The sequence below is a fragment of the Equus quagga genome, chromosome 5 (assembly GCF_021613505.1).
Source record: "Equus quagga isolate Etosha38 chromosome 5, UCLA_HA_Equagga_1.0, whole genome shotgun sequence".
Lineage (NCBI taxonomy): Eukaryota > Metazoa > Chordata > Mammalia > Perissodactyla > Equidae > Equus > Equus quagga.
The window spans coordinates 128673735-128745823 of NC_060271.1; the positions used below are offsets into that span (position 1 = coordinate 128673735).

Genomic DNA, 72089 nt, shown 5'->3' on the forward strand with positions numbered 1-72089 from the left:
GAGGTGAATAGATCTCTGGACCTACTTATCAGAATCTTAAAAGTTTACACAGAAGCCTTAATGGGGTTTAGTCACATACGGTCCAGATGTCTCACGAACACTTTATTCTCTCAAGGTACATCCTTGAAGAAGCTGCTAGTATGTGAAGAATAGTTGGAACATACATTCCAAGGACAGGGGAGGGGTAAGGAGGCTCCAATTGCCTGGGTCCATCTCGCAGGTCAACCCGCTGTCATGCCCTCTTAATGACCTTCCCCAGCATTATCAAAATCCCATTGCCCAGAAATAGAGCCAAAATAGAAACGTTTTTACTCCTTGGTGAAGGACATTCCGGATATTTCTCTGTTTAGACACACTTATAAATAGATAAATAAAAGAATGATAAACTGATACAAACGATTTTGCTGGGGATTCTATGCCATACTACATTATTTTTATTTTTAGGATATTTAATTTAATACTAATTTAATTTAATGGAATAAAATGAACAAGAGGTAAAATTGTAGGATAAGTAAACTTTACTTAAATATTCCATCACAAGAGATTATAGTCCTAAAACAGATTTCTAAATTAGAAACAGCAACAATAACAACAAAACATACGAAGATGAAGAGTTTGGGATTGCTTTTTCTATGATTCAACTTTAAATAGTCATTTCAAATCCTTATTTAAGAGAAGACATGATATTTAATAGAAGACCTCTATTCTCCATATGGATATTTTTGGTTATGTTATAAAGCTTACATTGCCGATGCTTTAAAAAGTCATTCTCCCTTGAACTATAATTTACACAAATTCTGTTCTATTTTTAATTTTATTTCCATATTTATAGAGTTATCAGCATCATTTTACTAAATCTTCATATTCTTTGGTCCCTTATTTTAATTTCTGTGTGACTTGACTATCTCTCCTTGTTCAGTAAGATTTCAAAGTAAAGCTCATGAGTATCCTGTTCTATTACATTTGAAAGAACACATGACTGGTTTCAGAATTCTAGGGTCACATTTCTTTCTGTCAGAATTTTGTAGTCATTGCCTCATTGCCTTTTGGCATTGAATGCTGCTGTGAGAGTTCTCCACCCCAGAGGCATCAATTTCGGCTGTTGCTGCTAAGATTATACTAAACTTCCAACTCTTCTTGGTGAATATTTTACTCTTGCAATTGTATTTCTTAATTTTCAAAAACTCTTATTTTTTATAGGTTTTCAACTATATAGATGCCATAGATTTTTCTCTCTCTCAAGATAACTGCATATCACTTTTTGAGATTTTCTTCTATTCCTCACATTGTCTTTTATTATGAATTTATAATTATTAAGATTATTGGTAAATGTTGTCCACCTATTCATATTTAAGGAGGGGATCGACAATGCTTATTGGATGTGGTGTGTGTGGGAGGTTACACGTCTGCTGGTGAATTTCTCTGTGGCTGAAGAAGTTACCAGGTGGTTTAAAATTTGATAAGCATAAATGTTAATATTTGGCATTTCAACAGTAGCATGGAGCTATAATATTGACCACTAATTTATGGAAGTTATGAGGGTGGATTACAATTAATGTCAATACACAGAGTAACCCTTCTGTTTTGCAGTCTAGCACCTTACTCCTGTGCTCTGAGACTTGTGTCCTCAAGTCTGGTACTTCCCTTATTAAATTCCTCCAGAGAGTAAATATATAATCCTATGCATGTTTCTGAAAAGTACAGGCACTTGACTTCTTGAGATGTGAGTGGGAAATGGAAGATATTTTTGCTCCTTAGCTGGGCTTTCACACCAACCACCACTACCCATAGCAGTGCTGGTGCCTCATTCCTAAGCATTGTTGATGCTGTAAGGCTTACTTACTTGTTTCTTGCTAGTATCTGAGGACATTTGAGATTGATTATCCTCTAATTGGCTAAATTAATTATGATTTTTCTCATCAGAGTTCTTCACTTATAAATTAGAGATTGAGTCTTCAGCTATCTGTGGTTTTTGAAGGGCGAAAGAGGCCCAAAGTTCTTTGCCACCTTAGAGTCAGAAATCCTATTTTATTTGTTCTGCTATTTTCCTCAGACATATCAAATTTATAGCACACATTTTCTTTCTTGATTTGTTTTCTCTCTTCATTTTGTAATTTTTGGTAGACAGAATTCTAAAGTGACCTCCAAAATCCCCATCCCCTGGTAGGCATGCCCTAAGCAATCCCCTCTCCTGACGGTGGGCAGGACCTGTGAATAGGGGATAGTTATATCTGTGATTACATTGAGTTAAATAAGACTCCTAATAGGAGATCTAGTGAGATTCTCCTGCTGGCTTTGAATAAGCAAACAGCCAGGTTGTGAGAGGACAGCCTTTCAGAGCTGAGAATACCTCTGGCCAATAGCCGACAAGAAAACAGGAAGCTGTCTCACAGCCGTAAGGAACTGAATTCTGCCAACGACTGAATCGAACCACAGCTCTGCCTGAACTTCCGCTGCAGCCTGGAGAGATCCTGAGCAGAGGACCCAGTTGACCCATGCCTGGACTCTTGACTCAAAGAAATACTGATTTTTTTGGTGTTTTTTTGTAGGCACTACATTTGTGGTAATTTGTTGTCCAACAATAGAAAATGAATACTTTATTTTTTACATTTGGGGTTTTTATTTGCTTTTTAATTTGGTACTATGCCTCATGTCAGGACTGTTTCCAATTGCATATATTATGCCCTTTGTGGCTTTCCCCTGTGACTTTCATTTTGATGGTTATAATAATCTATTTTTGTCATCTCATCAAATTTACTATTCCTCAATTGTCTTATAATTTCTACTTTTAAACCTTACATCTTTTTTCTTCCAGTTTAAATTGGTATGATAATATCTTTATTTCTTTACAATCATGAGGGAGTATTTGTATGAATTTTTCTTTTGTTTCTGAGGTTATTTCCTTTTAGAATGTGTCCTCTTCATTAGCCTATTGATTAAGCCCCTTTCCTCATCACCACTATCACCAATCACTCCTCTCTTGGGCCCCTGTCCTCCCCATTTGCAGTATTTCAGAATGCGTCTTCTGATTTCTTTCTGATTTTTGCCTATCTTTAAATGGAATCAACCATCTAATTAAAAACAGTGTCTGAAGTGGTAGGAAATTGAGTTGAGGAAGTCCAGAACTTTAATTCAGCTTTTGCTCATTTTCATGGCTTTGCCTTTTTTTTATTTTTCATCAGTACAAAAACAATCTTGCCAAATCTTTTTTATTCTCTCCCATGAATGCACTTCTAATCTAAACTTTGGCATTCAGTTGTTTAATACATCCTACTTACAATCAAAAAGATTTTTTGCTATTGAACAAAAGTACCATGAATTTTCCTTTTTCTATTCCTTAGATACTAATATTCCATCCATCTGGGGGCCTCCAGTACAATGGCTGCATTAACAGTACTTAAAAATAATGTGCTATCATGAATTTTGTTTCTAAGTCTGTCTTTAATGATCTCACATAAAGAGGTAAACCTTTGAAGCATTTGAGGATTTCATACAAAAAATTCTGAAGGACAAACTTTCTCTCATTTCCTTGGGCACACTGATTCATCATTTTAGCTGACATCCAAAGGAATCCATGAAAAAGTACTTGTTATTATTTTTACCCACAGCAGCATAATTTAAATTCTAGTTATATAGGCTTGTAAAACAAATTTGTATAACCACAATGGGAAATAATCTTCCCAATGGTACAGCTAAACTAATAAAGCAATTATAGCAGGGATGAACAATTATAGTCTAAGCAATGTAAACTCAATTCCTATGTTTAAAAATACAGAGGCAAGAGGAATGTAGAATGTAGATAAGATCAGAGGAATAGGAGGTTACTGGGAGTCGTGTTTCCATACTCTCCTACAGACAGACATTATCTATCCACTTTCTCAGGAGCCCACTGTGGAAATGCTTTCTTTCAAACTCATTGTCATGAAAGATTTAACAATATTTTATGCAAAAAGTACCGTGTCCTTTTAAAATGTAGTAAAAAAAATTCTGGGACAGAGAGTGAATGTGTGCTTCAGCGATATTTACTAATGATTTATAGATTTATTTACATGAAATCTAATCAGTGATCATTTTATGTCGCATTAGCTGAACTACGGTTGCTTCCATCCTAAGTCAAGCATCAAGGTTTAATTCATTTAACAACTTTCAACAAATATTTATGGAAGGACTCTTATGTTTCAGGGATAGCATTAGTTGCTAGGGATACAAAGTGAATAAATTCCAGTCCTTGCTTAAAAAGTATGGAATCTTTAAGGCTCACGATAATAAAGTCACATAGTCTTAGAGAATCAATTTATTTATTCATTCTTTTATTCAATAATTATTTGATATCTACTACTGTCTATATTTTGGTACATGCACAAATTCTATGACTCTGTGTATATGTGTTTTATATATCTATTTTTTAAATAAACTTTCATTTGTGTCTTAATATTATATAAGGATTATTTACACTATTAATCTTTGAAGTCACCACTCTTATCCATACTTTGCCAGTACTTTCTAATAAAGCTATTGGGGAAAGTCTTAGCATCTTTCTGAAAGCAACTTTGATCATACCCATATATACTACTTATCCTTCAAGACACAGCTCAGTAGTCACCTCCTCCTCCCACCATCATACTTATATATGTATACATCATCCAATTTGGAATAACCTCTCCCTCTTCCAAATGTTCTTAGCATCATCTCTGTGTCTCTAAAAGTTTGCCTTGTATAGAGTGCCTTATATATGTGCTGCTGCTGTCACCACCAACAGCAATGACAATAACACAGTGTTAACATTCACCAAAGAAACATTGCATTTCTGTAGGGTAGGGCTCATATTTGAGTATTTTTATGTTCCTGGAATTGGGAAAAGTTTTAGTATACGATAGAACCCTTTAGAAGCTTTTTGTACATAAATTTTGTGTATCTTTTACAGTTGAATTTATAGTGCCTTTCAAAATCCTTGGCCCACAAACTATATTCCTTATATACTTTAACAAAATTGAAATGAATTGAAAATGCATCTCTCTGATTATCCCCAGAATTGTCCCTTAGTTTCTCTCAGAGAAAATATTTGATGAGTAGACAAGTAGACTTACCGATTATAGCATTTCTGGACCACAAAAATCATAATGAGTGTGCTTAATCACTACAATTTTATAATGTAGAATCACGATCATTTCTTTGCTTTAGTTTTCTGATGAACCCCTTTAGTGTATTTTGCAGCTCGATTATCGTACTCTTCAGCTCTGTCACTTCTATTTGGTACTTTTTTATATTTTCCTTCTCTGTTGAAATTCTCACTGTGTTCATCCATTCTTCTCCCAAGTTCAATGAGCTTCTTTATGACTATCACTTTGAATTCTTTATCAGGTAAATTACCGATCTCCATCTCATTAAAGTTTTTTTCTGAAGTTTTATTTTGTTCTTTTATTTGGAACATATTCTTCTGTTTCTTTATTTTGCTTGACTCTCTGTGTTGGTTTCTATGCATCCGATGAAACAGCCAGCTTTCCCGGTCTTGAAGGATAACCTTGTGTAGGAGATGAACCTTATTGTTGAACCCTGCCCTAGCTCTTGGTTGTCTCTCAAATCTTTGTGCTTGTTCAAGCAGTCTACTGTGTGAGTTTTTTTGTTTTTTTTTTTTTTTTGCTGAGGAAGATTCACCCTGACCTAACGTCAGTGACAGTCTTCTTCTATTTTGTATGTGAGTTGCCACCACAGAATGGTTGCCAATGAGTGGTGTAGGTCCATGCCCAGGAACCAAACCCAGGTCACTAAAGCAGGACACACTGAACTTAACCACTAGGCCACAGGGCCAGCCCCAGCCTATTGTATTTTTAATAGCTCCCAGTGGTTCGGTGTGTGCCAAGACCTGTCAGTGTCTGAGAGGGGAGGTTCTCAGCACCTAGATTCAGGCTGATTGGAAACCAGACCCTCAAGCAGCAGCTTTTAAAAGTATGCGAGTGTATACAGTCCTGTGGGACCACAATGGGAAGCCCTGCGGGTCACCAGAGCCAGGTGATCTGGAGGTGTCCCCTGGGTGGCAGTCACAAAAATCAGGGCTCCAGATGACTGTATAAGCTCTTTTCTGGGAGATGCCAGCAAGCTGGAGTAAGCCAGAAGGAGAGCAATAAGCTGGTGTCCACAGGCTGTGTTCCTTGAGAGCAGCTCTGTAGGCCACTAGGTGTGTCCCAGACCTGAGGCCTGTCCCTCAGGCCGAAGCTTCAGGACAAGAGGAGAGCCCTTCTGCACAGAGAGACTTGGGGTGTCCCCCAGTCTGCTGTCCAAGGAACGCCCTGGAGGTGGTAGCCCGCTGAGAACTGTTTCTCCAATTGCCACGGTCCTATGGGACTCAGGAATGCAAGCCCCCGTGGCCACCAGAGCCAGGCACTCAAGGGGTGTCCCTGGGCAGCAGCTGCAAACACCAGGGAACCAGATGGAAAAACCAGGCACCAGACTCAGGTAAAGCTCCCCTTTAGGGGACACTGGCACTCAGGAGTGTGGCAGAGGGAAAGCAGAAGATAGCGCCCTCTGAGGTCTCTGGAAAGGATGGCAGTCAGCCCCTGGTGGCGCGTTTAATTAGAAGCCTGCCCCTCAGGCCGCAGCCGCCACAGTGAGCTAACAGGTTGCCTTCACAGAAAGACTGAGCTCCTGGGTCTGTTGCCTCTTGCTGTGCTCTGGGGGTGGCAGCTGTTTAAGAACTCTTTCTCCATGAGTTACAGTCTTATGGGACCCGTGAGCTTAAGCCCTACTGGCCACCAGACCCGGGCACTGTAGAGGTGTCCCCTGGTAGCAGCTGTAAAAATCAGCGCACCAAACAAGGGTTTAAGCTCCTTTCTGGCTGACTCAGATAGTCACAGTCCCATGGCCAGGAAGGCAAGCTCCCCTCCAGAGCCAGGCGATCAAGAGGTGCCCCCTGTGTGGCAGCTGCAAAAGTCAGGGCACCAGACGCGTGTAAAAGCTCGCTTCCGGGAGACACTGGTGCTCTGGAGCCCGAGAAAGGGAGAGCGTGGAGATGGAGCCCTCCAGTCTCCATCCCAGGGGGTGTTCCAGCAACTCCTAGGTGTGCGTGTTAAATTAGCTGCCTGCTCCTCAGCACGGCGCTTTAATAGAAGCGGGTGAGCCTCCTTCACTCTAAGTCTGGGCGCCATGGCTGCCTCTAAGCTGGGTCCCGGGTGGGCGAACCCCAATGTGAGAGCCCTTTAGAGAGGTTTTCATCTGGCTACAATCTTGCAGGTCTCAGGACACCAGACTCGTTCCTTTCCCAAACTGGATGTTTGCGGGAGCTTGTCTTTCAGGTGCAGGTATTGAAAATTGAGGTGCCCAATGTGGGGTTTGAACCTTTGCTCTTCATGGAGAAGCTCCAGATTTTGAGTCCCTCCCAATTGTGGGTCACCCCCCTGGGGGAGGGGTTTATGGCGAGATTGTGTCCCAGACTGTCCTACCTGCCGCGGTGTGGTTTTCTTCTCCTTTGCCCCGTGTGTAGCCATCACTCAGCCAGCCTTGAGGTTTCTTAAGAGAAAATTGTTCCATATGGAGCTGTAGACTCTGTCCTTGGGAGGAGGTGAGTTCAGGGTCTTCCTGCTCACATCTTGAACCATTCTCCAAAAAAACAGTCGTTATATGATATTATAAACATCCAAAAACTGTTAGCTCAGAAAATTTTTGAGCAGTTTCATAATTTTAAAGTTAGTGTATAATTACTTCCGTATTTTGTGTTATTTGTAAATTTCTCACGAACAACGTTAGCATAAATATGGTACATTCAGACAAACCTAAATCTATACTAATATTCTTTCTCTGCATAACTTAATGTAAATTATTGGATGGGAGAAGGTTAATTTCAAAGCGGAGTCATAGATTATTAGATCTGCAACAGATTCTGGAGCTCAATCTGCGTAGTGCATTCTTCTGCTGGTACCGAGGAAAAACAGCAGCTCAGGGTGTTATGCACGGAAATAAAGTGACTCATGAATATCTCCGAGTAACCCGCCGAGCTCTTGGTTCATAATTCACTGTTAGTTTCAAAATATCCTGATGACACATAAACCCATGGGCATTCAGTTCCTACCTAACCATATTAGACATTCCTTCTTTTTTTTTTTTTTTTTTTGGTGGAGAAGATTGGTCCTGAGCTAATATCTGTTGCCAATTTTCCTCTTTTTGCTTGAGGAAGATTGCCATACTAGAATTGCTTAATCTTACTGAGATGTCTCTTTTTAAAAGCAAAGATACAATTTGTGTTTAAAATTTCAAAATAAAACATAAAAGTAAACATTGAGAAGAAGAAGTCAATGTAGTGGAAATATTATCTGTAATCATTTTATATATATATGATTGATCACATGATATCAATGGCAGAGTTAACTTACATATGTTAGCTTATTTTCCTATCCCAGGAAACATGAAAGATAAAGCTCTGTTGTGTTCCTTTATTTTCATATTTAAATAGTTATTTTATAAAGCATTGAGTGGCAATTCTTTTTTATGAAATGATGCTATATGTTCTACAAACAGAATTTTTCCTCCCTGAAAATATGATTAGGATTCCAGAATTATGGAAAAAGCTCTAGTCCAATTATTCTTTTCCTCTAATTCAGACCATTTACTTGAAAAAAAAATTAGGAAACAATTTTAAAGTTGGCATCAACTTTGGCAGTAGACACTAAATTTTCATAAAATAGTATTTCTTCTACCATATCTTCAACCCAAATATTTCAAATTTGTTTCAGATCTAGATTTTTCACAAAAATTTTTTTTTAAATTTTCCAAACATATAATTCAATATATTCCTTTAAACTATAAGTTCCATAATTTACTTTGGAATTGGAAAAATTACTGTTATTGAAAGTCTTCTCATTTTTCTTTAGAGATAATTTTGATATCACACAGAATGCAAATGATACCAGTTTCTTAACTGATGTAAGGTTATTACTTGGGATTCTTTATCATCTTAACTCTCTCACGCTTTTTAATAATTTGATAATATATTCTCATTTTATATAATCTTCTGTGATATAGATATTTCACTATGCAGAAAATCTCCACTTTCATTTTTAATAATATTTCTTGATATTTAACACAAATGCCTTTCAATCTGAGAAGGCTACATGAAATCTTTACTTGACACATACTAGACATTGATCACACTAAAGAATTTGCACATCACTCTTTACATTATATGAAGAAATACCTAATTTTTCTTGATTTTTTGCCACTGTCTTCAACTGCTTGAAACAAACCAACAAAAAAAGAACAAATGAGAGATTATGACAGTGCATTCTGTTGAATTTCTGCAGCAAGGAACCATGAGATGGTATTTGTTTCTTTGTTGATAATTTTAAGATCCTTTTATTTGCAAGTCACTGTAATAGGGATGTAATAGTCAAGGAAACAGCGTCTCCATCCTCAAGAATTGCATAGTTCTTCAACAACAAAATGTATATATTTAAATAATCTCCATGTGGATAAGATTGACTAATTCTTTGCGGTTTGGGGCCAAATATAAATGACCTGATCTTAAAAGCTTTTGGCTTCTAGTTTGCATGGTCTTTATTGAACTTATCCTCAATAATAGAAAAAAAGAGGCTACGTAAGAACAAGAATAACAAAGCGAAATTCAGAGCTCGTCTCATTTTCGAATGATAGTAGCAATAAAATTGTATTCATGTTTAACAAATGATGTGGGTTTTATAAGTAATATCTAATTTGTCACATTCAATTATAATAAAATCTACCAGCCATATTTTAGCAATTTGCTGCTTATAGATAACAAAGTAAATACAACATGAATCTAGTAAGCGTCCTCTTTATACATTTTCCTGTTTTAGTTGTTTCCTAACTCTATTTATGTTTAGTCCCTCATTCTACTAAAATACTTTTTAGCTTTGTTTTCTGCAATTTATATTTTTAAGGGAGATTTTACTTACAGATGAAAGAAAAGATCTTTTGAGGCATTCTGCACAAATATTTTTCAATACTTTTTTTTTAGCTTGCAAGAAATAAAGGGAATTGCCAGGGACAAGTATAATTATGAGTTGAAATTAGAATGGGAAGTAAGCATAAATGAAATCAGGGGGTGGGACTGAAAACAAGTGTCTCTTATCACCATTAAATCTGGAAATGATCCCTTTAGCCAGCTGCAAATCAGGGGAGCTGTAGCTGAAAACCCCAGATTAATCCAGGGACACTGGAAAACAGTAAAATATTTTAAGACAAAAATGTGAAAGTGCAAGAAGACTATTGAAAGAATAATGGATTTTTAAAAACAGCCATACACAAATTTAGAAATGTAAAGATATTTTTATAATATCTTAATGGTATAATAGGGAAGTACTAGAAAAGAAAACAATGACAGCAAAATATGGTTCTTTGAAAAGATCCATGAAAGTGATAAATGTCTAGTTAGGCTAACCAAGAAAAAAGAGAAATGAAAGATTGAGCATTGCTAGTGATTCCGTGGGTGATAAAGGCTAATAAATAAATCATAAAGGATAATAAAAATAATAAAAAATACTATGAATGAAATTATGCTCATTAAATTCTGTAATAGAGATGAAATGGATCTACTATTTGAGAGACGCAAACTACCAAAACTCACACCAAGAGGACTAGATTATTTGGAGACATATATTTGAATCAATAATTAAGACTCTTCCAAAAAAGAAAGCCTGAGAATCAGATGGTTTCTCTGATGAACTGCTTTGGTCTGAATGTTTGTGTCCCCGAAAAATTCATATGTTGACGCCTAAGCTGCAAGGTGATAAAATAATTTTAATATGGAATGTGATTTTCAAAGTGACTCTATAGTTACCACAAAGAAAATGGTTTAAAACAAAAAGGCATCCCCTGTATTTAATTGAAAAAATTTAAGAATAGTTGGCCTCCAATATAAAAAGAAATAGTAGCGAACACTTGTATGGACCAGATATGATTCTGAGTAGTTTATCTATACTATAGCTCATTCATTCCAACAATTACCACATGAGGTAGGTGACTATAATTGTCCTTGTTTTACAAATGAGGAAACTGAGGCACGGGGAAATTTCCCAATTCACACAATCAGGAAATGGCAGAGCTTAGATGCAAACTTGGGCAGGTGGCTCCCCAGTCCAAATTCTTAACAGCCCCAGAGAGGACAGGGTCTACACAGGAAGACAAAGCCAGTTAGAGAAAACCAAGAAAGTTATACCTTTACATACATGAACTGACGTGTATAATTTCTGGCCCCAGTATACTATTTTCTAGTAAGCTCACTGAAGAGAGTACGTTTCTTTTGGTCCCCTTTTTACCATTATGGCTTCATTCCATAACTTGAGATTATAAGTTTTGCTTAGTTTTAAATATTTTTCAATTTTCTTTTTATTTCCTTTTTAGTACATTAAGTGTTTAAAAATTTGTATTTACTGTCCAAAAGTGTAAACATTTTGTCTATCTTTTCTGTTTTTTGTTTTTTTAATGGCCAGTGAACTCCGGCTTCTCAAGCAGATTTGTATGGATCATTCACGTTGACATTTTGTTAGATGTCTAAGGTTTATGGTATCCACAGTGTCTTACTTTGATAGTTTTTCTGGGTGTACATCATGCCTCTTGACCACAAAGAATTCTCTTTTATGTATTTGATAGTTACTAAGTATTCATTAACTTGAATTTAATATAACTTTTATATCATTTTTCTGGGTTTTGGTGAGACATGGGCAAATCCAGCATGTGTTCAGTCTATCTTCCAAAATCCAGACATTAGGAAAATTCTTTTAAGCCCATAGAAAGCAGAAAATGTCTTTCTGTTGCATTCATACAAGTGAATGACAACTTGGCAGGGCATAAAATTCTTGGAACATAAAGTTTTTCTCTAAAATCTCTATATGTGTTCCTAAAATCTGGCATCTAATTTCCTGACCAATTTTTCATCCTTTATAAATAGTCTTTTTTTTTTTGATGCTTGCAGTTTCTTTTTTCTTGATGTCAAGACATTCTTTGTGCTTTTTGTAGGTATAAAGTTTTCTGTATATTTTTAAAAAATCTATGCATTATTGTTTTCTGCTTGAAAATCAACAAATAAAAGGGACATGCTAATATTTCCAAAATCAGCTGGATTGGTAGATGTATCTCCTTACCTTATAGTAGATTATTGGAAAATAAAAACTCATGAATATTGTTTAAATATTAATTGTATATTTAGATTCATTGTCAAGCTAATATAAATCAACCCAGTTTGTGCTAGCTCATATTTTTACCTTTCCTTATATTTTTATGATATTCAATATTGTCACTCAAGCTTATTGTTTGATTTTTCCTGGTGTATCATTGTTCCATCGCGTTTATTTGTGTGAATGTTTTCTTTTAGCTGTACCTACTAAATCGGCATAGAGTTTCAGTGTAAGATTTCCTTTTTGACTAGCTTTATCAAATGTTTCGAGGCTCTCTAGTGAGCAAAATAGGAGCAGAATAGCAGAAAACCAATATTACAAGAGTCAATAACCAGTTAGATTTGGGTGTGTCAGATAAGTGACTGCTTTTTACTTAGGGTAAGAATATGATTTTGCTAATTCTGAGTTTGGCTCTTTGTAGATATTTCCTTAAATAGAACAAGTACATGCACAGTTAGCTTGCCTAAATCCTTCCTGAATGATGATATAAGCTAAAGCATAACAAGACTGTGACACGGCAACAATTAAGCATGTTGAAATCAGCAAGATCATCTTTGCACAAACTGTTAGTACCAGCTGCACATTTCCATTAGGGTCTCTGTGGAACCTTGGGAAACGCACCTGGGAGAAGCCAAATGTTTCTATTCTGTGTGGCCATACAGATTAGCTGCATTTCTAGATTCTTGGTTAAATAAATTGGGATGTAAATCTAACTTACAAATGGGCAGTCTGTATCTGGCTTCATCCCTGTTTTGGCAGAATTGTTCTCTTTGTACCGGGAATTCAGCCAAGAAAATTAGCCTATTTATCTGGGCACGGATAAAAAAGTAAAAGAATGAACACCATTTCCTCACCTCTCCACCTACCTGCTGCTCACAATCCTACATCACTTAGATCCTCCTTGTAATCCAGAAATTCTTTGTCTCAAGAATGATGTAACAAATCATGTGTATGTGTACGATGACTTCTTTGAGACGATAGCTTTGCAGTGCTTGATCCCATAGTGAGTGTCTATTTGGAAGGCATACTTGAGGAGTTGAGTTGTCAGCTGGTTTAAAGCAAAGAAGTGTGGTAAGGGACACGTGCTTGTGGAATACAATAATGGTCACAGTGTTAAAGAAAAAAGTTATTCTGACACTTCTCAAAAGAGTAAGAAAGACTTTATTCAGAACTATCACAATGTGGGTCAAGACAATTGCAATAGGGGAGAGAGATGGAGCTCAACTATGGATACAAGAAGAACAAGTGGAGATTTATAGCCAACTAGTGGAGTAAGGGGGTCAGTGGACAGAAATTTACAACATCAGACATCAAGAGTAGGGGGATTCTTGCTGTAGGCAGGCCAGGGTGATCAGATATCACTTGGGTGATGGTGGGGATGAAGAATTTGATCAAATATGGAAGGTGATCAGACAGCGAGGCTGCCCTTTGAATTAACATTGTGAATTGTATCACCCAGAGTTATGAAATAAGACAACCCTGTAGTTGAGAATATGTTCATATTTACTGACCGTATGTTTTTCTCTTATGAAGTGCTGATCAAATTTAATTTTTCCAATTTTCTGTTGTTCCTTAAAGTCTTTTGTTATTTAATTGTTGGAATTATTTATATATTCTGGATGCTTAAACTTCGTTGGTTATATATGTTGCAGATAACTTTGATTTTCACTCCATGTGGTACCTTTTGATGAATTGAATTTTTAATCTAGATATAGTTGATGATTTGTCTTTTCCTTTACTATTAATAATTTTTGTAGTTCATTTAGGGTTATGAAAAGATTCAGTTATGTTAATTTTTAAAAGCTTTATAGTTTTATCTATGTCTTTGATCTACTTATAATCATTTTTTATACTATGAAGTAATGATGCTATTATATTCTTTTCTCAATTGTCCTAGCATTTTGCATTTCTCACTGACTGCAATGCCGCTTCCATATATCATGTATATATGGAATTTTTTAAGCCTCTATATCATGTTCAATTTGTCGGTTTCTGCATTCCTTCACCAATACTACAGTCTTAAGTATTTTGATCCTTATGATGTCTTCATCTATTCTAAAGTAAATCCTTCCACTTTAGTCTTGTTCAAGAATATTGCTATTTTTTTTTTCATTTTTGCTCTGTTAATTATAAAATCATGCTTTAAAAAAAGTGGAATTGCATTGAACCTATAAATCAATATGAGGAGAATTGCATCTAAAATATATTGATTCCTTCAAACAAAGAACATATCTTACCTCTATATCCATTTAGGTTACTCATAATAAATTTTCTCCATCGATCTTCTGCATCTTATGTTTGATTGCTTCCTAAGTACTTCATAAATTTTGGTATTCTTTAAGAGTGTATGTTTAATCTTTATTTTCTAACTTTATTTCTAATATATCAAAAGCCAATGAATTTTAGACATTGATATTTCATCCCAAAATCTTACTAAATTCTTATTAACTCTAAAAATATATCTGTAAGATCTTATAGATTTTTCTATGCATATAATCATATTGGTTTGCAAATAATCAGTTTTGTTTCTTCCTTTCTAATATTTTTTATTGCATCCTTTTACGCCAACTAGGAACCCTAGCCCAATATGGAATAGAACTAGTGATACTAGATATCTTTATCTTTTCTCTCTCAAAAGAAAAGTTAACATTTGTCATTAAGTATACTTGCTATAGGTTTTTATAAATATCTTTTATCAGGTGAAGGAAGTTACCTTCTCTTTCTAGGTTGGATAAACTTTTATCATAAATGGATCTTTAATATTATCAGCTGCATGAGTTCTTTATCTGTTGAGATAAGCTTATCATGTTTTTCTCCTGTAATGTGTTAATATGGAGAATGATACTGTTTTTCAGTGTTAAACACAATCCTTGCATGGAGGAAGGAGCACAGAAGGATTATATCCTTCTGAACCCAGTTTGTTAATAATCTGTTTAGATTATTTGTATCTATGTTCATGAATGAGATTGTTTTGCCGTTTTCCATTCTGCTACTGGCATTTATAGTTTCTAGTTTCAAATTATGTGAAGCTAATAAAAAAGTTTGGTTATTTTTCTTTTGTTTTATTGCTTCCCAAGCTTTTTTTTCTCAAGCAACAAATAAATACTTAGAGGTGATAATATTCATCCAAAAATAGCCCTTGATTAAGTTAACTAAAACCTTTTTGGTTTCTAAACCTACAAATTTTAACTGACATGGAGAGTCTAGTTATCTTTGTTCCTTTAAGACAAACTGTAATTTTTGATTCCTGCATATTAAAGCATTTTCCCCTTTGACCTAAAATTAAAAATATAAATAGGATATTTTTGCCTGTGGTTTTCTGTTTATCATTTTTGCTGTTAACATAGTCAACCTTTTGTTGTTGTTTTGTTTTTTTTTTTGAGGAAGATTAGCCCTGAGCTAGCATCTGCTGCCAAGCCTCCTCTTTTTGCTGAGGAAGGCTGACCTGAGCTAACGTCTGCGCCCATCTTCCTCCACTTTATATGTGGGACGCCAACCATAGCATGGCTTGCCAAACGGTGCCATGTCCACACCCAGGGTCCGAACTGGAGAACCCAGGGCCCCTGAAGCAGCACCTGCGAACTTAACCACTGCGCCACCGGACTGGCGCCAATAGTCAACCATTTTGATCTCTATGCCCAGATATTGTTCCATATTCATAATTTTTCTAAATAGTGTTAATTTTGATTCTTGAATACAGATTTTTTTTTTCTTGTTGATGAACTACTCTAGTCACTAGATTAGATTTCTTTTTTGTGTCCTTCTGATCTGTCATCCAATCATTTTCAACTCTGTTTCTCTGGTTCTTAATGAGTTTATTAAATATGTGCTTCATATAATTTATTTGATGTTTTTTGAGATATTCTATTCATAAAACTTCATTAAAAATTTTAGTTCTGCTCTTGTATTTTAGGTTTATCTTTCCCATCTCTATGCTCATTTCATAATAATTTCAGTTTATTTCATCACTATAGATATCTACTTCTATTTGGTATTTATAATTTCTTCCATCCTATTGCAGATAATGTGTCTCTTAAAATGTTATTCCAATTAAAATACTAAATCATTTTTTTCTAGAAGGCAGTTCTCTGAAATTTCTGGTTGATATCCTCTTTCTCTTTGCTATGATTCCTTTTTAATTTATTCTGTAAAGAGCTGCCTCTGAAATTCATGTTTTCTGAAACAAGTAGGGCTGTGGCTCCATTCATAACCATTTTGTGTTTGGTTTTACTACTGTTCAGATCTACACTAGAGATCGGATTTGATATTTACATGCAAGTTCCACTCATAACACCTCACAAATTTTCACTGTTTACCACCTTATTATTACGAGTGGAATTTTTACTACATGCCACGATTAGGTTCTTAGGCCTCTGATTTCAGAAATTTTCCATTTTCTCATGATCCTTCTACATACATTTAAATCTTGATTTTTAACAGCTTTATTGGAATGTAGTTAGTTACACGAAATAAACTGCACATATGTAAAGTGTACAATGTGATAAGTTTTGCCATAGATGTGTACCCCCAAAAAATCACTGTGATCAAAATAATGAATATATATACCACCTCAAAATCTTTCTTTGTGCCCCTTGGTAATCCCTCCCTAGCTTTACCCCCATTCCCTGGCAAATTCTGATCTTAAGTCACTATTAGTTTGCCTCTTTTTTTATTTTTTGCACTTCATATAAATTCATGCATATGTCTGTCAGTCTTCTTTCACTGAGAATAATTATTTAGAGATGCATCAGATTGTATTGTGTGTCAATACTTGTTTCCTTTTTATTGGTAAGTAGTATTCCATAGTATGGACATATCATCATTTGTTCATTTATTCATATTTTGATAGATATTTGGACTGTCCTCAATTTGGAGGTATTTCGAATGAAGATGTTCAGTATCTTTAGTAGATACGTTGTATTCAGGTTGTCTAGTTCTTCTTGAGTGAGCCTCGGCAGTTTGTGCAGTTCATGGAATTTGTCAATTTTATCTAGTTGTGAAATTTTGTTGGTACAAAGTTCATAATATTTTATTGTTTTTTTTAAATGATTTTATTGAGGTCACATTGGTTTATTAACATCCTGTAAATTTCAGATGTATATTATCATATTTCAGCTTCTGTAAGTTATAGATACAGAGAAAGAAAGAGGTCTTTTGATGGTTTTGTTTTTATTTTATAATCTGGTAAAAATCTCTGCCTTTTGATTAAGATGTTTAGACAATTAACATTTAATGTGATTATTGATATGGTTTTGTTTAAATCTATCATGTTTCTATTTATTTTCTATTTGGCCCATCTGTTCTTGGTTCACTTTTTCCTCTCTTTCTGCCTTCTTTTGCATTAACTCTGTTTTTTATGGTTTCATTTCATCTTGCTTTTTTGACTTATTTCCTTTGTTTTGTGTTTATTATTGATTTTTTATGAAGTTTACACTTTCGCTTATATTTAACTTATGGCAGTCTATATTCTAGTGCTATATATGTTCACTTATAGTGTAAGAAACTTACAATGCTATATTTCTTTTTCCTTTATTCCAGACTTTGTAGTATTGCTGACATACATTTGTTTTACATATGTTATATAGCCCTCACTACCATGTTCTTATTTTTAACATGATGATCTTTTAAAGAGTTTCAAATACCTCACAAAATTTTTATGTAAAAATTTTTAAGTAATAATCAATATTATTATATCACTTAAACATAGAACAGTTTGGTTATGATGAGGGTTTGTGGAGTTTTCTTGAAGTTTCTTACATTTGGAGATCATTGATTGTCTTGAAGCTGTATAGTTTTTGTTGAATTTAATAAATATTTAGCTATCATTTAAGTGTTTTTTCTGTCCTCAACCTTTCTTTTCTAGTATGCTTGAAGATTTTCCACAGCTCACTGATACTCTGGTCTTTTTGTTACATTTTTTCTCTCTCTCTGGGTTTTTTTTTTTTTAATAATGTCTAGTCTACTTTTAATTCCACCTATGGTATTTTTTTATTTAATGCATTATAATTTCATCTCTGGAGGTTTAATTTTTGTCTTTTCTATGTTCTGTAACATACATATGTCTATTTAACTTTCTTAAACATATGGAATACAATTGTAATAACTTTTAATTTCCTTGTCTAATAATCCTAACATCTGTTAGATATGGGACAGTTTTAATCAATTGATTTTCCTCTTTATTATGATTTGCATTTTCCTACTTTTTTTTGCATGCCTGATAATTTTTAATTGGATGCCATACATTGTAAATTATGCACTGTAGAGTGCTGGGTATTTTTGTTTGCCTATAAAAATTCTTGATTTTTGTTCTTGGATGTAGTTATGTTATTTTAAAACAGTTTGATCTTTTCAGGACTTGATTTTAAGATTTTTAAATGGGAAGCGAACCATATTTAGCCTAGGACTAATTATTTTTCAATACTAAAGCAAGGATCTTCTGAGTACTCTAACCAATGCTAGACAAATCATGAAGTTTATCATTCTGACTAGTGGGAACAGGCACTATTTCTAACCCTGTGTCAACACAGGTATGATTCCTTCTCATTTGATCTGATGATTCTTTCCCCAGCCTTGAGTAATTTACTCACATGCAATTGCTGATCTATACTCTACTAGATACCCCAGAACTGCTCTGTGCTGATGTCTGGAATTCTCAGTCTAGGCAGTTTTGTCATCTTTGGTGCTTTGTGCTGCAAAGTCTAGCCACTGTGGTCTCCTGGACTCAGCTTCATTTCTTTAACTCATAGTCAGCTGGACTCTGCTTGGGTTCCTCTTCCCTGTACCACAGTTTGATAACTCTCATAAGGCAATAAGCTAGGTTATTTATATGACTAGCTTCATTTGTTTCTCGTATTTCAGGGATCAATGTCCTATATTGCTCACTTGCCAGCATCTTCAAAACTGCTGTGCCCGGGCCACCCCATGGCTGAGTGGTTAAGTTCGCTCGCTCTGCTTCGGCAGCCCAGGGATTCGCCAGTTCAGATCCTGGGCGCGGACATGGCGCCGCCACTCATCAGGCCATGCTGAGACAGCGTCCCACATAGCACAACCAGAGGTGCTCACAACTAGAATATACAGCTATGTACTGGGGGGCTTTGGGGATAATAAGAAAACAAAAAAGATTGGCAACAGTTGTTAACTCAGGTGCCAATCCTTAAAAAAAAAAAACAAAAAACTGTTGTGCCCTATATTTTGTCTTCGTTTGTGTGTTTTTCCTAGAGGTTAGATCAGATATCTATTACTTCATCTTGTCCAGAAGAGGAAGTCTAAACTCCTTTTAACATACTGAAATTTTAAAGTTTTTTCTTTTACCTTAAGTTTTAACCATACTAAAATTTATTTTTCTTAATGATGTGAGGCAGAAATCTAATATGACTTTTTCCATATGAATAAGCAATCATCAAAGCACATTTATGAAATATTCCATTCTCATTATTACACTGGCACCTGATATTTTATAGCCAATTTAAAGCCACAATACTCATTCATATATATTATTTCATTATATCCTTTAAGTAATTTTAAATGAGGTGTTGTGAAGGTAAGTTTATCTTCTCCATAAAATAGCTGAGGGAATTAAGAATCATCATAGTTAATTTACTTGTCCAATATTATACTCAACTAAGTGACTGAATTTGGAATATAATTCATATGAAAGAACTCTGACTGAAACATTTGTCACTCCATTAATCTCTAGGCCCAATTTCCCTAATCTGGTTGATGAAGTGGTTACTCCCTTAATGTAAAACTATGTAAAAGTGTAATCAGCTCTTAAAAGCAGGAAACACTCCTTCTTTGATCAAGGAAATTTTCTCCTAAGCCTTATAATATATTTATTACATTGAGCCATATTTTTTCTCACTTCCTGATTTACCAAATTCAATATATTGTATCCCATCAGTGAATGACATCGAATTACCTTGTAAATGATTAGTTCTGTCACTTGGATAACTCAATTCCCTAATATTGTTATGGCCACTCCTTTCAAGTTAGTTATAAATTGTAATGAGTAGTGAATTAATATATTCCAAATTCATTTCTAAAGCAAAGGCTTATTAACCACTTTTTGGAAGTTGTATACAACAATCTTGATTTTTAGACTTTTATTGCATCTATACATTCTGTATGCTGGTATCATGTATAACTGTTGTCTGTATATGCTCGTATACATGAAAGGTCAAAGACATATCAAACAGATATAAGCAAATTCATCATTGCAATAACTGCATCAGATACAATAGCACTCTACTATGCGGCATCTTCTGTGTGTAACATATTTAAATATGGACCCTATTTGTATATTTCAATCTTACTGGAAGGTGCTATCTTTCTATTTTACATATATGAAACTTAGAAAGGTTAACTAACTTGACTGATGTCACGCAGCTGAAAGATGCTGTTGAAGAGACTCAAACGCACTCTTACTTGATTTTGTAACTCATGCTGTTCTTGCTTCACTGCATCCCAAGGTCATAGACTCTATTATTACATCTCAACCAAACATGTATAGAGTACTAGTGGGTATAAAGCATAATAGTAGGTGCAGTTTGTAACCCGTTCACTTAAGTCCATGGTAGTTTCCTCTCATATTGTATGCTAGAGCGAAAGCAAATTATCTCTACTTTGAGACAGCGTCACCTTTTCAACAACTTTAAGAATTTTATTTTTCTACCTCCTTGTGCTCCAGTATAACAAATGAGTTAGATTAGAAAGATGAGCCCACTTAGAGAAAAGCGTAAAGATCTACTTCTGACATTATCTCCTAAGAACAAATGTTTCCACATTTCCTTACACTATCAAAACAAACACACAAGGAACACGCATGGTCTTGAATAGCTGTCTTGGTGATTAAATCTTAGACATGACTGAGTGGTGAGACACTACAAATGCAGGGACACTGAAAAACTACCAGGGGTGCCTAAGATGGTGAAGTATTGAGAAGTCTACATATAGGCAGAATCATAGAAAGAACTGGAATATCTGGATGTATTGTTGATTCAGGAGAGGCATTAGATATGCTTCCAAATCTCTGAATGGCTGTCATGTGGATGAGAAAATACCGAGTGCTGTCTTGTTCCATAAATCTCACGTGGACAGAGATTATAGGAAGCAGGTGTTGATATAACATTGTAAAGAGTGAGGAGCTACCCCTGCTCCTCAAGATAGTCAAATGGAAGCTGGATAACCAAAGTAAGTCAGAATCACATCTTCAAGATTCTTCCCTTTTTTTTCTTTCTCCCCAAAGCCCCCCAGTACATAGTTGTATATTCTAGTTGTAGGTCCTTCTAGTTGTACTGATTCTTTACTTTTTAAAAGGCTGAATTTATAAGTGTTTTAGTTCCTTTCCACCTCTGGTATTCTGTGATTTTAAAGATAGGAGACTTTGCCATTTTTATTTTTATTCCATATTCATCCACAAATTGCAAGATAGGTAATCCAGTCTGACTCCCTTACTAGACATTCCTTTGTCAATAAATCCTGAGACTCTCCTAAACTTCCAACATATGAGAAACACAATGACTTTACATCATCTAGAAATTACTTCTAGCATTCTGGGCATGAATAGACAGGCATGTGTATTAGTTGTCTTGGCAAATGCAAGACAGAGATGTGTGGGGAAAATAGAAACACAATTTTGACCCATAGTTTGAACTTTACATTGGTTAGAAACTAATGTCCAGTTAAAGCAACTTGGAGGCACTCTGGCTTTTGTGGCGATGGTTCTCTTGGAGCCCTTCTTCAGATTTTACCTTTCACATGCATTTCCCAGTCTATTCCAGTGTTTCCTTTCTTCGGAATGTTTTCATTGCCTCTTATTGTTCAGGTACTTATAACTCGGATTTTAAAAAATGTTCTTATTTTCCACTGCTTGTCTCTCATCTGTCTCTAGGGACTCAGCTTGCATGCTCTTTTTTATGTTCTTTTTTTTCTGGCTACTTTACACAAAGACCTCACACTATAGTGTTCCATTTACTGGAACACCAATCTGCGGTCAACTTCCTTCCTCAGGGCATTTGTCAGGTCCATCCTGGATCCACGTGTGATAAGGACAAGACAATATACATCAATGTAAGGACAGATAAAATAAAGTTCACAAACATCTGAAGGACACCTGGTGTTAATGGACAGTCATGCTTTCACTCTTTACTGTCTACTTCAGTATATCTTAAGTTCCCTGAAGACAGGGCGACCCTTTTTTCTCTTTATTCTTAATACTCTGGTTTGAATTTCTGCAGGAGAATTATAAAGTTCTGACAATCATTCCATCCCCAGAGAGAAGAATCTTTGCTGTGCATCAAAGGCAAAATGAAATGATAAAGAACATCCAGTGGGCTTACGGTATGAAAGAGGGCCTCTTTGGAATAGAGTTACAAAGGGCAAAGAGAACTTTTATTTATTTGTTTTCTAAACTAGCTTTCTCATGGAACACAAAGAAAACGATTTTGTCTGTCGACTTCTGTCTATCTATCATCATCAACTATCTATCCTTTCACTAATGGAGCGTTAAGAATCAGGGAGCTGGGATGGATCTGGGAAAGTACAGGAAAAAAGGGCAGAGCGGATTCTTCTGCTCCACTACTAGATTTGACCTGCTATTAAAACGACCCAAGAGGAATTTTCAAACTTTTTATGCAGCTTAGTTCAAATTACCAAAATTGGAGACTAGGAAGGATGTTGGCATGAATAGAAAGAGAATTTGAATGTGGGGCCTAGCATGCATTTGGGATTAGTACCAAAGGGAGAATCAGAAGCCTAAAATCTTTCTCCAAAAGGTTGGAGTAACCATGATCTAACCTGACATTAAAAAATAAATGCTCTATTCCATGTGAAATGTGAGGATGGGTATGGTTGCAGAAATATTGACAACAGCAGATATTCAAGTTCACAGGGATTAATTGCATGGTGACTCTGGGTAAAGAGCTTTTTGGCAGCAAAAGTACAGATGATAACTGGGGTTATAAAAGATAGGCATCTGCCTTTCTAGGTTATAGGAACAAACCTAAGCCAGGGACTGGGTGTCAGCCCTAATACAAGAACATGCATCTCAAGAAGGCAATGGTTACGCATGTAACCAAGAGAGAAGTCCAATCAATCTTGCCAAAAGGGCAATGCACAGTAGAGGATAAAGGCAAGGTGAGCACACTTCAACTCCTATGAAGACAGCATTAATTTGGGACCCAGCCTTTGTGGGACACACGGCTCCTAACATAATGCTTGCATTAGTCATGAATGATTCAAGAGCTGAGCTGAACCCAAAAGATGCAGATTTCAGGGGAGACAGCTGGAAAAAAGCAGGATCTGGAAGTACAGTTACTGGACTAAAGTGAAAGCCTGAAATTTAATTTGTAGATATGGACTGATAGTCACAGAGACTATAAAACCTACTTAATTTAAGAAATTAGTGTTGTTAGCAGGAAGTAAAAGAACAGCTTTGGACCAAGTCCTATATAAAATCACAGAATGTGTAGCATTAGCCCCAGAAATAGAACAACAAAAGACTATGCATTTTCTAACGGAAATCAAGAGGCAGAAACATGACTGATGACTCCTAGGTAAGACTTTCACCAATTCCCTAGTACTTAGTGAAGAATAATTAACAGTTAACATCATACCAAATATATATATAATTTTTGTTAGTCATTATTGAATTTTTCCTTCTGTGTTATGTCTTACTACACTACATATCCAGAGCTAAAGAGTAGATGAAACATAAATTCTAAGGGGATTGAAGGAATCTAAATAAAGTTAGTTTTTAGAGTTTTCAAGGACTTTTTCAAATAAGTAGATATGTATTGGTATAGATAGATATATATAAATGAAATACATGAAAATTTAGATTGGCCCATTCTCTTTGTCATTATATTCAGAGAAATAGGTCTTATTTTAGAGTAAAGATTTATCCAGAATATGACCCAGAGAGAGAGAGATTACTTATTCTTTTAACCCTTATTTTTGTGACTCAGAAAAATATTAACCTCTTTTAGCCTTATATTCTTCTTTAAAAAACAGAAGAAAACGCTATTACCATCCAGCTCCCTGAGTTGTTGTGAGATTGATAATAGGTAGGTATAAATTGCGTCTGTAAAATGTTAACACGTGACTCTCTCAGGATCTTAGTTTGGCAGAAGCCTCTAACAGTTATGTAGGTGCCAGGTATCCTCATTACCTACAGCAAACTGCCAAAACACCTGTGCCTGACTTACAGTGAGCCAACTTCTAGATAATGCTCAAAAAGTTTCTTCTCTCTTACTTTCCTATTTCTGCCTTCCTTTATAAAAAGCAGGTATATTTGACCTTATTTCTGTTTCCTCCTCAGTCAATCGCTTTCTCTTGAAGCCAAACAGAAAAGATAACACCAAGAAAGTGCTATTTTCTTACGACTACGTTTAAATTCTTATTTGCTATTTTACCAGCAAACCATGTAAAGTGTCTGTGTTGAAAATAGAGACCTATGAATATCCAAGTTTCATCATTTTTGGTATTTTGCCAGTGGATGGTTTAGTGTCTTATTATGAGTCACAAAATTGCCAGCAACTTTGAGATTAAGAACATGGACATTATTAATTTGACTGCATAAAAACTCACAAAGCCAAGCGAGCTATAACTTCCCTTTGTGGAAAATTTCTGAGATTAAGCCATGAGAATGTAAGGCACGAGAAATTCACCAATTAAAGCATCTTTAAATGTTGACATTGAAACCGCTTTTAGAGAATAATGCAGTTAATTGTCATTATTCTTACCATTTTCTTAGAAAGCTATTATAGTATAAGGAAGGAACTGCAAACTTTGAATTCAGAAAAACATAAATTTGGCACTTGATTACATTATGTGCCAAGTGTTTGACTTTGAACACATCATTTACTCCTCTGATTTTCAGATCTTTCATACATAGAAAGGGGAAAATGAAGTCTAATTTGAAGGCTGCTGTGAAGATTACTACTATATAATTATATTAGCCCTTGGCACAGGGACAGAGACTAGCTCTCATTATTAATCAAGGAGCTATGGCTTGGGAGATAGTAGTTTAACAAACCCTTAATTATACAGAATTCTTTGTAGTTTCCAAAGCTCCTTTCACATACAACTTATTTTCCAACAGGTAAATAGAAGCCATAATAACAGCAGCTCACCTTTCTTGACTGCTTGCGGTGTGATAGGGTCCCTGCTAATCACTTTACATCCATTATCTCATTTCATTCTAAAAACAACTCTTTGGTACATGCATTATTATGATCAATCCTGATTTAGAGATAAGGAAACTGAGGCTTACAGAGATTCAGTTGCTGGAGGTTACTGGTAAGTGACAAGCCAAAATTCAATATCTCATTTGACATCAGAGTCTGAGTTCATACGCACTGAACAATACTACCTGCTAAAAACTCTAACTGAATTAAACCAGAATATGTCTCAAATAAATAACACTGAATTTGGGTGACCTGAGTGATTTTTATTATTTTTTTCTGTGTAATGGGAAAGTTTTGAACAACTCAAAATATTTTCCCAGCATGCAATGACCTTTGGACTTTGGAAGCTGAAAAGGAATTGAACTCTTGTTCAATCAATTTTCAACATCCACATCATATTCATCATCAGACTGAGGGAGGCATATATGTTGATGCAGAATAGCTTTGCTGTGACTATGTGTAGTCTGATATATCTGAGAGAAATTTTTTAATAATATTAATATAACACGATTGCAAATATTAGGTTAAACAATTCTCTAAGCGTTTCTTAAATTATTCTTGTCTAGTAAAAATATAGATTATTTTCAGCATGATATATGGCTATGAATAGAGAAGGTATTTAATTTGAATTTCAATTTTTAAGCTTGTGATTCACTGAATTGCAATTCACTGACTTTGCATTTCCAAGTGCTGGTTCATAAAAAAGACTATTTCGTAAAAGATACCATTGCACAATACATACTTAAAGGTGATTATAATCTTATATTTATGGCATTTTGGTTGCCTGCTTAATATAGATTTTGTGGATATATTTCTTTTGGCTACTATTATTGTAGAGTTTTATGCAATTTTACAGTATGTAAAGACCTAAGTGCAACCAAGAAAACTTCCTTGCTTCAAAATCCCTCAATTTTTAAAGTATATTTATTGATTTCCAATGGCACTGGTTGGGTTCTCCAGGGAGAGAATATACAGAAAGTTTGCTGGACAGTAATCTAGTGATCAGCATCTGAGGTAGGGAGCGAAGGCGGAAAGTCTTTCTTGGCAGAAAGAGAAGACGCTGTGAAGCAGAAACAACAAAGATCCAGGAAATCCTACAGGGGTTTGGGAGATGGGAGAGCCCTGCAGAATTGTGCTGACTTGGGGCAAGGCGACTGGTCCCTCTCAACCGGTTATGGAATGAAGGCTGTCTCTAGGAAAGAGTCATGGCCTTGTTTGAGGGGTTCACAGCTGAAAGCAATTATTCCAGGGGCACATATAGGGGATGCCACTCAGGTACAAATGGCAGGTAGTCCTCAGCTGTCAGCTTTCTTTGGAGATTGCCTCATCTGAAAGGAACCAACTTTCTAAGGCCATGACACATTCCCAAGTGGCCTGCATTCAATGATTGATGGATGGGGAGTATAAAAGCCTGACACATTGATATGGTCTGAATTGTATTCTCTTAAAATGTATATGCTGAAGCCTTAATCCCCCATATGTCTGTATGGAAGATAGGGCCTTTAAGGAGGTGGCTAATGTTAAATGAGGCCATAAGGGCAAAGCCCTGATCTGGTAGAACTGGCATCTTTATAAACGATGAAGAGACACCAGAGCTTCCTCTTTCTCCATCATGTGAGGACACAGTGAGAAGACAGCCTTCTGCCAGCCAGGAAGAGAGACCTCACCAGAAAGCAAACCCTGCAAGAATCTTGATCTTGGACTTTCCAGCCTCCAGAACTGTGAGAAAATAAATTTCTGTAGTTCAAGCTAGCCAGGCTATGGTATTTTGTTATAGCAGCCTGAGCAGACTAAGACACCCTTTGAATCTAATTTCAAGAGTTCTGATTCTATTTCCCAGGGGACTCAATTTTGATGATTGGAACTGGCAGGGGTATAAGAAAGAAGCTATGGGATGAAATTTGGAACTGGAACATCTGTCACCCAGCTGCCAGGGAGATGACCCCATTGCAAGTGGTAAGTAAAACACATGTTGACTTTGGCACAAAGTGGCAATTCAATTGTTGAAACATCCCCACTGGTGAACTCAGATGGTATACCAGTGAAAGAAATTCATTGGCTGGTGTGATTTATCAAGGATTTGAGAAACCTGGGTGAAATGGCAGCTGTAAGAACAATATAAGATAATTATTGCTAAGGAAAAAAAGATGTTGAAAAAGTCGAGATCATTTAATTGGCAATTCAAAGCTAAATGTTAAATTCAGAGGGCTTCATTAATAGCATGTAAAGGGGCCCTCATCTCCTACAGTGATAGGGCAGAGAATGCTGAGTACCAGAACTTAATCTTAAGAATAAATGAGCCCAAAAGAAGTTTAAACTCTTAATACAGGCAGGTTTGCTATGCCAAGGTCAAGGCCTTGGCTGAGGTGGAATGGGATCCTGACAAACGAAATGAAAACATCAGACTGATTTTCCTGAAAATAATGTAATCCCAGTTTCCTAGAGACCCTCTGAGTCTGCAGAAGTGGCACATGGTGGCCACAAAGGATACAATATTTACCAAAGCAATATCTAATGCACTGGTGTAAGGGGCAATAGCATCACTTAGAAGTTCAGTGGTGGCTCTGCTCCGTAAGCCAAGGTTAACAGTAGGAGATGCTGCCATAGAACTGGACTTCTGTTGGCAATGGGTCTGACAAGACCACTATAACAATAGAGGACAGGAGGTATCACTCAACCATCAGAAGCCACGTGGTCATAATTATTGCAGTGAGTGGCAGAATTGGAGGGGCAGCTGGGTGGCCTGACCTTAAAAATGTTAGAGATGATTAATAAAATATGGCATTCCTGGGATCAAAATATATGGGCAGCCAAGAAGGTATGACTCAATATGTACCATCAAAAGAAATCAAGGGTGGATAATCAAGAGGCTGAAAGCCATCATCCCAATAAAAAGTAAGATCCCTTTCTCAGTATCAAAATTTGAGTGAGATTTCAGACTCAGAATAGATAGATAACAGAAGAGACTGGATCACCAGGAGGAGAGAATCTGAAACATTGCACATGTACATGATATTCCTGCCTAGTTGTTACCACCAAGGAGCTATGATGATTTATTTGATGAACTGTACTTAGGTAAAGAGGAATACTGCAAACTTTTCAGCACTATTGAACACAGAAGCAATGTTGACCAAAGTATCATCAGGGCTGCTCTATTAGAAAGTTGGGGTCATTTTGGGGTCAAGTCATAAATGAAGTCCTGCCCAATGTTGGGCTCACAGTGGGTCCATTGAATTCTAGACCCATCCTCCGGTCATTTACACAATCCACAAATAGACATACTTGTTTATTAGCACAAACACCAAAGTGGCTCCTTAGTCTTTGGGATTAGCACTACAATATTGAGGGAGACCAAGTGGAAGCCTCTAAATTGATTCTCCCCATTTCAGACAAGATGAAAAATACAAAACAGCATCACATCTCAGGTTAAATGGCAGGGGATTAAAACCTGTTTGTATTCACATGGAAGTGACAACAGTATATAATTCAACTTTTGCCCAGAGGTCTGTTAAGTCTCCTGAATTCTGTCATAATATAGTCCAAAGAGATCTAGACCTTCTGTAGTCCCTTAACACAATATAGTGGTGCATTATATCAATGAAATTATATATTCATATATTCAGACCAAATGAGAAAGAAATGGCTAGCATGTTAGAGGTCTTGGTAAGACGTTTGTCCTCCAGAGGGTGCAAGATAAATGCTACCATGCTACCAGGTCTCAAGGACCTCCAATATCAATAAAATTTTTAGGGGGATCAGAGGTCTGAGTTATGCTAGAATATCCTCCAAAAGTAAAAGACACATTGTTCCTTGCGTATCCCACAAGAAGGAAGGAGGCACAATTCCTGGTGGGTTGCTTTCAGTTTTTGATGTAGAATATTATATTTCACCCTGGGAATACTGTTTTGACCATATATTGGGTGATATAAAAGTTTCCCAGCTTTAAAAAGAGGTCAGAGAAGGAAAAAGGTTTTGCTGTAGATGCAGGCTATGGTACAAGTGGCCCTGATGCTTGGCCCATATGATCCAGTAGATGCCATGGTACTTACAAGTATCACTGGTGGGAAAGACGTTTTGAAGGATTTATTATAAGCACCAGTGGGAGAATCATAGCACACTACTAAAGTTCCTAGAACCCTAGTAAGATCATGACAACTGCATCGGAGATTATATTTGAAAATAGCTGTTGGCATGCTATCAGGTTCTACTAGAGTAAAAGGGCCTCACTTTGAGTCATCAAATGACCATGCAACTGTAAATGCCCATCATACGCTGAGCTTTGTGAGACCCACCAAGTCATAAAGTCAGTTAATCCCCACAACCAAGTGGACAAAATGACACAGCCATCAAAGTTCAACTAGTCTGTCTTGATCACCCCAGCGTTGTACAATGGACTTGTATATTAAGTAGCCATGGAAGCTATGTATAGGTCCAAGAATATGAACTCCCACTTATCAAGACTGATTAGCCACTGGTGTCACCAAATATCCAAGCTGCCTGGAGCAAAGACCAATACCGAATCCCCTAAACAACATTATCTTTCAAAAGACCAACAGGCTTCCTGTTGGCAAATTATTCACACAGGACATTTTCTGTGTTAGAAGAACCAGCATTTCACATATTCTGGGCATGGTTTTGCCTTTCCTGTCGTCGGGGCCTAGCTAGCACCACTATCTGAGGACTTGTAGGGCTTTTGTTCCATGTGAGCCCAGACAATATCACATCAGCCCAAAGGATGCGTTTTATAGCCACAGAGGTGCAGTTGGGCAGTAACTTGGACTCTGCTGATTATATCACATACCATACACACAGAAGCTGCTAGCCTGATGGAAAGTTGGATAAGGCCATTAAAGGCTCAGGTAAAGCACTGGTTTATAGGCAATACTTTACAAGAAAGGATGATATTTTCCAGAATATAGTACTTCTTTGTTTTTCAAGCTTTTTTGAAGCACGTCTGACAAATTGTATATATTTAAGGTGTACAGTGGTTGTTTTGATGTAGGTATACATTGCAAAATGATTGCCACAATCAAATGAATTAGCGTGTACATTATCTCACCTAGTTACCATGTTTTTGCATGTGGTAAGATCTATTCTTTTAGCAAATTTCAAGTATAAAACACACTACTAATGTACATGTTATTAGAAATAAAAGGAAAAATTCAGGTCATTGCTATAAGTGTAATTTAGGAGCTATTCTTCTAGGTATTTATAATAAAGTATCACCTTAATCTCTGATGTTAAGCAAAACATCTACGTCATTGATTTCCTTGGTAGTAGAATAAGGTGAAGGAAACTACCATGGCAGTCCTACTAAGACTTACTCTTTGGGAAGGGGCTAATTGCAGAAATACAGTTCTATGATTTCAGAGCTGTAAGGGGTCTTTGGAATCGTGTGGTATAATTTCAGTATTTTACATACTAGGAGACAGTCTCAGAGAAATCAGAGATGATTTCCTCACTTCTAGGGCCGTGCTATTTCCTCTCATCTCTATTGCTCCATAAGAAGACACACAGTGAGCAGCTGCTCAGCCTGCTAAGATTGTTTTTCTTAAAACAGGGTCTGGTTCCAATCAATCCGGATTACTGACTTTTCTGCTATTGAGTGTTTTTTATTGACTTGAAGAAGAAAACCATTGTACTCAGCTGCTACCTCGTATCAGCAATATCTTATCTTCTTCACCTTCTTGGCTCTCTAAATACCTCATCAATAGTTAATATCCTTTCCAGATTGCTCCATAAAACAGGCTAGGTCTTATAAGAAAAGCTGTTGAATACATGCCCAAACCAAATGATGGTTTATATCCTTTATTTTTGTATGAGTGAGTTTTGTTCTTCTGCAAATATCTTTTCCATGTAAAGATGACTGGCTCTCATAGTCTCCACCTCTTCTTACACTTTCGAGTCTCTTCAGTTCCCAGCCTAGCTGCCTTCCCTCCTGTTGGTCAGCTGCTCTATGAAGCTGAACATTAATGGACTATGTTGCTCTCAGTTGTGAGTAAAGGAAGTGTGCAAACTGAACAGGATCAGTTATGCACAATGCGTGGCATAAATTATTTTATTGAAGTTTCATGACAAGCTTGAAAGGATTTAAACAGTCAAAATAATTTTATAAGTGAGAAAATCAACAGTTTGAGAAAATTACAAAGAAATAGTAAATAAGGTTGCTTCATTGTATCCAGAGTGGATACTCATTTATTTAAAAGACATTTAATAGATTCTTACCATGTATTAGACGGTCTACTAGTTACTGTGTAAGACATATGTCAGATGTGTATCACTGACCTTAAGGAAATCACCTTCTCTTATTTGAGGCTGACTCTTAGTTGATTAGATTAAAGGTGATGTGAGAGAAAAGAGATGCAGAGACAGATGAGAAGAGAGCATGGATGGTATTCTGAGAAACTTTGATTTAATAGATTTAGTGGAATAAACAAAAGATAGAATACACAAAAGGATTTCAAGTGGAAGGCCCCGAGACAGTGGTTTCGTGGGAACCAAAGTGAAATTTCTGAAAAAGGATGGTGATCAGCAGGTGAGATGCCACTAAGGGAAAATACAAGGATTTGAAATCAAAGAGTTTATTGGGGCAGTCTAAGAGAAGAATTTCACTAAAAATTTAAGAAATTGTGAAGAAGAGAGAGGATGAAAGCTAGAGTGGGGCACTGACTAAAAGTAGTTGTGGTTGTTTTAGTCCTGGGCAGTGTTTTAAGAAGAAAAAGACCATACTGATCTGTAAATGCCTTTGGGAAGGATCAGTGGACGCTGAGAGGCAGAAGACAGAGGCTAGTAGAGCAGACAACTGAAAAGGTAAGTTCTCTGTGAAACTGGGATAACAAGGAACCCGGAGCACAAGTCTTAGTTTGAAGAATGGATCTCTCTCCTTCTGCTAGGATAAAAGGAAGGGGCAGATGCAAATCTGCGAGGTGTGAGGAAATCAGAGAAAAGTCCACCTGGTAAAAGAAAGGGAGGATGCTGGGTAGTTAATTGGTCGATTAAATAATTGAAGAAGCAGGTTGAGAGAACAGAAGAGCAAAATTACTAGAAAAGAAAAGGAATTTGAGAGTGGGAACTTTAAGTCAGTGTTTGAGAAAGACCATAGATTTTTAATGACAACAATCAGAGTGGTTGGTTGTATGATTTATTTTTTCTTGAGATGCCTAGCACTCAGCGGTCTCATGGACAGAGTTTTCTAAGTGTTTTGGAAGAAAATGGAAACAAAAAATGTAAAGAGAAGTAAGAAGAAGTATAAGATAGGGAGATAAATTGGTTAGAATATCGGATTTACATCAAAATCACATATAGAGCTATTTAAAAAATAGACAAGCTATGATCAACCTTGTGGAAGAAGAGTCCTTATTCCCTGAGTAAGGAATCTCATGCAAACCTGTAATTAAAAAATAATTAAAGCATTGGATATGCAGTCAGGGCGTAGAACACTTTTAATGATCCCTGTAATCTAAGTACATTGGGAATGGAAGTGATGCAAGAGGAATTTGAGGAAAAAGTAGAGGGTAAAATGTTTAAATCACATTAAAACACAGTGTTTGTATTTGAGAGAAAGGAAAGGAAGAAGAGATCAGAGCCTTTATACAGCTTCAGAGTTTGAGTAGTTTAGGTAACGCCAATGCTCAGACTGAGCCCATGAAAATGAGGGGAGTAGGAGGAGTGAGAAAGAGGAGAAAGTCGTCCTAAGAGACCGGGCATTAAATGGGCCTTCCAATCTTACCTTGTTAGGAGTCAACTCGTTGGAGCTATTCAAATTTTCATCCTCAGTATCTTCATCTATAAAATGTGGGTTTGGATGATATCTATGATTAATTTCAGCTTTAAACATAGTATGAAATTATGAATATTATTCAAGTCCCTTTATGATCTATGTGCATACCAAAATATTTCAATGATAGCCAATCCCCGGAATTCCTTAGACCAGAAAACTTGATACATATATGTAATTTAATTCTGTCACCTGATTGTATTCATTGGCTTACAGAGAAAATTAAGAGATTTCAGGGGAAAAAAACCCTCTGTAGCTAACATATAAATGTTTGTTTGTGAGAGTTAGTTAGGCAGCAGTTAATACTCATCTAGCTGTTCTTACTGCATCGATCATAGAAATCACAAACATTCGTACTTTCTATTTTTCTTGTATGTCTCTAAGATAATGTTTAAGGGGTTAATTTGAAGAACAACAAGAACAAATGACTCATGAACACTGAAAAATTGGGGACAGGCCAATGCAGTTGAGATTTTTTTAAAAAAAGAGGAAGTGAATATATCAACTTTAAGAGCCAAAAAAACTTCAGTTTTTATGGTTTTAGAAAATTATATTTATTGAAAATAAAGCTTGCAAATAAGAAGACATTGAAAATTCTCTCTACAAAAGCAGGTAATAAGTTGAATAAATTTAATTTTGTGAGCGAAAATGATACAGAGGATTTCAGTTTTGAATTCTATATTGCATTTTGAAATGTATTGACTCTTAGAAACAATCTTCTGATGGAACTCTTATTTTTAAGAGTTAACTTTATGTTCTGTATAGGTGTAAAATGAAAGTTAAAAAGCTAATGATCCTTCAAGGTGTAATTTGGTAGAACCTTTAAAAAAGTCATAGACACAACTATTTTGACAAGTTTTGTTTTATAAAAATATGTTCAATGACAAACAAACACATAGCAACAGACATTGGATTGATGTTACCATAGGGGAAAGGGGGTGGGGAGAGGGCAAAAGGGGTGATTAGGCTGACATGTGTGGTAATGGACCATAATTCGTTTTTGGGTGGTGAACTTGATGTAATCTACAGAGAATTCCAAATATATTACGAAGGACATCTGAAAGCTGTATAATATTATAATCCAATGTTACTGCAATAAAAAAATGTTCAAAGAAAGATACACTGAATAGAAGCAAAAGTATAGTTTCCCTGAACATATTAGGAACTAAATATTTGTGTATATCTTACAAAGAATAATAGAATTGAGAATATCTTCTTTTAATAGAGTTTACTTTGAACTTACCAATTATCTCAGCACTTTAAGATAATATTTTCTCAATTAAGAATATGGCCTGCAGAGAAGCATACGCTGAAGGAGGAAAAAATATTATTTTTTCAATTAAGTGCAACTTTGAAGAAGATTGTAATTTTTTATGAAAAAAATGCTTAAATACTAAAACCATATGGAAAAAATGTACTTTGGCAATAAAATACCACTAACATGCAATTAATGACAGTTACGACTAAAAAACTGATTATAGTATGTTGAGTATGTTCCAAGACTATTACTGTTATATTACTGCCATGTTCTAAACAATACAAAGTTTATTTTTTAACTTGCTTTATTGTGGATACATTTTTGTTTACTTAAAATTAGTTTAAGAACAGAATTTGAATAGAGCTGTTTTTTAGGTTTGCTGTTTTGTCAATCAATAAGTACCTTTTTTTTTAAACTGAGATATAATTGACATATAACATGTATTTTAGGTATACAACATAATGATTTGTAAGTATATCATTTAAATTGTTTTTATTACCCTTTTCATTCTCAAAATCTTCCAGTTTTGAAAACAGATTGTATGGTCACCCTACTCTGTTTTGGCATTGAGCAGTTTAGAACAGGTAACAGGGAACCATTGAGAAGTTCTGCGTAGGATGTTGCTTAATAATGTCTGTGCTTAGATGACTGCAGTCTATTCGTGAGGAAAAGGACAAGATCTAAGTCAGATTGTTGAGGGATTATAACAGATAGAAATGCTCTGCTTAAGCTTTTTCTTGAAAATTTTATAAGGGCACTCCAAGGAATTTTTAAAAACTACATGATATTCCTCAGCTGTAGTAGTGTTCTAATATTTTTTGTTTGCTCTGAAAATCTTTAGAGACACTTCTTGTTTTTTAGACTAAAAAGCATTTAGATCTTTTTTAGTGGGTGCTGCAAATAAATTATCTTTTGAAAGTATTCTAGCTGTATTTCACTTTATCCTAGTGTTGGAAAGCAAGAGCACAATGAATTTTAATAAGTCAAATAATTTTAAATCAACCAGGGAATAACATTTTAAAGGAAAGAATATCTTCAAAATGGAAAGAATACTTTTTTTGCAAATTACAATGTATAACGTGTGTTTTGTAAATTTGGAGTTACAAAGTTTTTAACTAGCAGAGTGTATCAGTACTCGAAAATGAATATTTTTCCAGAATCTGTTTTTTAAAAAATTCACTTATGAAGGAAAGGGGAATGAATGTAAATTTAGTACTTTAGAATCACTGGCCTGAGCGGGCATGGTTTAGCGTTTGAGAAGGGAAGAACCTGCTCATTCTGAGGAGGGATAATGATGAATAAGGCATAATATTTATCCTTCAGTCGTTCGCAAAGTCAACAAGGAGGTAGACACAGGCTACGAAAAGCACCATAAAATGTTTTAGGTAAGTGCAAGCATAGCTAGAAGGGAAGAAAGAGGGAATTAATATTGCTGAATTCATTAATTTGGGATCTGAAATAGTCTCATGGAAAACATGAGATATAAGTAGGGTTGCCAGATAAAATATAGGAGGCACAGTTAAACCTGAAACTTAAATCATACAAATAATGTTTTAGTAGAGGTATGTTCCATATCATAATTAGGACTTACTTGTACTCACGGTTATTTGTTGTTTACCTAATTTTCAAATTTAACTGGGCATCCTCCATTTTTTATTTGCTAAATCTATCAACCCTAAATGTCAACTAGGTTTTGAAAAATAAAATCTTTCAAAATTAATAGCTCCATTTATTAAGTGTGTAATATGACGTGGTAGACAGCCAAATGCATTATGTCGTGTAATTCTCAGCACAAAATATGAAAGTATTTTTTAAATTCCATTTATTGAAAGATGAAAAGGAGGCTTGATAAGGGTAAATAAGCCAGATCATACAACTAGCAAGAGGCTGAACTGGAATTTGAAGTGAAGTCTGAGTGAGGCAAGGTTTGTTTGGGTTTTTTTATAGATTAAATTATTTTTATTTATTTCCAGTTTTATTGAGGTATAATTAACAAATAAAAATTGTATGCATTTGAGGTGTACAACATAATGGTGTGATATGCATATTCATTGTGAAATGATTACCACAATCAAGCTATTTAACATATTCATCATCTCACATAGTTGCCTTTTATTTATCTGTTTTGGTGTAGTGAGAGCATATAAAATCTGCTGTCTTAGCAAATTTCAAATATGCAACACAGTATTGTTAACTATAGTCACCATGTTATAAGATCCCCAGAACTTACTCATCTTATAACTCAAAGTTTGTACTCTTTGACCAACAATGATCCATTTCCCCGACTCCCCAGCCCCTGGTAACTACCGATGTACTTTACGCGTAGATCGACTTTTGATCTTTTGATGAGTTTTGGCTTTTATAGATTCCACATACAAGTGAGATCATACAGCATTTGTCTTTCTGTGTCTGGCTTATTTCACTTAGCATAATATCCTCCAGTTCATCTATGTTGTCACAAATGGCAGGGTTTCCTTCTTTTTTACAGCTGAATAATATTTGATTGTCGTATGTATACATACGCATACATTCATACATACACACACATGCACATACACACATCACATTTTCTCTATTCATTTATCCTTGACAGATACTATTCATTTATCCTTGACAGATACTTAAGTTGTTTCTATATCTTGACAGTTGTGAACAATGCTGCAATGACCATAGGGGTGCAGACACCTTTTCATGATATTGGTTTCATTTCCTTTGGATATATACCCAGTAGTGGGATTACTGGGTTGTATGATAGTTCTATTTTTAATTTTTTGAGGAGCCTCCATCCTGTTTTCCATAAGGACTGAAACAATTTACATTCTCAACACAGTGTATAAGTGTTCTCTTTTCTTTACACGCTTGCTAATACTTATCTCTTGACTTTTTTAATAATAGTCATCCCAACAGTTATGAGGTGATCCCTCATTGTGGTTTTAATTTGCATTTCCCTGATGATTAGTAATGTTGAACACCTTTTCTTGTACCTGTTCGCTATTTGTATGTCTTTTTGAAAAAAAAAATCCAGTAAGGTTCTTTGACCATTTTTAAATTGGATTATTATTATTATTACTAATTGTATTTGCCATGCAGTTCTATGAGTTCATTATATATTTTGGATCTTAACCCCTTGTCAGATATATCGTTTGCAAATATTTTATCCCATTGACTAATAATTTTGTTGCTGTGGCTAGAACTTCCAGTGCTATGTTGAAAAGTCTTGTTCCTAATCTTAGAGAAAAAGCTTCCAAACTTTCACTGTTGGGAACGATGTTAGCTCTAGGCTTATCACATATGGCTTTTATTATGTTGAATTATATTTCTCCCATACCTAATTCGTTGAGAGTTTTTATCATGAAAGGATGTTGAATTTTGTCAAATGCATCTATTGACAAGATTATATGATTTTTATCCTTCATTTTGTTGATGTAGTGTATTATGTTTATTGATTTGCAGATGTTGAATCATCCTTGCCTCCCAGGGATAAATCCCACTTGATCATGGTGAATGATCCTTTTAATGTGCTGTTGAATTTGGCTTGATAATATTGTGTTAAGGATTTTTGCATCTGTGTTCATCAGGGATATTGGCCCATAATTTTCTCTCCTTGTAGTGTCTTTATCTGGCTTTGGTATAAGGTTAATGCTGACCTTGTAAAATGAGTTTGGGGAGGTTTCTTTCTCTTCAGTTTTTTAGAAACGTTTGAGAAGGATTGCTGTTAATTCTTTAAGTGTTTGGTAGAATTCACCAGTGAAGCCATCTGGTCCTGGGATTGTCTTTGTTGGGAGGTTTCTGATGACTGCTTCCATTACCTTACTCATTAGTGATCTGTTCAGATTTTCTATTTCTTCATGATTCAGTGTTGGTAGGTTGTATGTTTCCAGGAATTTATCCATTTGTTTTAGATTATCCAACTGGTTGGCCTATTTTTATAGTAGTCTGTTATGAACTGTTGTATTTCTGTAGTGTCAGATATAATGTCTCCCTTTTCATTTATAATTTTATCAATTGGGTCTTCTTTTTCCTTTGTTAGTCTACCTAAAAATCTGTCAATTTTATTTATTGAAAAAAATTCTTAGCTTCATTTATCTTTTCTATTGTCTTTCTAGTCTCTATTTCATTACTTCTACTCTCATCTATATTATTTCCTTTCTTCTGCTAAAGATGGGCTATGTTTGTTCTTCTTTTTATGGTTCCTTGAGGTATAGTGTTAAGTTGTTTATTTGAGACCCTTACTTCTTCTTAATGTAGATGTTTATCACTATACACTGTCCTCTTAGAACTGCTTTTGTTCCATCTCGTAAGTTTGAGGGTATGGTGTTTCCATTTTTGTTAGTCTCAAGATACTTTGTTTTCCCTTTTGATTTCTTCTTTGACCCATTTGTTGTCCATTAAGTGTGTTGTGAATTTTCCACTCTTGCGCCTGTATTGATTTCTAGTTTCATAGCATTGTGATTGGAAAAGTTACTTCATATGATTTCAATCTTCTTAAATTTTTTAAGACTTGCTTTGTGGCCCAATAGATGATCTATTTTGAAGAATGTTCCATATGTGCTTCAGAAGAATGTGTATTCTGCTGCTGTTGGATGGAATGAGCTGTATATGACTGTTAGGTATATTTGGTCTAAAATGTAATTCAAGTCCAGTGTCTCTTTATTGATTTTTCTGTCTGGATGGTTTATCCATTGATGAAATTGTGGTATTGAAGTCCCCTACTATTATTGTATTGCTATCTATTCCTCCCTTCAGTCCTGTTATATTTGTTCTATGTATTTAGATATTCCAATGTTAAATGCATGTATATTTACAATTATTATATTTTCTTGAGTTCAGCAGGCTTGTCTCCAGGGACCCCCAGACCATAGGGGGCTAGAGCTGGGTCACAGGCTGCTTTAGAGTCCACAGTCAGGACTCAGTCTGTGTGCCTACTACCCAAGTCACAGGCAGGTGTGACTTTTCTTAAATCTCTTGGTGTATGGGGCTGCTGGTTGGACCCAAGCCAAATGGGGCTTTAGACAAGTCCAGAGGAGCGTGGAACTCTTTCTGTGTCTGTAGCCGGGACCACTGTCAGTGGGTCAGCTACTGGGGCATGGATCTGTCTGCTTGAAAAGGCCCTCCTCAGTCTTAGACTCCACTAGGTTTTCACATGTTTCCTACCTTTATTCCTAAGCTCCCACAAAATCACCTTTGTCTGTGAATGGCTCCCAAATTATTGTTACTGAGGGGTGACATGAGTGAGGAACCTCCTATTCCACCATCTTGCTGAGGCAAGGTTGGAGGAAGGTTATTTATAGTAAGGTAAGACAACTAGGATTTCAAACTCATGAAAGTAAGAAAAAAGCCTCTTACATGTAATCATATCTATGCTTCATATATATAACTTTGGATTTTTTAACTACATAAAAACCCAAGTAGTTTTAGTCTTTTTTAAGAGATTATTTTGAGGACATTTTTCTACATAATCAATTGAAATGAATACTATCAGATATTTAGAGAGGACAAATCAAATTAATGTTCTTTGCAAATATGTCTAGAGGTATAGTTAAGGCAATGTTTACACTTAATAATATTGAAAAAGTATTTTCCTAAATAAAAACTGAACAATGCCCTAATTATATGCCTATCACATACAAAGAGCTGTTTATTTATTCTAGTTAATGGAATCTGTTTACTAAATTCTAATAGTCTAGGTTGAAATATATAAACAATGCAAATCAAATGTAAATTACATGATGTTATTAACTACTAATAAAAATGAAATTATTCTCATCACAAAAAATATCTATCAATAGGAATACAAAGGCAGACTATTTGAATCATTATGCAAATAGGATTGGGGGACTTTTAGATAATTTAACTTTTTAACTTTCTTCATCTAGAATCTCATCTTATGCCCTCATTGTGGGGCACTGCTAGCTTATATGGTGCCTTTACATAAATTAGAATAAAAAGATGCCTATTCTAGGTGGACATTTTCAGACACAGACACACTCCTGCCAGAAAATCCCAGGGAAACACTTAATAAGGAAAACGTGGGTTAGATTTAAGCTTCCTTCACACTCGTGACCAAGCCCTCTTGGGAGAGCCACCATCTGTACAAGTGTATGGGTCAGCTAGGACTTGTTGGGTCTAAATCTTCCACTGATAATGCCCTTCTCCATCTATTCCAATGGAAGCAGCTAGGCAAAGAGGTTGAATGGGAATGAGTAATTACAGAGGAATAGCACTATCTTATAAAAAGCCAGAATGGATCTAAGAGGTACATACACACACACACGCGCACACACTCCCTGACTACAAATTGTGAATTGGCAGCAATAAAAGTCAATTTTCACATGGCAATTTTCAAGTGACAAGAGAGACAGAATTGACATGAAGGCAGGCTAGCAAAGCAAAGGTTGCAATATTGGAAATGTGAGATGATTAGCACATTGAGGAGCCTTTTAGAAGTGGAGACACAAAGGTTTAACAGCACTGCATCTCTTCTCTTCTCTTCTTTTCTCATGATTGCTTTCTTGAAATCCAGAGCTAAGTGGATTGCAAAAACGATCGATCCCCTGCTACTCACCAGAATAATGTTCCTCTGGCACTACATATTATTGGACACAAGGAATATTTAGGATTCAGACTTGCAGATGGATGAGAAAAAAGAGAAGATTACACATATGAAAAATTCAGAAAATAGCCACCAATAGTCTGCCTTATGATTTAAAAACTTGTATCTATCAATTAAAAAAAAACTTTCAAAGTAATTCATGAATGGAATTAGTATGCAAAAGTAAGCTAAGGTTCCTATAAATTTCAAATGATTTCTTTTGACATGATTATTATATAAAATTAAGAATAGCAAAGCAAGACTTTCACAGAAAGCAAACCAGATCTGTTAGCATTATCAGAAATGGCAAGCTTCTTAATAAAAGGACATCATTTATTTTCCTTCCTCTTGTGTTAAGCTCATTTTTCTCTAATCACTGTCTTCTGTTGAAATAAACTATTCCCAGGAACAGTTGACAGTTCAGTCGATAAAATCAGTGGAAGGAGGAAGCCAGAGCGGGGATCAAGGTTATCAGCTGGGACTAAGTGGAAAACAACCTGCAAAATGGGTGCTGACACTCATGCATGTCCATCATACGTCCCGCTGGGATGAAACCAATCAGCAGAAGGTAATTCTTCCTGATCCCTCGGCAAAAGTTTGATTGTGCCTCTTATAACCATAGGATCACGGGAAAGAGAAGGGTACTCACCTCTGCCAGTGCCCTTTGAAAGGGAAACTTGAAAAATGTGAACCTGAAACTGACAATGATAAATCAACCAACTCCCAATTTGATTAATAGTACATTCTTTTAGTCTCTTAATGGCTCATAATTGCCTGTTGAAAAGAATGAATAGAATAATTTTGGTCACATACAAATTTAGAATGAAACTTCCTGAAAGGAACTGCTTTATAAAAAATGATGACAAATTAGTTTTAGAAAAAGAAAAGCCTAATCAGAGTGTAGACAAGTCTATTACATTCAGTTCAATACAGCTCCACAAATATTAATTGAATGCCAACTGTTTCAAGGCACTGTGGCTTCAAGTTTCTTGTCCCCCATGGACAGCTCCCCCGTGGACTTGGGTTAAGAATCACTGACGTTAGAAACTATCCTGTCTGAAAACCAATTCAGAATTTCAGGGGAGTTTTAGGTTTACTCCCTAAGATAAAGACAAATGTCTCTCTAGTCAGTACACTAAAAATGAAAAACCTCAGTAATATATACTCTCCAATATCCAACAATAGTATACAGTCCAAATTTGAGGACAAAGATAGAAATCATTACTTTTTTGCTATGGTGACTGTTTAAATCCTAAATAAAATATATAAAATAAGAGGTGTTAGTGTACTACATAATTAGATGTTAGCAAATGTGCACAGCATATGTCTCAAATATAATCATGGCCTCCAGGGTATCTTACCAGCCAGCAGACTAATAAGTCTTGAAAAATATGATCTATTTAAACATAATTTGAAAGGTCTTCAATGGTCCTTATCGCTTTGGTGGAAGTCTTGTGTCCACAAGAAGTCTAAAAATTACTATTCTAAATTTTGTATTGTCCATGGTGGCTCAAACATCTGGTGAAAAGGAGACAAGTCATCCAGTCTAAGGGGAAGCACTTTTCCCAGGAGAGGAAATAAATTGATTTATTTTTCCACATATTAATGTAAACAACACAAGCAGCATGAGCCAGGCACTAACAGGACCTTGGGAGAATCAGTAGAATAAGACATGAGTCTTGCCTTCAGGGGAATTAATTCACCTTATTGAAGGTAAGAGGGACAAGTTGATCAATAATTATGGAGCTAGCATAGAAGCATACCAGGCTGCTCTGGAAATGCAGAGGAGACACATCTAAATTAGACTTCCTGGGGCGTTACAGAAAATCTAATTTGAAGTACAAAAGACAAGCAAGAGTTACCTAGATGAAAATAAGGGAAGAAATTCAGACATGGAATGGCAAGGAAGGAGGATTTATCAAAGCCCCATAAAGCCTGTTAGCATACCTTGAATAGGCTCATCTATTAAGCATTTCCAACATCATTGCTCTGATGCAGAATTCACCAACTAGCATTCATGCACCTATCAGTTTGTCCCTTAGCAATGTTTCCTAAAGTAGGGTTGAGATGTCAGTCTATAAACTGTTAACGTACAGTGATGAGATAAGGCAGACATCAATAGTGTTTAGGATTTTAATAACCATTTTCGTTGCTGTGACATTCAAACACATGATCAATGGCCTTGTCTCCTTGAATGGGATATTGGAAAAAAAGATTTGCATGCAACTGCCATGGGTTGAATTATGTCCCCTCCCCCCCAAAATATGTTCCAAGTCCTAACCCTAGTACCTCAGTACTCAGTACCTACATCTTTGCAGATATAATCCGCCAAGATGAAGTCATTAGGCTGGGCCCTAATCCAATAGGACTAGTATCCTTATAAAAAGTAAAATTGAGCATGGGCAAACATAGAGAATGCCATATGAAGACAAAGTCACATGGGGAGAACACCACATGATGACAGTGGCAGCAATGGAAATGCTGCAGCTTCAAACCAAAGAATGCCAAGAATTGTCAACAGGCCACCAAAATCTGGAAGTATTTACTTCCAGAGGCTAGAAGAAACAAGAATTCCCCCCTACTGGTTTTAGGGAGAACATGGCTCTCCCAACACCTTAATTTTGGACTTCTAGTCTCCATAACTGTGAGACAATAAAGGAAACTAGTACAGTTAATGAATTGGAAAACAAACAAACACTAGTCCTTCATCACAGATACCTTGAGAAGTGCTGCCCTAGTTGAGGGGAAAAATTAAATCAGCAGTGGCACAGACAGGGATCATAAATGACCCACAGATAAGAAGAGTCTAAGGAAAACTAATAAAAGCAACAGAATCAGACAAGCAATGGAATTGAGGAATTCCTCAAGCAAGGGGTAGTGAAGCAGAGAAGTGCTGCTCTGCCTGTGAGCGTTGGTTATCCATGAGATGTGCTTTACCACACCCTGTACCCCCTCCTGATCCCATAGACTTTTAAAGGTAACTTAATTTTACCCAGGACACCTGAGCACTTTCAGAAATGTTTGGGAGAGGAATACATGGAACCTACAAATCAATAAATGACAACTCTTGACTCTAAAATGTGAATTTAATAGTTATATTGTAGGTGGTAAGTAGAGATCACACACTTCACTCACTGTGCATTAGGCATAATCCCAAACCTTCACAAATATTCTCATGTAATGTCTACAGTGGTAAGTGATATTAATTTTTTCACTTTAAAATGAGAATAGATGAGTAACTTGCCCAAGATTAGACAATTAGGCAATGGAAGAGCCAAGCTCCAAATTCAGATGTTTCTGACCCCAGTGTTCCTGTTTTTAACCATAATCCTTTGTTATTTCCCCAGAAAAACTGAGTGAAGCATATTTTACCTGCTGGTGAAACTTGAAAACGTGTTTGTATCTATGCACGCATATAGTCTATTAGTAACCACCCTATAAATACCAGATACGGTAGCAGACAATTTCTTTTTATCAGTTCTAACTCCCCATTATTAACCCCATTCTACATATGGAGAAATAAACTATGGTCATTTCAACGTTTTTAAAAGAGAATTTAAACTCAGAATTGATTCTACCACTGAACCCCCTTCCACGGTCTCATCCCTTCTCTTTGTGCTAGGGTCGGGTAGCCTGGTGAAGGTACAAAAGTAGAACCCTCAGGAAGCCCTCCTTCATGGAGGTGGGGTGGCTTCTCCATCTGTCGTTTCTCTTTTGGTGCCTTCAAGTACATGCTTTCAAGTGGTTTGATGATGTTTAGAAGAAAAGACACAGGGACAATATGCGCATTTTCCCCTCAAACTGATAAATTCTGGGTTAATTACATCCCACACTATTTCTTCTGTGAGAGTAAACTATTTTCTCCTCAGAAACTGGGACAAACCAAGAGGCTCAGCTCTTCGGAAGGAGAGACCACAGATTACAGACTCATTGTCTACAGAGTAATTAACAAGTCAAAAATCTAGGAGCTGAGAATTAGTTTGGGGATTCTGAATAATAAAGGTCCTTATTAGAGGATCAAAATATACAGAAGTTAAGACTGTGGGCCCTACAGATAGAATTCTTAGGTTCAAATCCTGGGCTTATTAGCTACCTGTTATAATTTTGGGACAGTCTCTTAACCTATTTGTGTCTCAATTCTATTATCTGTAAAATGGTGATAATAATAATACCTCATCGGGTAACGCAATGTTGGCATGTAGTTCACATCATATAAACATTTGTTATATTAGGAACTGTTCTCTTGTATCAGTAGGAATTGATGTCTATGAAACAATTACACAATTTGTAGTAAAAATGAAAGAAAACTGTCTACCTGTCTGGAAATTAGTGTTTCTTAGTTGTGTCTCATCCAAATATTCCTATTTTTTACCTCCTCAAAACTGATCACCTCAGAAAACTGAAGCAGCTCAGTACGTGGGTTGCTTGAAAGTAGAACTGCATGTTATCTACGCTTAATCCAGCCCTTATCTTTACAAACACGTCTATTCCTCTACCTTCTTTATGTTTTCCTTGACTTGCGCTTACAGCAGCAACAAAGATAGTGGTACATCTTTTAAGAACTGAGCCCCAGAAGACCCAAGTTCTACTTTTATTGTACATATTTCTGTAGTCACTATGATTCCATCAGCATGTTTCCTTGTGTGGAAATTGGATTGATAAATCCCTGCCCTGATTATTTCAGGGAGTTTTTATGAACGCAAAAGTGAAATTGCTTTGAAAAATTTGCAACAATAAATAGAGGAGATAAACCTAGAGAACTTATTTATTTAGTCATAAAGACCAAAATAATGCAGTTTTGCTGTAAATAAAATGATGTGTGTAAAAATTGAATGGTTTGAGGAAAGTGGAATGAATTTTAAAATGTATCTTAAAAGACACATAATACAATATGTACCATTCCAAGTATTTCTCTACCATAGCTATCTTATTATTATATTTTCATTAAGATAGAAGAAGAATATGGAAAGAATTCAAGAAGTCATTTTTTATGAACATCAAGTACACAACAAATGGTCAAATCTCTAATAGTATATTCGTCAAACAATTAACAAATTCCAAGGGCCTCCTCTCTGCGAGGCAGCATGAGAAAACAAACTAGGAGAAAGGGAATACGTGGTGAGAAAAAATTAGGTTGCAGGCACAGAGCAAAGTTCTTGCATTTGTTATCTTATATATCCTTAGTATTCCTTAAAACAATGTGAAGACATAGATGTTCTTTCAATTCTCTACGTAAGGAAGCAAGATAAGAGAAGTCCTATAACTTGCCCATGGTCACAGAGCTAATTCCAAGCACAAGCTGGATTCAAACCCAGGTCTCCATAAAGGCAAATCCACCACCTATTCCATCTCCTCACATGGGGCCCAGGTTTCCATGGGCTCTTCCTACTAGCTGGAGAGGAGTTGATATGTGTATAAAGTAACCAACCTTGAAAGTGTAAGTGATGTCAAAGAAATAATGTACTTGAAAGACCTTAAGGTCTTTGTAAACAGCAAAACTAAGTAAGAAATATGAGATGTTAGTGATAAAGGCCAAGAATATCCTTGTACTAAATGACAGCAATGTTCAGAGGAAAGGCCAGACATGCCAGCAGTGGTGGGGGGACGTTGAAATACAGCTTGCAGTAGAGTAAGATAACTAGACATCAGTGGAGATTCCAAACATTTCCCACAGGGTTTAGAGGCATAGAATTGAGAAAGATCATAAAGTCCACGTGATGGCCTATTTGATGACATGTTATTTGAGATTTAATTGAAAATAGCAGTCAAAGCTGTGAGAATAATTTTGTTCTTATACTTTTCCTCTGTATAGCAATCTCCAGAGTCAGCAAAACCCAGTGATCTTTCATTTATCAACATATTAGAGTTTTTCCGTCTAAAAACCCTGTTTTTCTGCCTCAATGAGTAAGCAGTTGGAGCCTAAAATGGAAAAGATGCACTTATTTCTCATGAAACATACTCTAATGATGGGATGTTCTTAATAGACAAATTGGAAAGATCACCAGTATATAAGTTACCCTTGAGGAAAGATCACTGGAGTTGAATTGAGAAGATCGGATGCAAGCTTCAACTCTAATAAATATGCTATATGTTTGACCCTGGATAAGGTACTTAGCATCCAAACTTTTCTCGCTTAAAAAATATAATACAGGCCAGCCCCAGTGCTTAAGTTCAGCATACTCTGCTTCGGTAGCCTGGGTTGGGTTCCCAGGCACAGACCTACACCACTCTGTTAGTGGCCATGCTGTGCTGGCAGCCCACATACTGAAAAATAGAGGAAGATTGGCCCAGATGTTACCTTAGAGCAAATCTTTCTCAGCAAAAAAGGAAAAAATATATATATATAATAGTAATAATAATATTAATTAATACTTAATCAGCACATACATTATTGCAGGAGTTGGCAAATGAAGGCCCTCCATCTCTTTTTGCAAGTGAAGTTTTCTTTATTTGCAGGAACATTAATTTGCAAGTTGTCTGTTGCTGCTTTCACACTACAACAGCAGAGCTGAGCAGTCATTCACATATGGCATTACCTGAAAAACCTAAAGTATTTACTATCTAGCTCTTTACAGAAAAGGTTGGCCAACCTCTGATCTATATAGTACATAACTCTTTTATTCTTTACAACAACACTATAGGTAGTTAGTTATTATCCACATTTTACAAATGAGGATGCTGAAGCATAGAGATATTTAGTAACACGGCCAAAGTTACAAAGCTACGGAGTGGAGGAGTTAGTATGAAAACAACTACCACACTAAAATTAAAGAATTCTGTTGTAGAGTTCTATCGGTAGTGGGAGCGGAGAGCGGACCTCGGACAGCCTTGAGCACCCCACCGCCGCCGCCGGCCTAGTTACCATCACACCCCGGGAGGAGCCGCAGCCGTGGCAGCCGGCCCCAGTCACCAACGCCACAACCGTGAGCAGCCAGGCAGAGACCCCCGCCCCCCGCGCAGGGAGCGGCGGCCCGGGTGGCCTCACGTCCGCAGCGCCTGCCAGCGGGGACAAGAAGGCCATCACAACGAAGGTTTTGGGAACAGTAAAATGGTTCAATGTAAGAAATGGATATGGTTTCCTTAACAGGAATGACATCAAGGAAGACATTTCTACACCAGGCTGCCATAAAGAAGAATAACCCCAGCGATGGAGAGACTGTGAAGTCTGATGTTGTTGAAGGAGAAAAAGGTGCGGAGGCGGCAAATGTTACAGGCCCTCTGGAGTTCCAGGGCAAGGCAGTAAATATGCTGCAGACGGGTAATCATTATAGACGCTATCCACGTCGCAGGGCTCCTCCACGCAATCACCAGCACAATTACCAGAATAGTGAGAGTGGGGAAAAGAACGCAGCACGTGCAAGGAGAAGTGATGGAGGGTGCTGACAACCAGGGTGCAGGGAACAAGGTAGACCAGTGAGGCAGAATACGTATGGGGGTTGTAGCCCAGGATTCCACAGCGGCTCTCCTCGCCAAAGACAGCCTAGAGAGGACGGCAATGAAGAAGATAAGGAAAATCAAGGACGTGAGACCCAAGGTCAGCTGCCACCTCAACGTCTGTACCACCGCAACTTCAATTACCAACGCAGACGCCCAGAAAACCCTAAACCACAAGACGGCAGAGACAAAAGCAGCCGATCCACCATCTGTTCCCGAGGCTGAGCGGGGCGGGGCTGAGTAAATGCCAGCTTACCATCTCCCGGTTTAGTCATCCAACAATAAGAAATACATATGAAATTCGAGCTATAAGAAATGAACAAAAGACTGGAGCTGAAGACCTTAAGTGCTTGCTTTTTGCCTGTTGACCAGATAACTAGAACCATCTGCGTTATCTATGCAGCGTGGGGTTGTTATTATTTTTACCTAAAGATGTCTCCTTTTGGTAATGACAAACATGTCTAAGAAAAAAAAAGTCTGGTTTTTCTCGATACACCTTTAAATGTTTTTAAATTGTTTCATAACTGGTCAAGTTGAGATGTTTAAGAACCTCATTTTTAATTTGTAATAAAAGATTACAACTTGATTTTTTTCAAAAAAGTCAACAAACTGCAAGCACCTGTTAACATAGGTCTTAAATTTTTAAAAAAGAATTCTATTGTAATATGTCGAAAAGTACATTGTGAAGCGTTAAAAATTCATGAATCATCTTTTGAGATGCAGTGTGCCCTTAAAATCAATTTTCGAAGCTACGTAGAAGTGGTTTCAAATTCTGGCTTCTCTCCTTTGGTCTCTGTGACTTTTTGCCAACTACTTAAACTGAGTCCCCATTACCTTATTTGTAAATTGCAGTACTTATACTTCAAATAATTTTGCTGTAACAATTAAAAAGCAAGTGAATGTCAGGCACGTCATAAAGCATGGTACCCTGCGAGTGATGTTAGGAGGACCCTTCCACGGGCATACTAATCTTTGTTTTCATGATACTTTTGCTTACCTCCACTACAATATTTAACACTATGTTTTATCTCCTTGCCTAACTTCTTTTCTCCTTCGCTAAACTGAGCCTCTCAGAAGAAAGCAATCTTGCTTATTTCCTTCTTTGTCCCCAGATTTTTGCACAGAGTTTGGCACAAAATAGGAGTCAGTAAATACTCATTGACTAGTTTCTAAACACAAAGGTAGTGGACCTTGGCACACTCATTCCTTGCTGGCCACATTGGAGACAAAAATGTTCTTTTTCCATTCTAATGTTTTAGGATGTAAAGACGGGTGCTTCATTTGTTGATTTTGCATTAGGACAAGGCCTGAGATTTATTCCTGCATTGGGTAGTCAGTTTGTTCCAGTCATTTTTATTCCTTCTTGGTAGAATCAATTAGGTAATCAAAATGAAACATGTCTATTATTGGATTCAGAAACATGCCATATTATTTCTTCAACGATACTCCTAAATCATCCATGAATATACAACCAACCAGAATGCTTAATTTGCTGAACTCTCATTCTTTTCACTGGGGAAGGAAACGAACACATGCTAAAGGTTGTTGGACGGCTCTGTAATACTTTCCCTGTGAAAATTTCTTAAACTGGTTTCTCCTCTATCACCTTAACCTACTTAATTCATTTAACAGTGACTGCTTTTTCATATGCCCTGAGGCCTTAGACCGGTACTTATTTTCTGGTCCACTTAACATCTGTCAGTGCTGGCGAGGTATCCTTATTCAGGTCTCGGCCATGCTTCCATCTGTGAAATGGGAGTCGTGATTCCTCCTTCACAGATTTATTAGGAAGATGAAGTGAAATTGTAAATGCAAGACAGCTGGGAGAGTGCCTGGAAAATTATCGGTCACAGTACATGGTGATTCCCTTCATCGCTTTCCTTTTTTTACCAAGAATGAGCACTGAGGTTTAATTAGTAGCATACAGATTACTCTTTCCAAGGAAACCAGACCAATAACAAAAAAAACAAACCAAATAAAACAGATGAGACCAAGTAAAGGCCATTTTAGATTTTATCTGATATACCTGATATATGTGTGTGTATATATAGATACATCCATATATCTATATATATATATATACATAAATATGCAATTATATATATATATATTGATTTCTGTTACTCATATCTTTCTCAGATCGGACTGCTCATATTAAAGTCCTCACCCTAATCTCTAATAATGGCTAGCCCTGTGATCTCAGTTGCTATTCAAGGAAAGTTATATAATAAGCACTCAGTAATTGTTATCTCGTGTTATTAATATATTTACAGTATTGCTGACTCAAGCTGAGGATTTTCTTTTCCTTTTTTGATTATTTTCCATCCATTTCTATCTCATTTCAAAAATATTTTATTTGCAACTTATATGTGTTCAGCACTGTGCTAGAACTGGAGATACCAAATGATCATATAATTCTTGACCTCAAAAGATATGAAAGTTAGTCACCTCAAATACAGTGCATCTTGGACAATAGCAGAAGTAAGCCTAGATAAGAAAATAAATAAGTGAATCATGATGTAGGCTACTTAGTAGACAAAACAATGATTTTTTTCTTAATAAATGTATAAAAGGTAATGATAGCATATAGGTAGCAATAAAATAATTTACCTGGAAGAATACAGGAAGACTTCAAAATTCAAAGACTTTTGATCTGAGACTTGAAACTTGAAAAAGACATTTTTTTTTCTGAGATGTACAAACCTGAAGATGGAATTCTGAGCAGAGGAAGAAACGTGAGCAAAATCCAAGATGTGTGAAAAATACTATCATGTTTTTGAAAAAGTAGCTTAATATTGCTGTAAACTGTAGATTAAGAGTTAAGTGGCAAGAGTTAGTATTAGTTAGGTAAGCAGGATCTTTATTTGTCCAACCAATGAATTTAAGGCCTGATCCTGTTAATGGAGTTATTTAATAATTGTAGGCAATGTTGTGGCATGATTATATTTGCATGATGGAAAGATTATTTCAACAATAGGAAATTTGGTAACAGGTATTTGAATTATTTAAGGATAAAAACAGGGTGATCAGTGTTATGATTTTTGTAATAACCTAGTTAAGAGTCAATGATGACCTGAAGGAAATGATAAATGGACAAGGAGTTAGGTACCTATACTACCAGAACTGTGTGTGTTTGTGTTTATTTAGTGAACAAATATTGATAGAACCTGTTGCCTAATTTGATGCAGGAGTTAATAAAAATAAGGTCGACTTTCTGCATCCTATTCATGTCATCATTTAGCACCAAAGATCCTATCCACTTAAGGAATAAAATGAATCCCATTGATTTTTTAACTTTCTTAGTCTTAACTCTTCTGTTGTTATATAAGGCCACATGTTGAAAGTTTCTTTAGGATTTAGAATGTAATATTTTACAATGAAAGTTTTGCATCATCAACATATCTAATTAAGGCAAAAATTAATGCTTCATGTAATCGTTTCTGACATCCTTCTTTGTGGTCAAAGCAGTGAAAACTGAATCACTTCTTGTAGTGCTTTAAGAACATATTCATTGTTATTCATCATTTCATTCAATGAATATTTAAGATTATTGTTAGTTTTATAAGGAATAATAATTGTGTTCTAATTAAACCAGTTAGACTGCCCCACCCAACTTAAATCTGCATTTATTCATAGAACTCATCACTGTGAAATCAAGGAAAATTGCACTGAAATAATTAAAATAGAAACAAGATATTTAGCATTTTCAAAGTACTTCACAAACGCTTGTTCATTTTTATCATGAGCCTTAAAATAACACCATGAGTATTATGTAACTAGAAGATTTCCATTGGAGATAACTTTGACGGTGTAGTGATTCATTTGCCCAATTCGTATACTTGGTAACTGTTGGACCTTACACTTGAAGAGACCCAGGCTCTATAATGTGTTCTTTTCACTCATTATGCAGCTTCTTGGTAGAAACCACTTGTCTATTGGAAATTGTTCTGTAGGATTATTAACTGGAAATACCATTTGGCTCCTCTGATAATAATTAATCACAAATTTAAATTCATTACTTATCTTCACTGTGTTGCTATTCTTAAAAATTTTGATGAATGTGTCTAGCTTCATTGCACTGATATAATTTGACATGAAGTACATATAGGAGTCCTAAAATCACCAAAGTGTAGCAGTATTTCAGTGAGGAATTGAGAGAAGTTTGAGAGGAACTGCCATTAATATGCGATGTTAAGCAATGTTAGGTGCAAAAAAGATGAGACCCTCTGGAATGGCCTAAAGAAAGAGCAATTCATGTAAAAATCTATCCTTGTTTTAAAGAAAAATGCAGAGCAAATCAGGAGAGAGAGTTGGGGATTCCACCTTTCATTCAAAATCTAGTAATTTCAAAAATAACTTCTAAAAGTTAGTTGAATCATAAACTTAGAATTTTCCTATAAGAAAAAATGCCTGGTAAACTTGTTTTGAAATAAACAGTTGTACTTCCAAAGTGTAGATATGTAACCTTTATATCCTGAACTTGGGGTGAGAGGATCATGCCTCACATTTTTATAGCCACTATAGTTAGGACCACAGCATCTGGCAATTGATAGGTATTGATAAATGCTCAACGAATGAATGATGTTACACTACTTCTAGGTTTCTGGAGCAACCACATTCCCATTCTACTCCCTACATGCACATTCACACTCAAACACAACATTAGCCAATCTAATCAATGAAAATCAACACACAGGTTTATCCAAAAGCTCATATCAATTCAGCTAAATAAGCAGTTCCTACACGGTATTGAAAATGCCCAAATGGACATATACAGAGAAAACAGGGAACATCTATAAAGCAGTACAGCCTCCAATCTCATGTTAACCTAGCAAAATATGCTTGATGAGGACTAAGGAAAATCCCAGAACATACTTGGGATTTTTTAATGTTATGAAATGATCACAGGTATTTTTCAAAAAGAGCATTATTTTCAAGAAAGACAGGCACTGTTAGTGGAAAAATAATACTCTTAATGGCTTACTCAAGAAAGAAGAAGAATGGCTAAAAGTTGATGATAAGAGCAGAGGAGGAAAATGAAAGAGAGAGAGTGGGAGAGAGAGAGAAAAAGAATGAAATATAGTAGAAATCTTCAAACTGTTTGTAATGATAGGCTTCCTCTCTCTAGATTATACTTTCATTATCTGCAGTATAATTTTCAGGTCTATTCCTGATCCATTTTTTTTATGAACTATGATTTTTCTGAAATTAGCCATTCTTCTGGTGCATTGTTAGAATGAGGATACTTCAGGATACAGAAAGATCTGCTCTGATGAATAATTTTCATTATAAGAATTTGATATGAGAGCCTGTGTAGTAAAGAACTTAACCTTGCCTCAAAGGAGATCTAGCCTTTGCCCTTTATCCCTGGGAGGTAATCTTTGTTTGCTTGGGGGCCTTGGGGTAGCCAGATAATAACACTATGGTGGGAGCTGGCCATATCTTAGGGTGAGGGCTAGATATGCCAGAAATAGCAACAAGATGATTTATAGTGGGGGTAATGAAGTATTAATCAATCTAGAGACTGAGATCAACCACATGGACATCAATCAATCAATCAACCATGCCTAATGGAGCCATAATGGAGCAACCAGTAAAATAGCAACCATAATGGAGCCCCAGTAAAAATTCTGAAATCAAGGCTCAAGTGATCTTCCCTAGTTGGCAATACTCTGTGAGTATTGCCACCCGTCAATGCCAGGAGAATAGCAGGGGAATGACAGCAAAAATTCTGTGTTAGTCTGTCTCCTGGACTCTGCCTCATGTGTCTCTTCCTTTGGCTGATCTTAATCTGTTTCCTTTCCCTGTAATAAACCATAACTGAGTATAACAGCTTTCAGTGAGTTCTATGAGTCTTTCTAGTGAATTATCAAATCCGAGAGTAGTCTTGACCTCAAACTTGCTGGTGTCAAAAGTGAGGGTGATCTTTTGTGGACAACTGTGGACTGTGGTTCCTCTACCTCTGTAGTTAGAGAATTCTCACAGTTAGCCTAAACTCTTGCAGGACGACAATAGAAAGAGACATCTTTGAGTTCACTGCTATTCAAATTAACAATGTCTTAATACCTACTATCTGGAAGGTCCAGTACTATAGGTTATGGGTGATATAAAGGAGGATAAAAATTAATAGCTCTCTAGGATCTCAAAATCTAGTAAAAGAGACAAGCATGCACTATAATTTTAATGCAGCACATAATGTAGAGCGATGTGTTGAAACAGACAGAGAAGAGAAAAGAAAAGCAGCCCCTGACAGCAGGGAGTTCGTTTGGCACTGACAGCTAGCCTTTGGGTTGCTAGAATCTGGCCTGGCACTCTTAGCTCAGCCATGCTTTTCTCCTTTTGTACATGAAGAATTTTATAGAACAGCAACATCAAACAAGGCCACCCTGTGACATGATAGAGTAGGACAAAAACAAGACCATTCTATAATCATTTCAGAGTATAAAGACAATACCAAGAACACTATCCAAAACCCCAAAATGACCAAACATCCTCTTTCATGTCTCACATGGGCAACTAAAAAAAAATGAGCTGTTCTTTTTAACAATTATCGCTTTTGATTTGTTTTGTTTCTCTCGCCTTCAAATATGATTTAATAAAAATGCGTAAGCATAAAATAGTCCTTGCTTCCAGAACATACCCAATTAAGAGCAAAACTGTCCTATCTTAAACTGTGCCCCAAATCTAAGACTTCCCCAAGCCCTTTAAGTCGTCCCTTTTAAAATCCTTTTCTGAGAAGCCCACATTTCCAACAGCATGTCTTCCCCCTCATTGCAACAAGTCCAGTAAACCCAACTTTGTTGGACTACAGCTGTGTTTCTGGTAGTCTTTGACTGATAGGCATAACAAAGTTGGGGTATGTGTATGATTTTGAAAGAAAGAGACAGTATTCAGAACAATGACTATCAGTTTTAACAATACTACTGTTGCTGTGGTGTTGGTTGTTCCTGGATGAGGGGGCTTGGCAAAGTTCCCACAGCTGGTTGGTGACTGAACTGAGATGATAACTGTCATCTTCTGTCTTCCAGAGCTATGCCCTATGTGTTGTACTATTCTGTTTTTGTTTTTATTTTCCTTGTTCTTTAGACAATACAGTTGAGAACTAGAATAAAATTTAAACTAATGCAATGTAAAATGCCATGATGTTCAGTAATTAAACGTACGATAAAAATGAAATTTAAAAGGGGCCTGCCGGGTGGTGCAGTGGTTAAGGTTGCACATTCCACTTCGGCAGACCAGGGTTCACCGGTTCAAATCCTGGGTGTGGACATGGCATGACTTGTCAAGTCATGCTGTGGCAGGCGTCCCACATAGAAAGTAGAGGAAGATGGGCATGGATGTTAGCTCAGGGCCAGTCTTCCTCAGCAAAAAAGAGGAAGATTGGTGGCAGATGTTAGCTCAGGGCTAATCTTCCTCAAAAAAAAGAGTGAGAAAAAAATGAAATTTGAAAAACCTTGTCTTCCTGATTACAAAGTAGAAAGTTAAGACTACTGATATTTCATCAGAATGTCAAAGCTGGAAGGACAGCTTACATCAGTTTTAGTGTAGTCTTGTTTCAAACTGTATGCTTACTTTATCATATCAATCCAAACCATGCAATTTTTATGTTTTACACAATTAAAGATTATATATATAAAAAGCATGTATGTGTATATAGCATATGTAATATATGTATCCACATATGTATATACAGTTAATATATATGTAATATAATTGCTTATATATATCTTTCAAATTTGTTAACAGTAAGAATATTATCTTTTCTGATTTTTTTCTTCTGTGACTGTACACCAAATAAGAAATGAACCACAGTAAAGGATATTTTTAATAAAAAATCAACATTTCTCAAATATAGTTAGATTTGTATATTAAATGAAAAAGGAGGATAAATAATCAATACATAAAGGAAATGCTGGGTCATTTAGCAGGATATTTCTCAGAGCCTTTAAGTTATGAATGTCTATTGTGACTATCAAGGATGAGAACACAATGCGGGATGCTTTCATAAAGTGTCTCACAGTTCTTCCTGTGTGCCCTGTCCCGCCCAACTCCTGCCCATCCCCACCACGAAGCTTGGTGTGGGACCAGCAGTTTTCAGAACAAAATTTGAAACATAGTGACCAATTTATTTCTTTTATTTGCTTATTTGTTAATTATTTTCTTACTTTTATTTTTCTTCTACAAATATTTACTGAGCACTCATTATGCCAGGCTTTAGGTGGAGGCTGGGGGGTCGGGGTGTGCCAAATAGGTAATACAAAAATGAAGCACACTATGTTCTTGACCAGAGGAAATTTATAATCTAAATGGGCTAAAAGAATGAAAAAATGATTATTAAAAACACTATATAATTTCTCAGTATTCACAATTGCTATTTGGGTGAAGAGAGAAAAACTGACATCTGACGTTGTTGGAAGATTGATTACAAAGGGAAAAAATACTGAAGGGTTGTGAAAAGAGAAAAATAAGGGAGATAGGAAGCATTGAGGAGGAGAGAAAATGTTTGAAAAGTCATTGGGGGAGCTGTCTATGTCAGATGAAAAGGGAGAGAGGGTGAAAAAAGAGGGTAAGTGGTTTGGCAGGATCCTACAAGGAATAGTTTTGATAATTTACTTGTGATGATAAATGAAAAATAATCTCATTATATAAAAATTGGAATATTAAAATTATTTTAAAATCATGATAAATATAAGTCCATTCCTCATGAAAACTGTTCTTACAGAAATTGGTGCGTTAGTTTTGCAATTATTTCTTAGATTTGTCATTAAAATTTTCTGATTTTGCTTGCTTATTTTGAAGGAAGTGGTTTTGAACAACGATTTGTCTATTTCTCTTCAACAATTCTGCCTCTGCTCAAGACTATGAAGTCTTTGAGTAGCAAGAATTGTGAAAGATTCACTTTTGTGGATACAGTACCCATCACAGCATCTGAGTAGTAATAAATAAATATGTGCCCTAAGGAAAGAACAAATGAATTGCTAATTGGATTGATCTTTCAGGAAGATCAAGATTCAGGGAGATGAAATATTACAATGGTACAATTAAATAGCAATAATAACGATAATTTGAGTGCTTATTTTATGTAAGGTGGTATGCAGAGAAAATTAATTTATATGCATTTACTCCTCATAACATTCATGATGTAGGCATAATGATTACCACATTTATTGACAAGGGAACTTCAGCACAGAATGGTTGAATAATTTGCCCAACTTGAAATTAGTAAAACCTTCATTTGAAGATACTTCGGTTGCAGAGTGTGGTCAATTACCCGCTATGCAAACATCACTGTCCACCATTAGGAGATACTGAGGTCTTAAAGCAGAAAGCAAGGAGTAAGGTGTGGCTGCAGGAATGTACATAAAGGGCAATATAAGGACAGGGCTAACGGGACTTAAATCCAGTGGAATGACAATTTGAGAAAAACTTTAAAAAGGATTAAAAGGCATATAGTTTGAAATTTTCTATTTAAAATATTTCTTGGTCGCCTATGATATACCCAACACTTTGCTAAGTGCTGAAATCTACCTTCTAATAAGAAGACTTCTGAATAAGGCGGGTAGCACCAAGGGTCCAATTACAGAATATAGACACAAAAGGAAAAAGAGAGAGAAAAGGACAAGTTGACTATTGGATTCATTATAATTTTTGAAGTATAGTAAAACATCTTTTTGACATTTTATTCAGGAAAGCTTCAGTTTTATTTACCTCCAAATACTAATAATATTACCACGGATTGGGCAATCACTTTGTGTATGACAGCATGCGATGCAATTTACATATGGTGTCTATTTAATTCGTAAAACACTTTAGGATACAGATTCAACAGAAAAGGAATCTGAGGCTTAGAAATTAAGAGATTTTGCTAACAACTGTGCTTTGTAAACAAAAGAGCTAAAAACTGTGAGACTTAAACCCTGTGTTCTTAATCTATAATCATTACCCTGGGAATATGATTCATTCAATTCTATATTTCCATAAAAATTTACCTTTAATCATTCAGATGTCACCTTTAAATTCAAGATTCAGGAGACTATGGGCATCTAAAATCGGATAGCATTAAGATAGAAGATATCGTAAGTTGTAACTCTTCCTTGCTGTCAAAATTGAGAAAAATTTATTTCGCCACAATCACATTCTCTTAGATCCTAAATAACTCTAATTGTTTGATAGCAAAAACGTCTTTTTGAAGTCTATGAACATTTCATAAAATTTGAATGCCACTCCATTAATTTACATGCCACATTAATTTGGCCTACTTTAATCAATAATTTTAAAGCAAAATGGATCACATGCTGTTGGGAAATATTGTAAGTCACAGGAAGCTATAATAAATGGCAAAGATCTAACAGGTCGCCTAACTCAAGTGAACAGTGCAGCCGGATGAGAAAGAAAAGTTAGAGAGGAAGATAATAATTCTTCACTGTCTTGAATTTCATTAAATTGAACAATGAGCATTTGGCAATTATCTCATTTAATATTACTCTGTCTAGGTTTCACTATAAATGGCCAAGTTTTAGTATTTAAAATGGGAATATGATAAAGTTCAAAGACCACAGAAGTAGAGACGAAAATAGAAGTCTCTTTTCAGTCCTGTCCCTGTTACTAACTTTATATGTATTGTGAGCAAATTGGTTAACCTCTGACCATAGATTGTGTGTCTGGGAAAGCAGAGGGAAGAGTGTTAGGTAGGCGCTTTTTGTCAGTAAGTATTTGCCCCATATTCTCTACATTCAAGGGAAGACTATTAAGAAGAATGTTGAAATCAACCAGTCAGGCAAGAGACATAAGCAGTAGTAGTGATGATGGTGAAAAATAAGATTCTGAATATGTTTCAAAGTTAGAGCTGGTAGGACTACTCGATACTTTTGATAAGAGGAAAAACACATTCTGATGACCACAAGAGATTTAGTTTGAACAATAGATAGGATAGAATTGGCATTTCCTGAGATGGGGAAAATTTTGAGAAAAGCAGCTTTTGAGTGAGGGAAGGAATTAAGTGTTTGGTTTTGAATATAGCCCCTTTGAAAGGTCTTTTAGATATCCAAATAGAAATGTTCAGTAAACAGTGAAGACATGTGTTTAGAGTGATACACTTCTAAGATTATAGGTAAAATAACATTTGCAGTGTTTATTTAGTCACATGATAAAACACAGGAACTTAACTTATTCAAGCAGATTAAACAAACCTGATGAGTACAATAAGATTAGGAGAATGTGAAAATTATAAAGATAGGTCAGGAGAAAAAGAGCTTAGGATGAAAAGCACCAAAATAATAACAGCTGTTCCTGGAGTGGAAGTGTGTGTGTTTCTGTTTTCTATAATGTAATGATTTGCTAATTTAAAAACCACAATTATACCTTAACAGAAATACCATCTCTCCCTAAATAACATTCCCTCCATTTGTTTTTGCCCAGTTCTAATCTGTAACCCATGTGGAAAGAAAACAATACTTTAAAAAGGAAGAAAAAAATCTGACCAAGCTTCTTCCAGCTCAACTCTTCACACACTACTCTGCGTCAAACTTTCGACTGCTCTTGTATCAAATCCAAAATCTTTGATGTGGTCAAAAAGCTCCTTTGTCTGTTCCCTCTCTCTGACCACTTGCACTCGGTGCATCTCCCCGACTCCCTCTCTGGTATCTCTGGTTTCCTTCACCATCTTCCATTCCTCTACTGCCTCAAGACTATCCTCCCTTCTCAAGGACCTTGAACCCAAGGTCTTTCGTGTGCTTCTTCACCAGGCTTCCTCTATCCTACTGTTAACTTTCAAGTCCTCCAAAATGTCACTCCCTCAGAGTATTTCCCTCACTACTTACTCTAAAGTTTAGTCCATCCTTCAGGTACAAAATTTGGCGTCACTCTGCATTCTTATTTTATAGATCCTACTATAATTATAGCTAAGTAATCACTTATGTAATAATCTACATGAATACTATTTACCCTGTGAGATGGCCAGGTCCATGAGGATAGGATGTACACACTCTTTTAGATGCAGCACTTGGTAGACTGCTTTGCATGGAATAAGTGCCTGATAGTATGGAATACACTCACAAGAAAAAGAGGACAAACAAACTATTTCAATGGAATGTCAAGAACTGATGGAAGTGGGAGGATTCTAGAGATTAAGACACAGGTGGGGAGCTTCCAGATGTCTCAGTCTAAGGCAATGGAGACAAGTAGGGATGAATCTTTCATTACGTTTATTGAAGTTACACTGAGAATGACAGTGATTCTTACAGAGAATGAACAGTGGTAACAACCACATTGTGTTTTCATGTTTCTATTGGTCCTAATTTAGTCCTAATTTAAAGGTTTTAGAAAACATGAATATTTTTATTACTTTTATTAAAGCTACTTTATTCGATATGTTTTGGGAGAAAAAAGTCAATGGAAATAGTTTTGTGCTAAGATCACAGATTTCAGTCTGTGATTTTGTTCCCAGCAATATCATAAGAACACTCATATTTAGATTATCTTAGTTTTGGCTTTTCCTATCTACAAACTAAAGAAAATAGGTTTTAAATATATTTCCCAAGTGCTTTCAAAATTAAAATCTCAGGATTTGAATTGTTCTTATCTCTCGTTCAGTCAACCCTTGATATCTGGCATTTTACATGTTAGTGCTATTCTTTCCAGTAGTTAATTTGTAGTACTATTTACTCCTAGTCTTTTTTTTCATATTGTAATCTGAATAGAAATGTCTAAATAAAGAAATATAAAACAATCTATTGATATTCCTGTGTAAATATAAAAAGTCCACAGTTATAGCTTGAAGGATAGAATGATTAGTGAATTAAACTAAAAGGGAATTTAAGGATTGTTCATTAAAATACATTAATATCTGTGAATTCTGTTAATTACATTAATATCTATGAATGTGACTGAGTCCATTGTACTTCTTAGTATTGATATCCAGTTCAAAGGGAAATAAATAAGACTAAATTAAATTGATAATCTAAACAAAGTTTAATAATTTTGAATTTTACAAGAGTGAAATAAATAGAGAACAAGAAATAAAATAGATAAAATATAAGAAATTATGGGAAGAATTAGGAAATTTTATAAATTGTCAAAGTGAAAATCATACTGGACAAAGTTAAAAAGACAAAGGACTTTATTCAAGGCTACGACAATAGGGGAGAGGCGCCAGAATGCAGTCTTAATCAACTCAGCTGAGAAGAAGGGGCGGGAGGGGACAATTTTTAAGAGCTGAGGTGGGGGGGTCACAGGTCACCTGTGTTTGCTAATAGGCGTTACTCAAAGAAAAAGTAAACTTTCTCCTATCTTCATGATGGAAGATTGTTTTACAACTTGGAGGAGGTGCCTGTGGAAGTTAGGCTCCTACCCAACCACAGAAACTGAGAGAGGGGCATATCATCTTTGATGACTGCATTGCAAAGAGATGGCTCCTAGGTCCTTGAGAAAGAGTCCTAAGGTAATAAAACTGGCAAGAAGATGTTTAAAAGATTTACATTTCAAAGAGATAGAGAAAGAATTTGCAATTCCAAGTTTTCTAAAATAAATGATCTAAAAAAAGGGAAGAGAGGGATCTCTGTCCTTAGACCATGTAGATTCCTTAGGAGCAAGTGTGAGAGGGAGGTCAGTGGCCCAGAGGCAGGAAGAAGCAGTGTGTTTAAAGTTCCTCAAGCTGAGGAAAACATAAGGCCATCTTGGCCAAGATCTGTGATTGAGAAGACTGTGGAGAAGAGATTGTTTTATTTTACGTGAAGGTGATGTAACAAAATGTTTCAATGCTAATAATGAAAGGTAGATTCAGAAAATAGATGTAGAAACCACTGAATTCTCTTGGGTATTGAGAATGTTAATCATTTTAAGGTGCCACTTAACGCATGTAGAAGGCATATAACATTTTTGAAGAATTTTAAAAAATTACATTTTAAAGGGAAAGTAGACATCATTGAAAGCTAATTTTTGATTAAATAAATAGCTTTGCAAAGAGTACTATAATGATGACAGAAATTCACTTATAGAGTCCTGAAATTGGGAAAAACAATTCTCTAAAAAATTCAGTGATACTAAGTGAATGAAAAATAGAAATAGATGGCAGGATAAATCTATCTATCTGTCTATCATCTCCCTTCAGGAATTTCTTTTTCTCCTAGGTTCAGCTTTGGTAATCTCTTTCAAAAATCTTCAGAGGAAACATTAATTCATTCAAAATGGTTTACTACATAGTACTTGTTACCAGGTTTTCACAGACATCATTTTTCCCCACCTCTACTAAAAGTTGTAGTGAAGTGGGTTAGGTTGTTTTACAGTTTGTTAAGTGGAGAAGATGTTGTGGTGGACCGATCATACCTCCATTTCAAAATTGAAGCACTCATTCTCCTAGCTTCTTGGGATGTTGACTGACTGACAGCTGTCAGTTGAAATCTTCTCCAGGAATGGCCCTCTCCCTAGTAAACCACCTCACCCAAGATCAAGATCCATTCCTGGGGACATGCTAAATCCACCAACCAGTCCATGATGGAGAAGGTCAGGAGTAATAGCCTCTTGCTTAAAGTGGGACAACTGTGAAGGCCAGTCACAGCTCCAGCGCACCCTGGAGTCGGCTGTGGTCTTTTTAGTAAATGCTTTTCAGTTCGACTTCTCTCTTTGACCCTACTTCTCTTATTCCTTCACGGTGAAGTACCTCCAGTACACAAATATCAACCTGAGTTTGTTATCCTGGGAACTCAACCTATGGTAGTTGGTTCCAGAACTAAGGAAGCCAACTCTAAAAGGATATTTTATTATATTTTTTATTTTTTTATTTTTTTTGAGGAAGATTAGCCCTGAGCTAACATCTGCTGCCAATCCCCCTCTTTTTGCTGAGGAAGACTCGCCCTGAGCTAACATCTATGCCCATCTTCCTCTACTTTATATGTGGGATGCCTACCACAGCATGGCTTGCCTAGCAGTGCCATGTTCACACCCAGGATCCGAACCTGCAAACCCTGGGCCACCAAAGGAGAATGTGTGCACTTAACTGCTGCGCCACTGGGCTGGCTGCTACAAGGATATTTTAGAGCTGAATCACCCGCCTGCCAGCTGGCAATAAGGGTCCCTTAACTCCTGCTGGGAGTATTGATAGTCCCTGATATGTTGTAGGTTTGCAATTGTTAAAGTTTTCACCAGTGATGAACCAGGTTGGGACACAGGTAGAAAGGAATGCACTGGCCAGTGGCATATCTCAGACTTTTGAAAGATTAAAGGAAAGTACTAATTATAAGGGAAATGCAATCTGATGGCTATTACTGAGTTCCATTAATGAACTGCAAAAAGACAAGGCAAAGCTAAGCATGCTTTCAACAGTTGAAGAGGACTTCCTTAGTAGAATATGAAGAAAGTTCTATCTCATGTCAGAGAGCAGGAAAAGCTAAAGGTGAGGTCCAGATGTTAATTATGCCAGTAACAGAGTTGCATAGAAAGTTAAATTCTCAGCCAGAGTGAGTCTGTAATGTCAACTTAAGGCCCTTGTTGGGAAGGGTGAATCTGAGACTTTAAATTAGGACATGTGGATTGATAAACGTGAAAACCTTGAAGCCTGCGATCCCTCTGAATCCTCTAGGCCTGCCAAAGTGGCCCACTCCTTTCTGTTGGAAGCATATACTCACCCATTTCATGAAGATGATGTGGAGGCCACCACAATGCAAGGCAACATATGAAACCATTATGATCTTCTTTTCTGGAGAACAGATCAATAACTATGATCAAGTCACAACATAATCTGACAAGGTTTCTGCTATGTGTACTAAAGGAAGAAAGGAATTTTATTGCAAGGAGCTGTAGGACCTGGGCAAACTGTGCTGGCATAGCTGGAAGAGGACTGATTCTTGAGGATGGTGGATCCAGGATTCTGTCATTTGATGGTAAAATGTAAAGAAATTGTCTGACTGTAGAGTTTATTTCTAATGGAAAATTTTTCAACTCATTTATTTATTTATTTTTGTAAATAAGTATGATCTCTGTGAACCTCTGACTTTTCAATGGTAAATTCTATGTAGGGTTGGCCAATTTGACAATAAACTTCTAGCAAAGTTTTGTTACAAAGAAGTTGATCTTAAAATCTACTTACATAGATGTGATCACCAAGTATTTACAAAGAAAAAAATTTAAGATAATTAAGATATTGCACAGATAAATTTGACGTTAAGCCCCGTCACAAATTGTTTTAGTGAAAAGCCATATCTCAGTTGTTTCTATGCAGAAATTTTTGACATGACTGAATTTTTTTGAAATGTATAAATTTATGGCTACAGAGATGTCAAAGACAGGTAAAGCCTCAGGAAAGGTAATCATAAATAAGATTTTTTCCCCCTGCTAACCCAGTGATGAACTAGTTTCTGAATGACTGATTTATGCCACACATTGTCAGTGTTTACTCATTTATAAACCAGCATGCCAATTGATTTACATTTGGGGATGCATCAAGCTAGGGAAAATAAAATCTCGTCATGTCATTTCTGGCCAAAAACACTCATTGCTTTCCAATAACCTTAGGGTAAAATCCACCCTTCTTGGTATGTCACATAAATTCCTTCATACTCAGCCTCTTATCCACCACTCTGGGTTCATCTTCCTCATTCTCACATTACCTTCACTACACAGCCTTAGTGAATGACTTGTTAAGAACAAGCCATGGTCTCTCTCAGCTTCTTGATTTTGCAGATGCTACTTTTTGCCTGAGATCCACTCCCTTGATTCATTCTTCCCATCCACTGCAGGTCCCACACACGTGCACATTTAATCCAGTTATCTTGTAATTATTCTCAATTCTGACAGCCTCTGTTTTCAGAATCCTACCCTGATTCAAACTGTGTGAGTTCCCCTTTCAATGGGCAATTGATTGAAAGCCTTACAATGGATATGTCCAACAAGTTAGGCAGGTACACAGATATCCCTTTCCTACTCTAATGATAATTTTATCAAGATACTTTGACTATGTTTAACACATGTTAACAAGCTCTTATTTGGCAACTCCCTCTTCTGTCATCCTCAAAGAATCTTATGGAAGAAAGAAGTTAACACAACTGGTATATCACTAAGGAGACAGGAGGATGCTCCTGGGCTTAATAGGACAGGGCAGGATTTTTCTCACGAGGGCTTGACAGTTCATCCTTTAGAATGGACTACTTCCCAATAGGGCCATTTTTTCCATTTTGTGGTTATTTGATCAGTCTTTTTTCAACTTTGTCTCATTATTCTAGAATTGCTTTTATCATTTCTTCATTACCTGACTATAGTAGAACATACAATTTTGTGTGTGTATGCACATTATTTTCTTTCATGATGACATATCGAGAGAGCAGAGGTGGTGGGAGCAGTCTGCTCTAGATGCTGGCAGTGAGTTCATCGTCTATAGAGAATTTAAAAAACGTAAGAAAACCAACTTGGAATCTAGATTTATGTTTAAAATTCACAACAGTGTAACATGCAAACTGTCAAGCACACTATCTTTGCTAAATGCAAGTTTTAACATAAAATATTTTACTGAATTTGAATATCTTTGAAATAGAAAATTATTCTTCTCAAAATTGTTGACTGCACGTTTTAAAACTAAAGAAAAAAGAAAGTAGAAACTGTATTGTTATATTCATTATTGTGACAGGCCATTAAATACATGCCTTCTTTTGAAAAATACATTAGTGCAATCTGAAAGTCTTAATTTATTAGTTTTTCCTTTATTGCCAATAATATGTATTTTATTAATTAATTGTATCTTTTTCTGGAGTTACTATAACTATTACTAAAAATAATTTTCTCATAGAGAGAGTCAAAAACCAATCTCAAGTACACTAGGTACATCACAGCATAGACAGGTCACTGAAAAACTATCCAAAAGGACTCAGCCAGGAGAGTTTGTTCAAGACCTCGGAGCACATTAATTTATTCATGCGTCTATTCATCCATTTATTTATTTTTTCACTGAGCACGAAATACGTGCAGAGCACTCTGCTAAGCTCTGCAGATATGAAGGTAAGTAATTAATCTTAAGGAGTTTTTAGTGTAATAGCAGAAGAGAGACAGAAAATTCAGTATATAAAATAAGGCGCAGGAATCTTTGTTCTGTTTATTGATTTATCCCAAATGCCTATTCCAGTAGGCATTCAGTAAAAATTCTGGTTAATGTATGCTGTGAAAAAACATGCTCAGGTTACAGAGGAGCATTTGAAGAGCATGGGCAGCTCTCCGGATATGGGGACGGGGAGAAAACATTTCATAGAGGAGATGAGATGAACTGCCCGATGTTTACAGATCAATGAAAACAAATGATTGTAGCTTCAGCCACTGCGTTTTTGGGTGATTCTTTACACAGCCTTATTGTGACAATAGCCGAACAATACAGATGTGGAGGAGGGTTCGGGGAAGGGAGATTAAGAACTGGGAGGTGATAAATTAGCAAGCATCTGTAACAGACCAGACAAGAAATAATCAAGCCTGAACGAGGGCAGGCGTAGTAGTAAATGAGAAGAGGGGACTAAATTCAGAAAAGAAGCCCAAACTGTACGATCAAAATGACAATTTTAGAGGGTTCCAGTTTTAGAATTCTATAACGTTAAAAAACCCTCTCCCAATAAAAAGTACTTACTCCTTCTTAGGATTAGTACTTTTTGGAGAAGTGCCAATATCTATGTGAAAGTACAATTACAGTGTCACCATTTGATCATCATCCTTGATCTAGGGACACCGAGTGGGTCTCTTTATTCCTGGATGTGACATTAATAAGATGTGGCTTCACAGCCATCACTAAGCCAGTTGTTCCTAATACTGCCAAGAGTACAAAAATACCAGACCTCCCAGCACTATAAATCCTTTACATGTCAAAAAGGGAATGAAGCTATTAAAAAAAGAAATGCAAATATAATCCAAGACAGAGTTTCCTTTCCTAAGGGGAAAATAAATTTACAACCTTTCATAATGAAATTAATGTTTATAAGCACTAGCACTAAAATCAAATTCATAAGCTAACTTCTTGAAGATGGAATACTCCTTAAAATTTATCAAAGCTTATTTCGTTGCAGTTTTTAAATGATTTCCTGGTGATTTGCAAAGGATTCTTATTTCTTTACAGCATATATAATTTGCATTAGTCTCCCTAAAAATTTAAAAGGCAGTTTTTCAGGTTGGTCAGAATAACATGAGTAAGATCCTATGAATTTCTCTTGTATTTGGCATTTTCTCTGACCTTTTACAGCTGTGTAGAATCATTCTTTTTTATGGTTATTTTATTTTGCACTTTTCTTTGTGCTACTGAATCTTGTTTCTGGAAGAAAGTTTAGAGTTATGTAGTCTAATAAGTCCTAACAGGGGATTCAAAGATCCTAAGTGTCTGCAAAAGTATTAATTGGATTTAAGAGTGATGTTACATATAAATTAAATATAAACACTTCATAATGTAAGACAGGTATACCTAAACGCGTTTTTTGTTTGAATTGAACTGTACTTATGTTAACTCTGCATAGTGATACCAGATTATCTCATTCTGAGCATAATCTTATTTCACAGTTTAATGTGCATTATAAAAATCTGATAAATAAAACTTAAAAAGTAAATTAGGTAAGACGTAAATGCAGACCTTATGAGCCTCTGTACAAGTTTGATCTTCTTAATTTATTTAAAAAAAAAACTATGGTCAGATGACTAATCAAATCATTTAAATGTTTGATATTTAATGGTGAATTATCCTACTGATTATTGGTTCAAATAGAACCTTTCGATTTGGTAATATGTATTAAAGAATATTCGTTCATTTCAACCCACCTCTTAAAACCTATCCTGAGAAAGTAACCTGAAGTACCTACCAATCTTTATATACAAATATTTTTATTATGATTTCTAGTAATAAACCAGAAAACTATTAAACACATCCTCATATAAAAATAACTAAATTTAGAGTAGTATAAAATATAAATTATAATATATCCATGTAAATATGGACCTATTAATATAATGTCTACTTAAAGAGTATTGTAACATAAGAACAGCCCATGCTATAATGTCAGGGGAAAATAACAAAATGTTAAATAATATCTATAATTACAAAATGAGAAATAATATATGAAATTTAAAACAGATTAGAAGTTAAATGTATAAATATATTATGAGTAACTGGGTTTATTTCCTTTTTATAATTTCTATTTGTAATAGATTAACTTTACTTTTTCTATATAGTTTATATGGCAAATATAACAACAGCCACTTCAGTAGCTTACTCACATTTCCATATCTAAACATTGTGTTAATGAAAGAATATCACTTTACTGTACCTACTTAACATGCATTTGTAAAATTACTCATATGTTATTAACTTGCATTGAAACTTTTCCAGGTACATTCTAAGTGTTTTTCAGAACATGAAACTAAGAATGTCATTATTACAGTTTGACATCTATAGCCAAATATATTTAAAGTATAGAATGTTTGCCTCGATGATTTGAATTTCACAATAATTTATTCTCTGATCATATTCCTCATGGCATTTTCTGTTCATATAATCGTTGTTAATACTCAGTTTTTCATGTGGTAAGTACTAGGAGCCTCTCCAAAGGACAACTGCTACAGATTTTACCTCAGTGTTGATGTTTTCTAGTTAAGTCACTGAACCAGAGGGATCTGGGGAAAATAATGAAAGCTGTATTTAGGATGTAGCACGATGGTGGAAAATATGTAGAATTTTATAGAAAAATATATAGAATTGTTAAGCAGATCTGACTTTAAATCGTACCTAAACTACTTACTAACCATGCAATCGTATGAGCCAGATATTCTTCTTCACATTTTACAGTTGAGGACGAGTTAGCTTACAAAGGTAAAGTGTCCAAAGTCATGCTGAAATGTGGTGTGGATGAGATCTAACCCGAGCTTTGGATTTCAGAGATGACGGGTTTAGCCACCATGTTATAGTGCCTACGCACTTCCTTGAGGTCCCTAAGACTTAGTTCCTGCATATGCAGAGTCATAAACATAGTTATTTTTGCTGGGTCACTGTGAAACAGCTGCAGTAAATAACTGCTAGTTATGTGTCCACAAGGCGTAATAATAATAATAAACAATATATGCCTCCTCATTTTAACATTAATTTATCGGTTGGGTTTTTCTAGCCCTTATGAGTGTAGATCAATTGTTAGAAAAGTTTAATGTTTTGCTTTCCCAACCCAGAGTCCAAGCCAAACCAAAAAAAAATTTCTCTCTGTACCACTGAATGGAGTAAAAGCTCTTCCGCCCTCGGTAATGTTTTCATCAAGTTTAAAACGTTTGAATATCCCAGATTAATGTAGGGTCTTATTTCCAATTCCACTCCGCATGCAGGTTCAAGATTTTGTCTTCTTTGCCCATGTGACTATAAATATCAAAGTTCCTCTGTTAGAGACCAACAATTGCCCCCAAATACCTACTGACTGCATGGTCTGGTTTATAATTCATGATCTGAGTTTTTGTTCTCTTCTCACTTGTGAAAGGAAAGTAATTTTGCATCTGTACTCCAATGCTTACACAGATATGTCTTACCTTTTTTACGTATAAACATCCGGAGATGCAACCAACAGTGGGGCTGAAACATAAAGCTGTTCTGATCCTTGGATAACAAAGTTCAATGTCAAATTTTAGGGGATTTTACAAAGTGATCTCTGGTGCTAGATTAGCATAAAGTACCATTTAAAACCTAGTAAACAAGGATGTTTTATTCTGGGTTCATAAGCAGACATGCTCAAGTTCACCCAACCTTCCTGAACTGATTTTAGAGATTTCTGCAAGTAGTTATTTCCTCCCACCGTTTCACTGAAGTCTAGTATCTTTATTAAGACAAAGTTATTTATTTCCCGAGGCAAAGCATACTTTTTATGGAATAGATTCGACCACACTTTGAAGATGGAAAAATGCACAGAGAGGCAATGAGAATCAACTAGTGTGAATTAGTGGTTCAAGCAAGATGTATATCCAGTCATCAGGTATTTTTTTATTATATATTTTTTTCCTTTAAATGACTAATAGAATTTTCCCTGATAAGAGATTTGATAATGGAGCTAGACAATGAGACCCTAGGCAGCCATTAACATATGCTTGTCACCCATGATGGTCTAAAGAGATGATCATTAATTAATTCAATAATTATTAAATATTTATAATTATGTAGTGTGTTCCTACAATGTGACAAAAATTAGGTGAGAAATTATTTATATGTTTTACTCTCATATAAATATTTAGATACATTTCTCTCCAAGTAGGTCATATACTGCCAGATGGAAGAAAGCATATTTTAATCAGTTCTGTCTCTCCATTGTAGAGAAAGTTAATGACACTCATAACAGAGGTCAATAAAGGGTAGCCATTGTTATTTCGTGCTATAGATGAATTATGGTCCCCCCCAAGGAATAACACTAAAGTATGGCTACATATTTAACTCCTACCCAATATTTAAGGCTCTATTTAAGAGGCAAATCTCCCAGGAAGGCTTTCTCTACATCTTCAGCATTATCCCAACCTTATTTTTCCAATAATGTCAGGACACAGGTTGCCATAGGTGTGATAATGGGGAAAGTATTTGAAGTTGAGATAATCTAAGAGACCAAGTGACTATATTGTAGTGCTTACTCCATTTTATACTGCTAAATGTACTTATTTATATAAACTTATTTGTTAATATAACTTCTTTGTTTATTTAGTGTAAGGACTGATGCCAGATTTGAATGCCATCATACCCAGGACAAATTTTGTAAATTTAACTTTCCATGAACATAGTTGCTTTTTTATTTGTTTCTTTACCCCAGGGAGTTAATCAGGCTAATATGATAGCTTTTTATTTCTTTTGCCATAATATATTTGACCAGATGCATAGTATATAATTTAATATAAAATTTTAATATAATAATTGGTTTGTGAATAATCTGTCCGAATATTCACAATGTAAGTTACCATTAGTGGTTTGTAGATGTGAGGTATATTTCAGTTTTTACGATGAATATGGATGGGTGGGAGGCAAAGCTTAAACTACAACTACAGTGCGGAAGATTAATAAAAAGTAACTTCATTAGTACACATACCACTTCAATCAGTCAAATTTTTATTTGAGAAATTAAGACAATCTGGTAAATATAAAACATGAAAAGTTCTAGTCAGGTGCCTTGCGGTCAGACACACAGATTTGAATCCCGTTTCTATCACTTGCAACTTGGGCTTCTCTAGGTTTCTGTTCACTCACTGTATAGTGATGGTATAAAATAAACATGTTAAGCATTGCTTTGGTGATTAAATATAACATGTAATAGCACATCAAGGTATATGAGAAAACACAGGCACTCATCAAATATTAGCTCTTAAATTTTAACAAGTTGCTACTCCTGTTAAGTACTCTTTAAAGCTACGCAGGTAAAATAGAGATAACAGCAATTCCCTCTCCTGTCCACGTGGCTCAGGATATTTACACTGCTTTTCCCTGGATCCAAGAGTATCTACAGGCTTTAAAACATCTCTTACTTAAGAGAAATCCCCCTCTGTGACATTATCCTTTACAATATATTAAGACCAATAAAAACAGAATACATTACCTGGTTATGATCAAAGTGGAACAATTTTAAAGATATGAATTTACTCAGTTTAATTAGAACTTTAAGTAAAATACTAGGATTATTACAGTTGAATGTATCCAAGAGGTCATTAAACAAAATTGGTAAGATAAAGTAAGAAGTAATAAACTCAACTT

The 72089-nt window shown here is 35.8% G+C and overlaps 1 pseudogene; it reads left to right on the forward strand.

Annotated features, from left to right (window-relative positions):
- The first annotated feature begins 6855 nt into the window (after positions 1–6855).
- Positions 6856–48629, forward strand: LOC124239698 (Y-box-binding protein 1-like; annotated as a pseudogene).
- Positions 48630–72089: the final 23460 nt, after the last annotated feature.